General features: G+C 46.1%; 4 protein-coding genes across 5 annotated transcripts in view; 1 reads left to right on the top strand and 3 right to left on the bottom strand.

Moving 5' to 3' along the window:
* Positions 1-2,131, bottom strand: part of APRT (adenine phosphoribosyltransferase) — a 3,998-nt gene extending 1,867 nt beyond the window's left edge. For both annotated transcript variants that reach the window (XM_074158061.1, XM_074158062.1), the window contains exons 1-3: positions 2,040-2,131; positions 1,735-1,838; positions 692-825 (exon numbers count right to left, since the gene is read on the bottom strand). In XM_074158061.1, the coding sequence (XP_074014162.1) occupies positions 692-825; positions 1,735-1,838; positions 2,040-2,119 (318 nt within the window). In that variant the 5' untranslated portion in view covers positions 2,120-2,131. The remainder of the gene's footprint in view (positions 1-691; positions 826-1,734; positions 1,839-2,039) is intronic.
* Positions 2,132-10,674: 8,543 nt separating this feature from the next.
* GALNS (galactosamine (N-acetyl)-6-sulfatase) lies at positions 10,675-56,796 on the bottom strand. The gene is made up of 14 exons (XM_074158015.1): positions 56,698-56,796; positions 53,046-53,169; positions 51,726-51,800; positions 50,578-50,680; positions 47,564-47,707; positions 45,599-45,665; positions 45,355-45,482; positions 44,405-44,544; positions 43,075-43,178; positions 36,760-36,896; positions 33,922-34,024; positions 25,239-25,360; positions 14,250-14,367; positions 10,675-10,761 (listed from the first exon to the last, which is right to left on the bottom strand). The coding sequence occupies exons 1-14, from the start codon at positions 56,794-56,796 to the stop codon at positions 10,675-10,677; spliced, it is 1,551 nt and encodes a 516-aa protein (XP_074014116.1).
* Positions 56,797-56,885: 89 nt separating this feature from the next.
* On the top strand, positions 56,886-60,251 carry TRAPPC2L (trafficking protein particle complex subunit 2L). Its single transcript, XM_074158032.1, has 5 exons — positions 56,886-56,933; positions 57,864-58,036; positions 59,040-59,127; positions 59,246-59,325; positions 60,070-60,251. Exons 1-5 carry the CDS (start codon positions 56,901-56,903, stop codon positions 60,113-60,115), a joined length of 420 nt encoding a protein of 139 aa, XP_074014133.1. The 5' UTR covers positions 56,886-56,900; the 3' UTR covers positions 60,116-60,251.
* Positions 60,252-63,395: 3,144 nt separating this feature from the next.
* On the bottom strand, positions 63,396-67,260 carry PABPN1L (PABPN1 like, cytoplasmic). Its single transcript, XM_074158049.1, has 8 exons — positions 67,241-67,260; positions 66,456-66,630; positions 65,828-65,936; positions 65,280-65,344; positions 64,688-64,794; positions 64,485-64,572; positions 64,232-64,377; positions 63,396-63,435 (listed from the first exon to the last, which is right to left on the bottom strand). Exons 1-8 carry the CDS (start codon positions 67,258-67,260, stop codon positions 63,396-63,398), a joined length of 750 nt encoding a protein of 249 aa, XP_074014150.1.
* Between the last annotated feature and the right edge of the window lie 2,947 nt (positions 67,261-70,207).

The raw sequence follows: 70,207 nt of genomic DNA, 5'->3' as shown, positions 1-70,207 counted from the left end.
TCCCATCGTGAAGCCTTATCCTGAAGCAGCTCCCCGGTAGGGAAAATCTCCTGTAACGCACTGGGCTGGAGCACTCTGCTTTGACAGTGCCACCAAGCCAGATCCAAACTGCCACAGGCACGTCCTGTGTCAGATGAACTTGTCCCATGCAGGGGTTGGCCCAAACAATCCTCATACATAATGCCTAGGCTTGGTGTTTCTGCTGCCGGTCCCTGGGTGCCGTTAGTTACCAGCAGTAGCGTGTTATTAGGCTTACACCTCTGCTCTTTAATTAGAGAGGCTGCGGTGTTATGAGGCAAGCGCTCCGTTCTGAAGCCATGCAATGAAGGCGTTTACTTATAGCACTTACTGGAAGAGTGGGAAACACACTCCGTGTTCATGTCCCTGAATTCAAGCCAAAGAAAGCAATTTAGCATCAAGTTGTTATCATCCCCCCCCCCCCCCAAAAAAAAAAATCACAGCGCGGCTCACCGACACAAACCCCGTGTCCGTGGCTTGGAGAGGGAGCCACCATGCCCAGGCATGGTGAAGCTCAGCGCTGCTCCTGAAGCTTGTGCTGCCCATGGCATCAGCGCTGGCTGCAAAACCCAGCTTGGGGACCACCTCACTGGTTTTATCACCCCATCCCCTCGCTCACACCCCCCAGCCCTCCATCAACCAGCCTGGAAACCCTCTTCTCCCCGGGCATTACCTTGCCATACTCAAGGGCGTAGGAGACCGATTCGGTTGCACCAGGAAGCTTCCCCTTTTTCCGTATCGGCACGAAGCCGATCCCCAGTCTCTGAGCCAAGGGGGGGCCTATGAGGAAGCCACGGGAGTCCAGGCCTGGAGGGAGGGTAGAGCATCACAGAAATGAGTCATCTGACTGGGGGTGTCTTTGCACGACACCCCAGGTTTACCCTCCCATATTCAGGGGCGAGTGTCTAGAAGCAATTTGCTCTTAGGGTCATTTCTATGGGTTGAAAACACACACTCCACACTCCCGCACTGCTTGTGTTCGCCAAGATGTGCTGCTGACGTGCATCCGGTCACCGCATCAGCCCATTTTCCTCTCCTCTAGCTCCTCTTCTCAGAGATAAGCCCAGCTGAGCTCCAGTATCAGTTCGGCCACACAGCCAGGGACTTTGCACCACCGGGGGACAGACTTCAGTTATCATGAGGCACTTGGACCAGGTTTGGTCTAGACTCCTTGAACTTTGGGCAATCGCCCAGCCCAAGCAATGCTCTTCTAAGCACTTCCATTCTCAGCCCCTTTCATAGGTGTGTTGCAACACGTTATCACCATAAAGGCTATTTCTGTTGGCTTGAAAAGGCCTCCTGAGAAGGAAAACGCACTGGAAGAGGGTCTACCTGCCGTGGGGACTGTGCAAGACCTTAGAGGCATGCCTGCAAGGCTTTACGTCAGACTTTCAGTCTGATTGTCTTTCGGTACTTTTCAGCACTTCCTGAGTTTTATACGATGAAAGTAACGAATTAGGAAATTGGCACTGAAGCATCAGATGGAGTGTGCCACATCCAAACCCAGTATTTCAGGAAACTACAGCAGTAAGTTAAGGGTATAACCTGTCCCGATCTTACCAGACAATTGAGGCCAACATTCGGGTGATTACAACATCCAAGGGCTACAGTACGTCCTGCCTCATTAGCAGAGGAGCCTCCCCACGCCTCCCACCCGGGCAGCCTGAGGACAGAGCGCTCTGCACCGGCCTCAGAGATGTTTCAACCAACACTCACCTGCAATAAAGTCGATTTGGGGGAAAGATGCCCTCAAATGATCTTCCAGAAGATCAATCAAAGTCCTGAAAGCTGCAGGATCCTTCAGCAAGGGGCTGATATCGCTGTAAAGAGAGGGAGTGCGGTTAGTTTCCTCCGGGGGCCGGTCTGGCTCCCGACCGAGCTCCTAAGCCCAGGGGGAGCGGGTCCTGCCAGGAGCAGGCAAGGGGAGGGAAGGATGGATGGGCAGCGAGGAGAGGAGCGGCAGCAAGCCCCTGTCCCCGCTCCATCCCCGGTCCCGGTCCCGTCCCCATCCCCGCCCGTACCGGAAAAGCACGCCGGGCACCGGGAAGTCGGGGAAGGGCCGCACCCGGTCCCGCACCCGCCGCAGCCGTTCCTCGCTCATGGCGGCCCCTCTCTGCGCAGCCGCCGCGCAGCGCCGGGCGGGCGGGGCGCTCCGCGGGGAACGGCCCTGGACCGCCCCCGCGGCACCGGTGCCGGCAGCCCGCCGTACGGTGCACCGGTACCCTGGAGCGTGGAGCTCCGGCACCGCGGGACGTGGGGCTCTGGAGCCCCGGAGCCTCGGCCCACCGGTGTATGGAGGTCTGGTACCCCGGGGCACGGGGCGCCGGTCCCTCGGTGAATGGGGCTCTGGAACCCCAGAACCCTGACCTCCCGATGCATTGAGCTCCGGAACCCCGGAGACCCGCCCCCCCTACCGCATGGAGGTCTGGTACCCCAGGGCACGGAGCATCAGGCCCCCCAGTGCACAGAGCCCTGACTCCTCAGTGCATGGAGCTGTAGCACCCCCATGCACGGAGCACCGCCCCCCCCCCCAGCGCATGGAACCCCAATCCCCCTACGCGTGGAGCTTTGTCACCCCAGGGCACAGAGACCCAATCCCCTCGGTGCATGGAGCTCTGATACCCCGGTTGGACAGAGCCCCAGCCCCCAGGTTCACAGAGCTCTGGCACCTTGGGGCATGGAGCCCCAACACCCCCCCCTCCCTGGTGCATGGAGCTCTGGTACCCCAACCCACAGAACCCCGATCTCCCCAGTGCATGGAAGCATGCTACCCTGGAGCATTGAGCTCTAGCACTCTGGTGCATGGAGCCCTGATCTCCCCCATGCATGAAGCCCCACTCCCACCTCTGAACAGTGCCCTGGTACCTGCAGCATGTGGAGCAGTATTTCATCAGTGCATGGAGCCCTGAGACCCTGCCTTGTCCCAGGCCAGCTTCAGAAAGGGGTCCCATCCCCAGAAGTTACACTTCCACCCCCCTTCACCCCTGCGCTGTGCCTCACGTAGACAGCAAGCTTGTTAGGACTAAACTATTTCCTGCTTTTCTATCCCTCGTCACCTCTTGTGAACCCCTGGAATCGCATTCTGCGTTTGTAAAAACCGTTGGTTTGGATTACACTCGCGGGGGATGATAAACACAGCCAGTCTGAGCCCCCTCGCTCCTGGGGCCAACAGCTTGGCAGCTACTGGTGTCACACATTCATCCGGCCGGTCAGGGCACCCTCACACAGCTCCTATCTCCCATCGCCTGATGGGTGAATAGCCGTTCGCCCACGGCAAAACCCTTTGCGGGCAGGAGACGCGCTGCTGAATGAGTGCAGATCTCCTCTTACATTAGCAAACACGGCTTGGACCTGGTCCAAATGCATCTGGGCACAACCCGCTGCAGAAAGCAAAGGCAGCCCTAGCGTGCAATGCCCCTGGCCCAGCTCAGTGCCCGCTGCTGATAGCTGCGATGGGGACAGCTCGGCCCCACACCCTCCGGCCTGTCCTTGAGGCGTGTGACAGCGTGCCAGCAGCCGTCCAGGTGTTTTGCAGTGATTTGATGTGGACCCCGAGGGATGGGTGCTCAGGGCTGCAGAAGCCTGGCTTTCTCCTACTCTTGCTAGACCGGTCCCATGGGTCCAGTCGCTCCCAACAGCCCCATGGGGTCCTTCCAGCTACGAGAAGCGTCTCTCCCCCAGGAGGAGCAGCCGACAGGAGGGGAGGCTGGTCTCTTCTCCAACTTAGCTGTGACAGGCTCTTCTACACATCACGTCTCCTGAGACACCCCGTTTTGCCCGCATCCCAGCATCTGAAACGTCCTGTGTCATTGCGCAGTTGCTTGATGCAAACCGTCGGGAATCATTTGCCCCACACCGAACCCTCCACTGCTCTGTTTTCTTCCTAATTCATCTGTAGACAGCAAAAGACACCCATTTAATGGACGTCTGCCTGAGGTGCAAACAGAGACACGCTGAAGGCCAGTGCGAAGGTTGCTCCCTTTCTTGTTAAGCTCTCTATTGCCAGAGACAGCCCACACGGGAGGTCAGTGTGTCTCCTTTCACAACCATTCCCTTAAAGACTAAGATTTTCCCTGAAGTCAGATTATCTCTTTGGCACCAGAAAAATCCTCTCTAGCAGCTGTTCCAGTGAAGCAAACACAGAGGAAGCACGTACTCTTCCACTGGAACAGGGGCTTCGCAACACCCTCACTCCCTCAGATGAGCTGGAAGGGTTTATCGTGTAAACCTTACCAACCACGATAGCGGACAATGAGCCATTCCAGCAACTCCTCTTCTTCCTGGCAGATGGAAGTCATGGAATTTATCTGCCTACCCATGGAAATAAGCAGGAGCTGGGAAAGGGCTTTTTTTGCAGGCACCCCTGCTTTTTGCCTCTCACTAGTGGAGAATCCACGAGCTGGGGTCTTCATCGCATTTTCTTGTTTGTGACCCTCCTACACAATCACCACCGTTACTAGCAGAAGACATTACCACATATTTCTTGAGGCTAAGCAAGCCCAGGCCCCTCGTGCCAACTCACCCCAGGCAAACCAGCAGCTCTCACCAGGACGAGCCGCCAAGGGCTCCCACTGGTCCCTTTACACCCAGCAGCTGGGTGAAGAAGCAGCTGGGTGGGGGGGATCTCTCCTCCTCTGATGCGGGATCAGGCCTCTCAGACATCATCAGTTCTGCCAAGAAGAGCCCAAATGTTACACCAAATCAGACTTCCAATGATTCAGCTGCCAGAAGTGATGCCACATGCCAGCTCAGGTTTAAAAAACATTTCTCACATCTCTGTCAGAACTTCACCTCGTTAATCCTCTGTTTCAAAGGATATGAATTGCACCTACCAGTACAGACTGGTTTTTAATATCCAAAGTAAATTACTTTCCCCGTAATTGTTCCACCTTTCAAACAACAGTGGTGACTCCTACTGCAATTTCCATCTGAAACGAACTTTCCTAGAACCAATTTCCAAAAGTGATGTCAAAGGACTCTGGAATATCACTGGGGAGGTGTCTCAACATCCGCTTGTGGCTTCCAGAGGTTTAGGGCTGTTCTGTGCCTCAGATCTGGACCCCCCAGAGGGTACCATAGCAGGGGGACACTGGCTTTGCCTCTCTTTTGGACACAGAGTTAATGAGTGATTTAAAAGTGCTTTGAGATCCTGATTCGAGAGATGTCATTAACCTGTGAACATACAAACTAGGGGTATAAAAGCTTGTGAGCTAACTCTAATCAGCTTAACCAGGCAATTAGAAGAGCTGTGCTGAGTATGGAAGTTTCTGTTCCGTTAAGGATTTTAAAACTTCAGTGTGAAGTGGAACAAAATGCTCAAAATTTCAACATACCTCACAAGGGGAAATGGGAACTAAAATTTCCTTTCAAATCCGCTGGAACGTTTCGTTTCAATTTCAGCTTTAGAAACGCATGCACTTTAAACCCATTTTTTTTTTTTTAAATATCTTATTTCAACAGCAGAAAAATGCAGTTCCCCAGCCAGCTCCCTGGGCTTGGGACCGAAGCGTCCGCACTGCATAACGAGCTAGCTTTGCCCCCCCTGCTAAAAGAGGCGAAGGCATCATTAACCAGCTCTGCCCTTCCACAGCATCCCTTGTTTGCACGGAGCCAAACCCAGCACCTCCTGCCCGTTGCAGCAGGTTGGATCAGGCCCTTGGAGAAGACACCAAACTCCTCTCTCTCCTTTGGCCAGCCTGGCTGAGCCGGGAGGGGATTTTGAGTCCGATCCAGAACTAATGGATTTGGCACACATTCCTCGCTGCTGGCGAACGGGCTGACGGGCTTTTCAGCCCCTATCCCTTTCAGATGGGAATCGTGCTACCAACCTATATATCGCTCAGAAGGGTATTAAGTGACTCCAGGAGGGACAAAGGCATAGAGAGCTGCCAGACTGGCTCTCTTGAGAAGTTGGATGGCAGAGGGTGTTTTTTTTCCACTCCTAAGAGACCACAGGCTTTTGGCTGAGGATCCACCTTTATTTAGGATTTATATAATCCGAACTAGACTTCGAGCAACAACAAAACTATAAACGGTGGAAAGGGATATAAAGAAAACAGGCAAATGGAATCTTTTCTCGGTGTTTAAAATAGCCAGTTTCCAAAAGAAAAAAAGAACCAAAAATGGGATTTCAGTTCTTCCCTTACAACTGTTCTTAAGAACTAACAGTTTAATTCAAGAGGCACTGCCGTGTCTCTTTCTGATAACATAAGAAAAACCCACATCAAATACCATCAGAAAACAAAAGCAAAGTCTATTTCCAAGTATTATAACTGTTAAGAGAAATAGAAAACAAGCCACTCTATGTGCAAAACAGTGAATTGGATACTGAACACGCACTCAAGAGTAACTCTTGGAGAGTAGAAGTGCATGTAGTTTATAAAGTTTCCCAGTGCTGAGGACAACAGCAGGATCCCTGGGGAGAGATTTCTCGTCTTGCTGTGCTAAGAGGCTGCTGGCAACTCTGCAGACAACAAACTGCCTCCCAGCACCGCCTTCCCCTCCCAAGCCCCCATTCAAACCATTCTCACCTTCAAAAGGTCTTTCTTCAGCTGCTGAAATTATTTCATGTGATGACCGCAAAGGTGTTCTCACTGGAAAAAACAGTGTTCTCCAGTCTTTGGGAGATCCTCTTCTTGTCTGTTTCACTCTGTGTGGAACCAGGAGGCTTTTGGAAGCTGTCCTTCACGTTTGGGAAAGGCTGGATTCAGCAGGTACCGAGAACTGCCAGCTTCCACGCGGCAGCGAGTGTCCCAGGTGCAACAGCCGCCTCCTCAGTGATATTAGTTCTGGTTCCTTTACTAAAAGCCCACTGTCATCCTCAGCACTTCCCTGAAAAATCAGTCCCCAGACGCCGTGTAACATTTTATTAGCAAATATGTGGGTATCACTTGCTCTGAACTTGCCCATTTTCACTTTTAATACTGTGTTTCTCGGCTTCCCATTTAAAATGCAGAGGCATGTTATCTTTCATCACTGCACTCAATACAGTTTGCAGGGCATTAACCTTGGCTCTAAGTGTTTGGAATTGATCTTCTGCTTTCCAATTCCAGCGTTCAGATCCCCAAATTGTTGGTCCACAGAGACTAATTTGCCACCGAAATAATCCATTTGTCGCTGCAGGATTTTAAATCAAGACTCCATTTTTGCAGCCATAGACTGTAAATGCAGTAGGACTTTTCCACGATTATTAGTTACATCAATTTCAGAAGCTTCTCTGCATGGAGGGTTGGATGATAACACAGCCTCAGGGGCAGAGCAGGGAGACTCGAGAGGCTCAGCTAATTGGAAATTAAAGGCAAGAAAGGAATTCCTTGGACTCTTGGCCCAAGCAGATATTAAGCTTTTAGCATTTAGCAATCATATTTAAATATAAAGGCAGGAACATCACATAGAAGCAGTTTTAGACAGATATCATCTTTCCTTTAGCTCTTACATCTTGCAGCTTGAGAACGGAAACCACCAACAAACCAGCTTCACTGCTGCAAGTTGCCAACTGGCCAGTAAACCCCACCAGACCCATTCCTCCGTCAACTGCTATCGCACACACAACTGCAGGCAGCTCCTGCAAAGCCCCAGTACGGGCAGTTCGTGCAAATGGGCAACCATCACATGGACCAGCTTCAGATCGGAGGCTTATGATAATTATTAAGGGCAGATGTGGTGATATATGCTGGCTGCTTTGTGATCCGAAGCGTGTATCAGTATTTTTGAGCTGCCCCACACTAACGCTGCAGCCTGGCAGCGCTCGTCCCTGCGACTGTGCTGGTGGACGCAGCCGCAGGCCACGTGTGCTCCTGGTCCCCACACCAGCCTCTGAATTGTTCCTCAGCAGCTGTGTGGGCTGGGAAATTGATCCATGTTAAAAATAATACAGGGAAAACAAAACAAGCTATTTTTAACCCAAGTCAGTCCCATGATCTGGAAGGCGCATCTGTGAGATTGTCCCAAAGCAAGGTATTATTCAATTGTTTTACAGGTGATCACAGACAAGTCATATAATGCATTTCTGATAAATTACTTTATTTTTCTTCGTTAGTTTTTCACCTCACAACTTTAAAATCTGCACATCTTTGGGAAAAGCATTGACTTAAATTTCTTCCTAGCCAGCCAGCTGTAAAACTACTATTCTTATTTAGATTTAAAGCAGTAGCTTCTTCACATTAAGCTCTGATCTTTTATAATAAATGAAGTAGATAATAAACAGGCATCAAGTCAATTCACTTACAGCAGCCAGCTTTCCAGTGCAAAGTTTACATCCAGCATCTATGCACTGATAGATTATTTCAATGAGGAGGAGGACTTTGTGTGCTGGGTAACCAGACAAACACCGTGTGTGCTGAGAACAGGATGGCTTGTCCAAGCAAGTCACACAGGCAGGGGAAAAGCAGTGTCTTCAAAACAGCAAGCTGTGAAAGAGTAAAGAACGAAGTGGCAGCCAGGCAGGTAGGGGACGCGGGGTAACAGGCATCCAGCACGCTCACAATGTGCATACTGCAAACGCTAAGAACTGAGAAACATGTCTGGGCTAGTGCTCAGACGATGAGCTGCAATCCTGCGATGCCATCTCTGAATAAGCAGGACGCAGAAAGACAAAGTGCTGTCACAGTTCGCAGCAGACACGTTCATAACTATTTGAGGGCTGACAGCGATTTTCAGGGAGTTGCAGTGACAGACTCCCTCCTCTGGCGGTATCTTTATCTGCTGATAATCGTGGACTGCAGAGCTCTGAACAATTCTGAGCGACAGAAGCACTAAAGCAGAGGTGGGCCAGACCCAGAAAATGGGAAGTTACTGGTTTTGTTCAGTCTCCTGTGCTGGCAGATGCACACGACTGCTGCCAGTCCTCCTGCCGGTTCTTCTCGTCTAGCATCACTGAAGAACAGGCTGATCAGAATCTCTCAAGACTTGAGCTATCCCCACTTGTCAAAACAAAGAGAAATGTTATGGATGAACTGGAAATGCCTTTATATACTGGAAGGTCAATTAACAACATCAAAAGGCATCTAAGACATTTGGACTATAAACAAACGCCATTTACAGATGCGCAAACAGAGTCTCAGAGGCTCTGCCAGCCGATGAAATAAATGTTGGCTGTGATTTCTGATAGGTGGAAGAGTAAGAGCCGACTCAAGTGCTGTTCTTATTACAATCTTATAGGATTATCCAGCTTCATGAGATATACAGTGGGAATTACTGTGGAGGGGATTACAGGTAGCATAAACCATGGGAACGGAGAGAACGAGAACATTTGGGATTACAGGGAGGGTGAGAATGTGCAGTTGAGAAGCCCATTGCAGGCAGTAGCACAGCAGTTACAACAGGAGAGCTCTCGACCCATCTCAAGCCAGCCCCAAGCTTTCCTTGGGAATGGAGCAGGGCTGTTTACAGGTACAGAGCACCTCCATTTTTCCCAGGTCAGCACAATGCCATGCAGAGAGGGCATGTGTACTGTATAAAACACTGCAGGGATGGAAGTGGAGCTGTGAGTGGTGCAAACAGCATGTTTGGGGATGCTTCTAGCTACTCCCCTGATGCCCCAGAGTAACCTTGCCTGGTTTTTGTTTGAGACACGTTTATTAGCAATAGCAAAGGGTGTGAAACAGGCTCAAAAGCAGATGAGAAATTGGCAACGTGAAATTGTGCGAAGGATCGGCATTTACCATGAACTCTGTTTAGAGAAGTGCTACACCCAGGCTGCGGAAAGTTTGCACAAGGAGAATTCCTCAGAGAGCGTACACTGGAAACAGGGTCAAGAGTTAACATCTGATGTAAACGGGCATTTCTGAGCCTGCAGTTGGCTGAGCCCAGATCATGAGACTAAACGCATAACTTAAACCATATTCGGACCAAGATTTTTGGAAATCAAGAAAACCCCTTAAACGAACAACTGACTCCCAGTGCCCTAAGAATATCCTGCACACCATCTATAAGGAAATACTTACATGAACACGATCTTCAAATTTCTTTACACCGTTACCTAAGGAATGTTTGCAGCTACAGTTGGAAGGAAGACAAGGTGTTCTCCTCCCTGGAGTCAGCCCCTTAGTCGGGAACAGGAAGGAGCACTTGTTTGCACCCAGTGATGCCCAGCAGCAGTCCGAGCTGTGCAGTTGCACCCAGTACTCGCAGGTTCAGGAAGAAAGGAAAAACAAGTTGGTGTCCAAAGAGTTCACAATGGAAACCAAATGTTAAAACAACAAGTTATAGACAAACAAACCAAGGGCAGTTCGGGCAGGGTTTTCTGGCAGCTTTAAGTTTCCTGAACAGTCCCCCACGGCTGCTGTTGGGGCATCCGAATGAGCAACGATTTGAGAGAGCAGGTTGGGTGGAAGGAGCAAGAGGAATGGTGCATCCTTGGCATTTCTGAGGTGATGGCAGAGTTGTGGCTGTCCAGAGAGCTTTTACAGTTGAAACAGTGTTCACTGAAAAGTTACCATTTACGGAAACAACTAAAAAAACAGAAGAGTACAGGCTAAACCCTGAGCACTAGCAATATAAACACTGGCCCTTTTGGAAGAGCAAATGATGACATCATACGTACATCACACCCTTCCTGTGTAAACAGGAGTGCCAACATGAGAAGACATGCACTGTAAACTGTATGTCCGGCCGGTTACAGCTTTTCTGTGGAGTTCTCGAGGGCTGCAGAGAAGATCAATGAGGCCAAAAGCACTTCTTAGGATCAGACTCGGGCTGTTTCAGGCACTTCCCTAGCTTCTCACAGCCTGGAGGAGACCAATTCTGTTAAAAACAAACAAAAAATGTACAGAAAGATGATTCGTATCAAGTATCTGCTAAGCCCGAGCCCTAACCTCTTGATCCTCACAAAGACACTCTTATGTCCTGCTTGAAAAATGAAACTCCTCTTGCAGCTGATGCTCCTGGGCTCATCTACTTCCCAACTCCAAACACCGTTCAAAAAAAGCTTTACGAAAGACTACAAATCCTTCTGCAGCAGATGATTCCCTCTTCTGGGATACAGTGGTCTGCCAGGACTCAGGTGACCCTCCTCTCTTTCCCGTAGAAGCATGGAGCAATCAGACCACAAGGTTTTGGCGAAACCCCCAATTTTCCTGGGATCCAGAAAACAGTTATCATTCTTAGCACTAAGATATCCAGGCACTTTCTTGGGGAAACAAGCAAAAAAGCAACAGAAGGCCAAGGCTATGAGAGAGATAAGAATGTTGGTATTTTAATGAGCATTTTGATGGATGAATTCGCGAACAGATGGAGTAGGAAGCATTTATGAGACAACTACTCCAGTGCATACAGACCAAAATTATTTCCCTCCCTTGTTTCCATGTTTCTTGAGCTACCTTTCTCCAGCATGTGTACGACAGAGAAATGACGTCAGCAAGGAAACCCGCTGCAAACCTCAGCTTCCAGAGGGATTAACAGAGGAAGGAATTTGGACAAAAACTTTTCCAATTTCATGGGGTTTTGTGATTTAAAATTTGGGACTGCAGTAACGTGAATAGCAGGTTACAATTCCCATTCTGCCTTCAGAAATCTTTTGCGTTCATTCTCTGTCCTTCTCTCTCTCAAGGTCTATCCACCCATGGAAGATTCCTGCTGTCACTTATTAAAGGCCAGTTCAGCTCTGACCTATTGCCTTTCATTTTACTTATTTTTATCCTTCAGGTCACTTATGTTTTCTTAGAATTAAATCCCTATAGAGTAAAAGAAAAGCTTAACCCCAGAAAAAATGCCAGAGCAGGTTTCTATTCCATACAGCTGACAACAGATGGCAGTGAGACACCAGCTATCTCTGCAGAAGGAGCAGACCACAGAGGGGAGCTTTGGCGGAAGGCACCTCACCGCACGAAGGGCTCCAGACAGTTTAAGAACTATTAATGCTGTTTTCGAAATCCATTTCTCAATTTGAAAATGCACAACCACTGCTGGAAATTTCAGATGCTTGACCGCTCTGTAGAGGTAACAGAGATCCAAAGGAAAAAATGAAACGTTTTTTCTTTTGAAAAAACCAAATTGTATCTGCTTCAGCCTCACAGTCCAAGTCGGCTTTCCGGGATCTGTGCTTTAAGTGGTGAGAGCCCCGAGGACACCATGTGTGCTGCAAGTCAAACATGCAGTCAAGCCAACACGGCTCCACTGCATGGAGCAACTTCTCCTACACTTCCACAGGAGGAAAACACAGCAGCAGAACTGGATCCACAGGAGCTTCATCTACATGGCTGGTGGGGTACACCACAGATGGGCCAGCAAACACCCTGCTCAGGAGGGCTGATGCTGCTGCGCTTACGTCATCATAGAACAGTTTAGGTTGGAAAAAATCTTTAAGATATCAAGTCCAACATCAATCCCAAGACTGCAGTAGCTACAAAACTATCCATCTGCTTTGCTCACGGATAAGTAAAGACAATTTTTCTCCTCTGTCCCAGAAAGGTTATTATATGTCCATATCAAATGAATGGGCGACAGAATTTAGAAGACAGCACTGGACATAGTATTAGTACGTGATATTTATCTCCCAGTACCCTCCAAAGACAGATTTGGGCCCCAGTCAATCCCAGCAATACTATCACTAGAGAAAGATTTCGTTATCTTCACCTCTGGTCTCAAAAAGTAATAATTTATGGCCTGTTTATTTCAGTTTTGTGACCATGTAACTAGCCTGTTAGAAGTTTACATAGACTAGAAAACTCTTTAACGTAAAAAAGTTTCCTGCTGGGATTTGAATATTTCTCCCAGAATCAGAATACCACTCAGCCCACCAAGGAGGACTTTCTCCCTCACATGGCCTGAATGATCAGGTTTGAGCTTGGCCAAGCACTGGAACAGTCACGGGCAGGAGTGACTGGACTTGGCCAAGCCCTGGACGTTGCCATAGCCAAAGCAGAAGTGGCAGCCCATGGTCTGCAAAGCTTCTACCCGGCTGAGCTAGGACAAGGCATGCTCAGGGAGAAGACTGACTCTCAGTATCCCCAAGGAGAGGGCAGGGGTACAGGATGAAGTACAGGACATCCAGTCCAGCACTTTTTCCATTATGCAACACAGACACTGTGTGTTGACAAACAAGGCTACCAGATGTTTTCACAGCACCTAAACACACTGCAGCAGGGTAGCTGCAGAACAGCGGAGTATGCCTACTCTTTACAAACCAGTTTTGGAGTTGGAATTAGCACAGAAGAAATGCCTTTCCAGCGAAGGTCTCTGGCAGCAGCCAGGCGGTGGGGAGAATGCCTGAACCCAAAAGGTCCCAGAGGAGCACAGAAGAAGAGTGTTTATTAAGAGAAAAGTTGAATAATGAAAGAAAACAACACAGAAACAATGGTCCTTCAAATCTTTTTCCTACTTAACATCCAAAAATAAAAAGATGTGACAAAGCTAAAAAAGATCTTTGCCTTCTCACTAAGGAGACACAACTCCACATTTTGTACTTTTCTGTCTGGCTGGAGATAGACCCTAAGCAGCAGGTACTGACTGTTTGTTTTAGAACCACAAAATGGTTTATGTTGGAAGGGACCTTAAAGATCGTCTTGTTCCAACCCCCCTGCCATGGACAGGGACACCTCCCACTAGACCAGAAGATTATTTCAGCATCAGAAAGATTTTGCCTGTTACTATTTTGTGTCAGTCTACAGGCACATCCCCTTAGACTACACAAACTCTCGCCATCTGACAACTTCACCTCCTACAAACTATCCAGTTTCTTTCCCAGGTTCTCAACAAACCAAGTAGCATTTGACAGAGAAGCCAAACTTTAACTTTCTAATATGCAATTTGAAACAGTAAACAGAATTGAAAATGTTTGTCATGTTTCAATCCATAAAGACTTTGGAAAAGGCAGGCATGGGTGGAATTAGATGAGACCGAGCAAGACCAAAGATCACTGAAAAAGAGCCAGTGTTCCAGTCCCACTACTCAAAAACACAGAGGACTTTTGAGATCTGCAGAAGGGGATTAGAAAGGAGAAGCAGCATGTGCAGCTGTAGATACCACAATTATCTCCAAGGAAGGAAGCCACGGAGTTTATCACAGCACGTTGGCAGACCTAACCTCACTCACTTTGTATGAGCCTTCCTATGCTGCTGCATTCCACAGGTAACAAACAGCCCTCTCCTCCGTGAACAACCAGACAGCCCTTCAAATGGGGGAGCGTGGATCTCTTCTCCATCACTTCCCAGCATTAGGTGACATTTTTAAACCTTTGCAAAATATATTTTAAGTTAAAAATTCTCAAATGTATTTATGCTTTAGCCACTCACCATGACGGCCTTGTCGCACACGTTAAGCTGTGGCTCCCCTGGCACCATGGTCACTTTGTGCTGCTGGACAACGGCAGATATTTGCTCCATAGCCCTTTGGTATTCATCACTGACAAAACTAGAAGGTGAAAAAAAATACAAACATTATTAATGGAGCTTCATACACAGCACTATTGCAGCGTCCACATCACTAAGCTAGGTCAGAAGATTTTTCCTGGGACATAGCAAAGGAGAAGAGTATGTAAACATGCAGTTGACACTAATTGCCCACAGGTCCGTAGGGGAATGAAACATCTGGGCTGACAGAGTCCAGCCTGGCTGGGCCTGGAGGCTGCAGGTCTGAGATGCTCTGCTTAGGGCAGCAAGGACAGCAGATGGCCTGCCCTCCCCAGCAAAGAAGCACACCGCTCCTGGCAGATCACCTCTCAGCATGGGGCTTCAGCTTTGAAAACGGCTAGTCCCAGTGGTCCCAAATGTGTCACTTCGAAGCCAGGCAGACACACTGCAAGGTTTTGTTGATTCCCAAGGTGCATCTTGTTGGCAAAGGTGGCACGTACAAAAATGGGTGCTTTTGCGGTTGTCCTCAAGCTGTGCCTTAAACTAATAGCAAGGGAGATTTCGTAGACAGAGGACAAACACCTTGCCAGACACATTAGTACATAAGTAAGTTTGCTGAGGTGATCCTTCCTGTGAGTCACCCAAGAGGTCACCAGCTCCCTTTGTGCTAACCCTCCACTCTTTCAAGTATTTTTCTGTAACACATGCATCATGCAGAGGTGTTTATTGTAGGGACACAAAGGTAATATCAATACTGCGTTTTTCAAGAGCGTTCTCAAGCTAAGAGTTTCAAACACAATCATTGGCTAGTAAAACCTCACAATCACCAAGTAAGATGAACTAATATTATGCAAACAGGAAGATGGAGGAGAAGAAGAATAGAAGTGACTTGTCCAAGACAAGAATACCTCCTACGTTTTGCAACATCCACCCTGGGGTTCTGCCCCATCTACATTCTTCCATTACAGCTTTATTATTCCAAGCTGGGACCCATCTGTAATGCTCCAAGCCCTCATACAGGGTTATAAATTACCAGATTTTACTCCAGTAGGTACTTGGTTAAGTGGCTCAGGGTGTACTTCACTGATACTTCAAGTATTTCTAAAATGGAGGATTACTACCCAATGATCTCATTTCGTCCATCATGTTAAGAGTCACTTAAAAAAACAGAGAGCGGCAAATTGCTTCTGAAGATAAAAGAAACAATGCAGCTTGGTCCTGACCTCAGGCTCCCTTTGCTTACAGTCCAAGCTGGCCACCAGCCCCACACTCCAGCTAATTTCCTTCTTTGAAAAACAATCACATTTCGAAGCCCAGTAATGTGCCAACAGTTTCCAGTAAGCCCTATAAATATCACATCTCGGCAACCATCCAGAGAGAAGCCGATTGTGGGGATGGGCCTGAGCTTTGCTGATAGAGAACCGGAAGGGAATTTGAAATGACAAGCTCCAGCAAACTAATCTGTTGCTCTCACACCCAGCTAGCTGTATCCTGGTGGGGAGGCTATCACCGGGACCGGCTGGCTGTGTGATCTGTATGGACCACCCTGAAATTCAGACTATTCTCACAAAGGTCCCAAATCTGCTTGCTCCTCTCCCCGCGCATCCTACCTTAGCACTCACAGCAGCCAGCTGCTTATTCCTCCACTGCCCCAAAGACTCTGCTGAAAACAGTGGGACAGGCAGAAGTTTGGGAGCTGCCAAGGACCACCTCTGACTCACACCCTGATGAGGACACCCAAGGCAGCAACGGCCTGGCTCAGCCAGTGCTGTATCCCAGTGGCACAATGGCCTTTCAGTTTGGCGAGATTTTATCTGGAAGCCCTCTGGTCGCATTGCAAGCGCACAGGATTGCCAGCCCGGCAGCAGGCTTGAAAAAAATCAAAACAGATTTTTAAAAGAGGCAGAGAGGTTTTAAAGCTAACCTGTGTTGACACGCAGAGGACAGCGAACACGGGAAAGCCCGCGCACGGAGAGAAAAGGCTTCATAGACAAACACACCGAGGGAGGCTGCCTAAAACCACAGGCGAGTACCAGGGACGCGGACAGCATGTTCTCAGCTGGAGACTGGATGCAACAGGGGAGCCAGAAACATTTTAAAGCCTACGTACTCCAGTGATGGAAATGGAGATGAAATGCAGTTTAGCCAGACACGTGTATTTCAGTGTTTTAGATTTCTAATGCAGCTATTGTGCCAGGATTTGAAAGCTCTTCCAAACTCGAGCTAATCACACTTTATTAAGAACCTCGTTTTAAGGATTAATATGAATTAATACATATTTTAATCAATTATTAGAGTCTAACAGATACTCTAGATATCAAATCATTTAATGTCTCCTACTGCTGCTCTTGTAAGGATCTAATGTGTTTATTTCTGTCACATACTTGTGTCATCTCTCCAGCATTTAAGATCCTCTTTTGGAAGTGGACCCATACGATAAAATGTTGCTACTAACTAATTAAGCTCCACAGCATCTTTGCAAATATTTAAGTGCTAAAGAGATAGCCCAATTTCATCCATCAGAACGGCTTTTCATACATAGGATTCCAAATTAGCTATAATCTGGACAGACCAGTGGAAAACACAGCTGTGGTCTGGATGAAAGATAAACAATATGTTGTCACAACTGCTGCTTTTTGCTCCAAATATGCCAGTCCGGTTGCAGGAAAAAAAAAAAAATAATCTTTTTGCTATAATCTTAACTACTGCATTTATCCACGGCATTGTTGCTCGTTAGCAACCTAAAAACACGTGAATGCCGCAGTATAACAAAGTAGGCTTGAGCCATTCAAGTCATCGCCTTGCTTTAATTCCCATGTTTAGGACACTCCTGGCTTTTTCAGTCAGCTCAGCAGTGACAGGAGATCTTGGCCTAACCTCGGTTCCTGGTGTTTCTGAACCGCTCTCCCCTGCAGGTTCTACACTTTTAGATTATTTCAGCATTTAGCATAGGCTGAATGACTCCCCCAAAGCATGATAGAAACGGCTTGGCACGTATAAAAGACTCGTACTTCTCACATAAGTACAAAGCTGGCTAAAGCTAAAGAACACGTATAGATTATGCTCCAAGTCATACCGCTAACCTATAAACCTTGTCTCAGTAGGACTTAACATGCTTTTAAGCTGGCTAAACCTGTTGACACTAGCTTAAAACATATCCGATTGCAGCTGTCTTCCTTGTGTCGAAGTACACGACAGCGACAGACCCTGAGTGCTATAAGGTGTCATTCAATACTGAAGATCACCACAGATCATCTTCAGACGCCTCAATTAAACACACGAACTATCTTCCTCACCCAGACGTGTATCAAGTCTTCACGCATAGCAGGGGACTGCAGAGCCTGCAGGGTGGCACCAGCCCCAGAGCTGGCATTGACATGAAACTGGAGTCACGCAGAGGCAAAGCTGTGCTGGTGGTGGGGGTCGGCTTTCCCATCTTGGGCCCATGGAGACCCCCATTCCTCGCTCTGATGAGCTCAGGTTTTGCTCAGACCGACCTGTTTCGCTCCACAATATGAACCGAGACCCAATATCCATGCGGCAATTTGTAAAGTATTTACCGACTGCACACAGAGGGTTAAAACCCTACGCAAGAAGGGCATTTTGAGACAAAATCCGCAAGAGAAGAGTGCCTTTAATCTGTATGTAAGATGGGGATAATTACTTCATGGTAATCAGTCTGAGTTGTTAATGGAGCTGGGAACCTCTCTTACACGGAGTCCCATCGTTTTCCTGAATGCATGTGCTGGCTGCAAGGGCAGGGTTTGCTACATTCTCTGTTCCAAAAAAAAAAAGATGATATTATCTATACAGGTGTTTGGGCATTGTTGTCTGCATGAAGATCCAGACCTGGCTGCCTCCAGGGCATGCTGCATTTTGTATTCCAGTTCAACAATCCTGCAGAAGGAGAGGTGGGAATAGCACTGGAAGAATGAGAGGGTGAGCAGGTGGTGTTGTGAGGAGTTTGCTAAAAGAGATCCCCCAGCGTACATGAAATTATTCCACGCTCAGAATGAGGGAACGGAGTGGACAAAGTCCAGGGTCATTACACTAATTGACACTTTACCTCCGGGAAGTCTCTGGAGATCCAATCAGGGCTGGATTGTGAGCACAGGGTCCCAGGCACAGGTGTGGCCTGTGCTTCCTTCATTTAGTGTAATTGTGCCTTGGCAATCTGTTCCCATCTCCTCCCTCGCCAAACACAACTCCAGTGTAACCTGCTCTGCTGTTAACCCCACCGTGCCCTCCACCAAAATTCACGTTTGGAAGAAGGGGGGTTTGTCTCACACGCCGCTTTTGGCATTAGATTTAATCTGGTTTAATCTTGTAGCCCTCAGTCTCTCACCTTCAGCTCTGCCAGCATCCTGAGCTGTACGGAGCAGGAGAGGGCGAGACTCTACCGTCATAAATACACCCTCAAATAGATCAGAACCAGAGCAAATTAAAGAGCGCTTTCAGCATTTTTAAAAATCTAGATCCTGATGTTTTATACTTCGTCCTGATGATTCATGAATGGGTGCAGCGCAGTATGTCTATCCTGGGAGCGACAGGACCATGTTATTATTGAGAGGAATGTAACAAAATGGGTATTATATATAGTGTGCTTCATAGAAACCTGACAGTGGGCTCTTAATAGACGCTTTTAGATTTATAGCTTGTTTTACCAGACGCACATGAAGTTATGGGAAGAGCATAAAACTTGGCTAATGAAGGAAGCATATTTTACTTCCTTCTCCACTGGAATTATTTTAATTAAAAACATTATTTTTAATTGTGAAATACACCCATATTCAGGTAATTTGATTTTATATGTTATCAGTGCTGTGAGGCTGCTCAGCACTGTAGTATCTAAGTCTTGATCTTGTCCTATTATTCAGTCTTCCTCAGTTCCTCTTCTATTATCAAGTTTATTTGCAATTTAAAGTCTGCACAATACATGAGACAGACAACAGGTTTGGGGCTCTGCTGCTGAAACATGGCAACTTGCAATTACTGGAAAGATCCACAAGGCCAAAGGAAAACAAGAAAAGGAATCAAACAGAAGAACGCTGGGCTGCTCATACCCCAATTCACCTCTGTGGTCCAGCAGCATCTGCAAGACCCCAGTGGCAAATACCCCATGCGGGGCATGTGGCCAATTAGCCACATGAGTACTTGGAGTACTAATTGTGCCTCTCACCTGTGTGGATTCTCTAATGCTGCCCACAGCCCTCCTTCCAGCAAGGAGATGCAATCGTGCTGATCCTCTACCTGATCACCTGTTTTCATGAAATTTGTAGCTCCCCGGCTTTGAGGACCCTGTTTTTCTGCTGCATTTCACTGCAAGTGACCAGAGTATTGAAATGGCACAGGGGATAAAGGCAGAGTGAGTATACAAAGCCTTAGTTTCTGCATGAACAGGCGACAGAAAATAACGACTGTCCATCTGATCCTCCCGCTCGTTGCTTCAGTGGTATTTCTGAATCATCATTTAAGCAATGTGTCCTTCAGGCTGCTCTCTGAGGCCGTAGCACTGCCCGGACCTGCTTCTGAAGATGTCCATTTCAAATTGCATTTTGCATTTTTGAAACCAGTTCATGTGGCTTCCAATATTCCTTTTTATACAGCATCACTCTAGTCTAGACAGTTACTCAACAAAATACCTGCAGGCTGCTGGTCTGCCACGATTAAGCACAAGTTACAGGTTGATCTAACGGCGTGCCACAATGCAGAGCGCTGATCCCGGACTGGGCAAAGGGCAGCTATCGATTGAGAGGAGTTTGCCTCCGTTCTTAGTCCCCAGGCTAGCGACTGTCCTCCACAGATGTATTTTTCCTTCAGCCCTCTTCCCTCCAGAGCTGGCTGCATACTGGCTGTCACGCCTGGCTTTCATACTTCTGACAACATTTCTGCGTCCAGCCCCTGCGTGGCTGATGCTCGATGTCTTTACTGGCATCGCTGAGGCTCTTTATCCATAGCTCTCCACGGTTTCCACAGATTTAGTGCTCCTCAATGCCACCTCTCCTGTGGCAGCAGCTAAATTCGCTCCTGCAGTGCAGCTGGTACCATTTCCTTCTTTTTCAAGAAGATGAGGAGTCAGCATTTCCCCTGGGCAAGATTCTGGCTCTTCGTTACACACGGTTTTTTCCCCATTTTGCACCTTCTGTCTTTTCCCCACAGAGAGGTTTCTGCCCTGATCAGTAAGGTGAGACTGGCAACTTTTCAATCAGATCCTTTTCCCTTTAGCTTCCCTTCAGGAGCTTCTTTCATTCTTTTCTGGCTCCGTAACCAGTGCAATTACCTCTCTGATGATTTCCTGGATTTTCCATCTGCTCGAAATAGGCACTTGTGAGCTCTCTTGTTAATTAATGTGTTCTAAAATCATTATGTTCATCAACCAAGCCTTATCACTTCCATTTTACCATAACAGTAAAATCTATTGCCCTAAGTGAAACACAGGTATTTTGACGTTGAAAATTTAGTAAACTCAGTTTTGAACAGAGGCTAATCGCTCAAAGCAGAAGTTGCTACTAACCTGGAGTATCAACAAGGCGTGAGCACGCTGTACTTAACTTATTAAGGCTTTGCACCCCTGGCTCAAACTGACAGAATTTCAGAGGTTCCTGTTATAAATTCTTTTTGCAGCTTTGGAGTCTGACTCAAAACGCTCTTTCTACTTCAGTCTGTGTTAGGTATTTTCTTAATTGTATTTTAAGCTCTGCCAGCTTTTGCTATATATTATTACCTGTGTTCTTCCCGACTGGCAATGAAGTATTTTAGTGAAGGCGTGTATAAACAGTAATCTGTGACTTGGGTAATAAAACTGACAACTGTTTGTGAAGATGCTACCAACAGATAATTTTACTGAATTTGTCACATACGGTCTGAATGGAGAAACAAGTTCCCTATGTGGTACTTGGCGGACACACAATATCCCAAACATAACAGAATTGAGTAAAGAAAAAGACATATCAGTAGTTTTTGTTCTGCATTCTGATAAATTTGACAACAACAGCAACCCACAGTTTGAGTGTCTTTATACAAAGCAAAAACCCCTAGCAATTGCATCCTGGGAGGAAAAAAAATACTGCTTAGACATAGAGAAATGCTTCTGCTTTGTGTGCTGCCTAACACACAATATTATTTATATTTTAATGTTGAGAACTATAAAAAAAAAAAAAGATATCTTTTCTATCCCACAGCCTACACAGACCTAGTCAATCTCTTGGATGACAAAAGACACAAACGGTTCATTTCTCACTACACAAGGACCAGGTAACAAGGTAACTCTTACTTTTTTAACTGCAGTTACATTACCATTTTTGGCAACCAAAAGAAAGATTATTTACCAGTAACGGCACTTCTTTGAAATATATTGCCCATATATACTCTGGTATTGTAGGTGTTCTTATTACAAGCACCTCTCCAGACACCAGTTATGTCTCATCAGTACCTGCAGGCATGTTCATGCCCTACCTCATCCTGCAGCCATATAAATATCGAGCTTGTCCGATGGTGCCAAGCTTCTCTCAACGCTAGGATCCCAGGGTCCTGTACTTCTCAGGAGAGTCCTCCTCCTTCCAGGAGGGAGGGGGATAAAATCTTGGTAGTGAATGATGCTAGCACTGGGCATGTCAGACCTGAAGGTCAACTACAGGACAAGAATCTTGCTCCATCCAGTCTGTTGATGTGATGATGTAAATATGCCATCACCTGGGCAAGCTCAGGCAGCATGAGAACTCAGAATGTGTATTTGGCACTGCTATGAATCCCATCTAACAAAATGCAAAGTCTGTGAGGCTGTTGGATTGCCGGGCTGAAGCTTCATCCCAGACTGAGAAACATCAGTAATTATCTTTCAAGGCAAAGGGGTAAACGCAACAGTGTCCCTTGGCAGAAGCTGGAGTGCAGGAGGCAGGGTCCTGCCAAAACCAGAGGGGCAACAGTGGGAAGAAACAGTCACAACCCTGTTGGGAGGGTCTGTTCCTAAAGTCAGACACGCAGAGGGATGCATGCACAGCCTTACATGAAGGGGAACGTAAGTGCAGGGTGCCATATGGCTCAGAACTGCCAGACGTGTCCTCAACATGATGACAGGACCTGCCTGTAATTGCCCGACCAGTTTTTCCACCGCATGAAAGTGCTCCTGTGGGAGATAAGCTTTTGCTGATATTGTTTCCAGGCAGGCTCCAGGAAATCCAGTGAGCTGTGTCAGGAAGAGGAAGGACTTGTCCTGCTTCACCACAAAACCCAGAGAACTGAAAATTTTACGTGCTGTCTCTAGATCTTGAAGGGCTTGCATCTTCAGTGATCCCTTTAGCAGCCAGTTCTCCAACAAAGACTGAAAAGGCTAATCCCCATGTTATGAGATGAACTGAAATCGCAGCCCTGAAAAAGTCTCTTCATGTCACACAGTACCTTGTGTGCAGTGTCACAACCCAAAGACATTTCAGATGAGATGCCTGAGCATAAGTGTCCTGCAAGTCAAGAGTGTTGCTGCAGTTGACTGAGCTGACTGATTTCTAGGATGCCCTGGCTCCGAGATCCCCTAGGATCCTAGAAGGAGCCCAAATATATAAGCAGTAAATCTCTCTGGAGGTGCGTGTGATGCCTGGGCACTTCTTACTGGTGGTTTTGCATGTGACCCCACTTCACACTAATGCAAATCAAGAGATATGGCAGACTATTAAAATCATTTCAGGGAGAAGAAAAGGCTGCACTAAAATAAGGAATAAATGAAATAAAAAATTAGTAAAAGCAGGCAGAGAGAAGAGGGCATCAGTGTGCCGTGCTGCTCCTTCACAGCAGCAGAAAAATTAATAAAATGCAGTACAGACTTAACCAAGCAAACTGGTAAATTATATAGAAGAGGGAAAGAGATCAATAAATCAGGGGTGCAATGCAAATTTTTCTAAATGCTTTGGCAACATAATAATGCACCAGAGGAGCCAAGCTGGAGAAAGAGCTGTATGATACACCCTATTCCTCCAGGGCTGCAGGAGGATGAACAGGGGAGCGTGGCCAACATGGACCATGAACACACAGAAACCTTGGGCTGGAGCACAAGCGATATGAGCACACCCAGCATGTACGGACAGACAGATGCACGCTTGGAGGAGAATGCTGGATTCCCTTCTGAGAAACATTAGTGTCGGGACTCCCAACAGGCTGTCTGCCAAGGGGGATAATTAAGCTAAATAAAAATACACAACAGTAACAGCTCCACAAATGAGTATAATTTAATTACCACATTCGATATAGGAGACCCACTTCCCATGAGTTTTCCACTGTGACCAGAGAGGAGACAATAGCAACAGAACGTGCTGCAGAAAGGAAGATTCATTTACTAAAAAGAGGCTTTCTATTAGGGTCTGCATATTAAACAACATCACAGCTTTCCATAATCATGTCATAATCTTGCCATAAAATTCAATCAAAGCAACAGCTTGTGAGTGTCCAAAAATCAATGGAACCATATGAGAAATGATTGCAGATGTAACACTGGGATTTATTTCAATGCTCAATCCAGGGTGGCGGTAAGGAACATCTAAATAACAGGGAAGCAGGTGTCCTGCAAACACCTCTTAGGAAAGAGCTCCTCTCCCTCAAATTCAGAGGAAACGCAAACAGTAGGCACACTACAGTTCACTTAATGTTACCCATTTGCTTGATTTTTGGAAAAAGAGGTCATTTCTATCCAATCCTGTTGTTAAACCAAACAGGGCAAAGTCTCATCTGGAATCCCAAGTCAGTAGCATGGTTTCAGTGAGCTGAATTTAAAATACAGAAGCTGCAGATTTGCCTTATTCATTAGCGCCGAAATGCAATAGAAAGTGAGAGCTAACATGCTGGGCTTCTGACAAGCTTTATACACTGTGTAGTGCACCTCTAGGGTGCTCGTCTGTTAAGTGAGAGAGAAGTGAAAATATTTTTCCTCCCCTTCTTTCTCTAGTGAAAACACTTAGTGGACAGCTCAGGCTCAGTTCTTTTGAAAGTAATGGAGCGAGTGTATCCACTCAATTATTTAAAACAGTTGAGTAATTGCAGTCCTGTCAGCTCAGAAAACATCTCTCTGTTAAAGCTGCTGCGCAAAACCATTTCTGTGCAGAGGGTCACAGTAGCACCAGTTTTCTCTTCATTTATTCCCACATTCTGTGAGCCAGAGCCACTGGTGAGGGATGAGGCTGCATGCCCCCGTTTGCAGCTAGTTTTGCCGCAGGGTAAGACTCAATCAGTAGACGGAAGGAAGGAGGGAGGGAGGTGGGGACACCTTGGGAGCTTTTTTGGAGGTGGCAGGTTTATATGTGGGCTGTGCTGGCTGATGACTACATAAATCCTTACAGAAATCTCTCAGGGCATGGTGTGTGCTGTAGATAAATACTACAATAGTAGGCTTATAGGAAAATGGATTCAGACAGCCAAGAGAGTCCAAGGATAGAACAGAATTGGGCACAAAGTCCTCTTGCTAAAGACCCGCTGGAGAAGCTCCTTTAGCATGGGCTAGGAGATTGGAAGGTTACCGCATTTGCCTTCCACAGATTCCAATGCACAGAGGAAAAACACTACAGAGTACGCAAAGATTATTCGATGTTTCTTCCCTAGCCCCAAAACATGCAGAAAACCACAGCTCACCAGCACCGCTGCTTTATTCCACAGCTGCCCTGCACTCAGTCCTGTCCTGTCCAAAAGTGTGCATTTTCCCTCCCCCGTCAGGGGTGGCAGGACACAGAACAAGAACAACCAGACTGACAAGTCGAGCCATGGACGTGTGCACATCTAACCTGATCCTTTGAAAATGAAGGTTTGTTCCTTTCTTTTTACTACTCTCACCAGTAATGGCTTTCTGGGACAGTTTTCAAGCAGATTGCAAGAAGCAACTACCAAGGCAAATGAATTATATAAAGCATACACTGACAGCGCTACGAGTTTTCACATCTTCCTTAACTGGCTCACCTTAATGGGTACTTCTCTCCAGGGTCCCTCCCCAGGTGGAAAAGTAATGGCAGGTTAGTGTGCTCCTCCTGTGTATGTGTTGTCACTCCAGAGACATTCTGTCCAGGACAGAAATCAATGCCCTGCAGTGAAGAGGAGAGAGTTTATCAAGGGTGAAGCAGGGGAGGGAGAAAAGTTTTAGCTGATGCCACTTTCAGCAGCACCTTGCTCCAATATACCCACAAAACCCAGAATTATTTTAAACCAAGAGTCAACTTCAGTCTGCAAAGTGGATTCTGATCCGATAGGGTAAAGTAAGGTGACAATGTTGGCATTGCACTGACATAAAAACCAAAGCAGGCCTTACATTCTTGCCTTATAAAAAAGTAATCTCTCTAAAATATTCATTAAAATGAAAAGGCAAAACAGAAGACAAAGAGGTGAAACCATTTAATCATAAAAATTCTGCACCTGCAAAGTATCTTCTCTCTTTGGTTTCTATGGCTCTGAAATACAGAGAGGATCAGATCACTTGGCAGTTCTGATGAAAAAGCAACAGTCCCAGAGGAAACATCCAGCCAAACCAAGGGGCATCACCCTGAGAGGCAATGGGCACCTGCTAGCCTCCCTGAAAACTCAGCTTGACACCTGACACCAGACCTGAAGGATCAGTTTCACTCAAGAACAAAGCCAATCTGGTTAAAGAAATGGATGCATTTGTTGATCTGATTCATAGTGTCTCACCTGAGGTACTCACACGGGAAGGAGAGTTGGGCTGAAAGAACTGTATTAAGTCTGAAGATGTTCCTGTCACTAACATTCAAGTCTATGGGGTGAGAAGTTGGGATTTTCCCAGTAGCGGCAGTGGATGTGGAGGGTACAAGTTCTGGCACTCTCCCTTTGCTTGCAGCAATGGGCTAAAGTGCTCACTGGCCACCGATGGACTGAGCTAGCCACTGGCTCACAAGCCCAGAGCAGCGAGCTCTCTGCATCTGCCCTTGCACGCCTTGCCAGGCTGCATCTCCCAAAGCCCAGCCGGTTATTAGCCAGGTGTCGAGCTCCCTAATCACCTAGAGCCTGGCCTGCAGTCTTGAGGACTAACAGAACCCATTTAAGCCCTGGGAATAGCAAAAAATGCAAAGCACTAATTTCACTGAACAGCAAATAAAGCAGGGGGCCCCACAGACCAGCAAGGACTAGCACCAAATGGACTTGTTAAAGCCCGGTTTTACAATTCCAGCTAACATGCTGCGCTCCTTACAATACCTCAAAATGCCCCAAGACACAGACAGAGACATGGAGAGAAGGTAAATGGGAATATTTCAATGGAGGTGGGAAAGCAGCTGTAGCATTTGCTTATAAAACAAACAAACTGAAAAGGCTCTCTACAGATGTGGGTAGGATTTGATTGGCAAACAATTTTCTAAAAATATCCAGTGTTTTTAATGGACAGCTGGTCAGTGGAGCAGTTAATATTCTGCTTTTCAATAAAGCAAGAAGTTTAGAAGCCCATGAAATCCCATTTATCTGCACAGAGCTATAGATTCCTGAATCACTGACTGGAAAAATAAGAGAGTTGCTTGATAGGTTGTAGTGGCCGACCAATAATGGACTTTAAATGGATACAAAAATGATTGACCTTTCCACCTTGTGACACCACAGGCCTCTGAAACACAGTGAAAAACAGACTTTTATTTTTATTTTTTCAAAAGGAACAGTTAATGAAAAGGTATCAAAGCCTACATAATATCCAAATTATAATTTGGATGCAAATCAAACAAGCAATTTAATTAAGAGCCTGCTAATTGGTACAATGCTCTTCGGCTGCAAAAGCTTTAGTTTGAAAGAAGATTTTTAGTCCCTTGAGTATTTGTTTATACATTGCTCTGTTTATATTTTATCTTTTGTTTCTTATAAAATCCTTGTAGCTGAGACTTCAGAACACAGCCCAGGCTACATCCCAAAGACTCCCAGGAAAGATAGCGCTGTGACAACTTGCCTGATGCCACTAGCCAGAAGCTATCTGTCTTTCTAATCTAAGCACTCAATGCCCTCTTCAAAAGTAGACTACTGGGGAAAAAATAAAATAAGTAAAAAATAAAAAAAAAATCAAGCATACCTTTTTATGACATTGATGAATAACTCTCTTTAAATGTGGCTGAAACCACCCTTGAAATTTCTAAGGCCTTTCAAGTTTAGCTCCACAAATAAAATTGACTATTATTATTTTTATGTACCATATGACCGCCAATATTCAACCTACAGGCAGCAAAAAATATTTTCTACCGGCTCATGAACAAATGAACAAAAAATAAGAGGTAAAATTATATCCTCATACCCCTGATGAAGGCATTGTCGTGCAGCAGAGTAGGTAATTCACTACAGATACAGCTAGAGGAGCCCAGTCTTCTGTCCCTTAATTTATCATCCACAACTCTATGTAATTATTTTTTTTTTGTGTAAGTCAAAGCATTTTCAGTTCTCAGGATGGAAAGAGAAACATCAGCTATACCAGCAAGCTGAAAGTCTGGGATCCCCAACTCTGGATTGCTTTTCTTTTCTGGAGCAAACCCAGTATAAATTAAATCTGCTTGAAATTTGAGAAGTATTTAAAGACAAGACAATACACATTCTGGAGCATCTGGACAATGCCTCCGGTTGCTTGGAGAGTGTGCAAATTTGGTCACGTGTGGTGCTGGGGTGGAGGGAGATGTCAAAACTCCTTGTCTATGTCTTGGATGGGAGAGAAAGAGCTGCCCTCCAGCTCTGCTACACCAGGCAGGCTGCAGGACAGCAGACCTGGTGAGGAAGAGTACTCTTCTCCCAGGCGCTTCAATTGGTGAAGGCTGCTAGAGGACAACTTTAAACATCACCATTTTGATTTTGGATCATTTCTTGGTCTTCATTAAACAATTTCTTTTTTTTCTCTTGTAAAAGCCTGATCCGACAACATGCCCCACAGACCCCAAGAACACTGCAGGCTTCAACAATAAACGCAAATATGCCAAATTCTCAGCTGGAGCGAAAGCCACATCGTTCCACGGGCAGCAGAGGAGCCCTCCCCATTTATGCTGACGAAGGGACTGGTTTCAGCTTTCTGGCACTGCCAAGAGGACGGCAACTTCATCCAAAAATAAAGCTGTGTTTTGTCGGAGAAGAGCAAAGAGGTAGCTATACCTGCCCTACCCACCAGGATAACAAACCCCAAATCAACTACCACTTCATCTGCTGTTATTTCTTTAAGCTATTTATTTGGCAGACTGTTAATAACAATATGCAGGGGATCAATAGCCAGTGAAAGCACATGCATAATATTTTAGGCTGCTGCTATCCAAGGTAATTTGCATGTTTACAGGTAACACTGATCAAACAAAGTAGAAAGGTCACTCCCTGTGTTTAACCAAATTCTTGCATCTTTTCTCCTCAGTTATAAAAGCATGAAAGCCAAACCAGAAGATCCTATTTAGAGCATGTTAGCTCTGTGCCTTCTAAAGGAGCCCATAAAAGAGCATCAGATGGCAACCAGAAATAGCTCAGCTCCTGCACCCGGTCTCTTCCACAGGCACAGTGTTTTGCACCACTGCAAGAAATGTTTGCTGTAGGAGAAATTCCAGCAATCCTTTTCAAAAAAATAAAAAAAACCCACAAAAACATTTCCCACATCAGGTAAACCTTTCAGTGAGCACGTCTTTCTGCCCTGCTCCCCAGCAATGGTGTAACCTGGATTGTTTTTCTGTTCTTAAGATCTAGCAGCTATTGGTTGCACAGCTTATGCTTTAATTTCCAGAGCAAATGGACCACAGATGCTATGTCAATATAGACATGAGACAAATACAGCCGGTTGCCAGTTTGGGCTCTCCGCCAAGTGATGGAATCACCACTTGTGTTAACGTAAGCCCTCTGGCAATTCGTCACCCTGGCGCTATCCCAGATCCCTCCGACTTGACAAGCGGCTGCAGATTTTGATAGCGGCGCAGCAAATCTGGGCTCTGTCTCCTGGTCATGTCTCCTCATTCCGCCACACAAAACCCAGAGCAGCAAAACCGTATTAATATTGGAAGGAGAAAAGAACAGCAGTTAATTAAAGCCAGGAACGTTGTTTCTTGCTGTTTGCCACAGCACGGGTAAGCAGCCGTTCTCACTCTCTTGGCAATTCCTGGAAAAAGCTTCCCAAAGCGGAGCTCTGAGTGACCAGACACCTGAAAGTGTGACTGCCAAGCTTCAACCCTGTTGAACAAAAATTGCTTCTAATGTGTTAACTGTCTGGAAGAGACCCCAGAAGATGGGCAGGATCAGCAAGCCTCCAGCGGCTCTCAAGCAGAAGCGATCAATGGCTAGCTCATATGCTCAGAGGACCACAATCAAATGTCATTATTTGTGAGGTTCTACTTGACTTCACATCCCCCTTGCAGAAAAGGCTTTATCGATCCCTTCACGTTGAGGAGAAGGGCAATCAGACAGACTGCGGCAGGAATAACCCCTTTGGCATTTTACATTAAAACAATAGGGTCTTCTGGCAGGCACCTACACCAATCATTTAAAGACACAGGAGCTCTCATGAAAAACCACTGAAGACTACTAACAAGATACTAAGCTGACAGCAGAAAGGTTGATGTTATCAGCCACTCTCCAATGAACTAAAGGGTGTTTTCCACATTTTTTCTTAATTATTTTTTCCCCTTCTTGCATCGCTGCTCTCGGAGGGCACAAGAGCTCTTCTCTGCTGGACAGTCTCTGTGGCAGGCAGAGGGAAGGAAATTTCCTTTCTCCTGCTAGCTCACACTCCTGCCTTCTCTACATAGCATTAAATTAGGGAATTCCTGAAGGACTTGCTGGTTGCTTACACAGATCCATAGAGAATACCCATCTTTTCCCCTTTCAAACCTCTCCTTCCAAACAAGGAAGATGAAATGTACTTCTCTCTTCAATCCAGCGGACAAAATAATTCATAACACTGCAGACTATGAGCGTTCATATTTCAGGAACAGAAAGCTACGCACCCAGTGTCGTGGCTGTGGGCACTGGTAGCAATAAAACAGAGATGCCAAGTTTGCCTGCATTATTTGTCATTCACTCTGCAATCCAGTTCAAATTTGGTAATGAACAAGAACGATTTACAGGCTGAAAGGATGGATGATGAGAGCAACAAATACAGCATTTTACAGGAGACTTCCAGTAAAAGTCCTGTGTGGATTGTGCCATACAGGAGTGGGAGCTCCCCAGGTTTATCCTTAGAGTTCTTACTTCTGCTCCAACACACAACTCATGTGGCTGTTTTTATCCCTGCCGATTTTTGCTACAAGAAGAAAGATGGTCAATAATGGTGGAAGAGCTTATGCGCTGATATCCACCAGTCCTAGAGCTATAGGGACTCTGGGCTTGTGCAGAGTGAAGATTTCTCTCCCTCTACCAAACTATTTTAAAATCTTTAACTATGTAAAAATATAAACATGTTTTTCAAGTAAAGTTTCCTTTCACCCACCTCTGTCCCATTTATCACCTATTAAATGTCAGATATGTCAAACTTCGTAAACATGAGCCACCTGTACGAAGGGAGACGGAAGCCAGGTAAACAGACCCAAATAAGTGTCCTATGCGATCTACAGGAAAGATGTCCCACAGAGCGCTGACCCTCACTTGCTTCAGCTGAGTGAGCCTTCCCTTTATGCTTTCAAGAGACTAACCATTCAAGAATGCAAGTTACCCAAGTAATCAAGTTAAGGCAGCAGAAAAGACTCCAAGAGTTCATGAGAGGAGTCAGACTGGAAAAAAAATTGCTTGGGGGTTAAAAAGCAAATATACAAGCAAAAAAATAGGAACAACAGAACACCACACTTAAGCTTTGTGAAAGAAGACAAATTTTAATCCCAGGCCATGAGGCAGAGGATGCAGACCAGTAAGGACACGTTAATGTCATGGGAGCCTAAGACGACTGTAAACCTGTGTACTGCTTGCATGGGATCTTTCCAGTGTAAATATTCCAACTCCCATATGGAGAGAAGCATTCATATCCTTGTTATGCTTTCCTAGGCTTTGCTTTCTGTAAGCTGCTTCTCTCTGGTACATTTTTATTTGTATATACATACTTTATTACTTAACTAACTTATACCGCATACAAAGGCATAGCTTTCCAGGTTAGAGGCCAAAATTGCACACATTCTTTTTAGTTAATCCTGAAAGACCTGGTAGTTCTAAACAGACCCAGGACATGCACTAATTTCACATTTTCCAACATCAACATGAAAATGTGGTTCTGGCTGCTTTAATGGTATAATCTCATCTACAAGTCAAACAAAAATGCACAAAGTGTGGATTAAAAACAGTGCAAGTTTTCTGTATCAATGATTTCCCACACTGCCAATTAACAAGGGGATTTTGAAAATGAAAGGAGGTTTGGCTAAAACGTGCCACGTATCTGTCACAATAATGAGATACTCAGCTACCCATAAAACAAACCTCTTAAAAATTTGCAGACAGCTGTTTTGACACATTTGGCCAACTACAGACCTCTTTCAAATGGATGGCACGTCAACCAGATATGTCTGTTTATTCCAGGTCTGCGTTTGGACCTTCACGCAGGAAGAGTTTCACATTTGAGAGTCTAATAAATCATCACATTGGATTCACAATAAGGTAAGAACCCATGCAAAAGATCATACAATTAACAAAGCCTCATTAGCTGAAGTTCTACCAGGATGGCAAATCAAACTTATTGAACAGCAAACCTGCCGACAGTCAGATTCCTAATGCCACATACGTGCATGTATTTAAATGTTTTTCAAATGAAATTAGCAAACCAATTGGCCTTTTTGATTCTGGCAGCAAAACCATAGTCCAATATGAACACAGCTGAGAACACCAGTCACTGAAAGAGGCAACTGTGTCCTAAGGTGAGTTCGCAAAACTCCTAAAACAGGACTCAGAACTGTGGAACTGTTCTGCATTCTGATTTATTTCTATTTTTAAACTTGCAGGGCTTCTAATTAACGGCTTGAGGACATGAGAAGAACTGGAACAAATTTCAGCCTCAGCTTCCTCTGCATGTTGTTAATGGCTGGTCTGTCCACTAATGTGCTCCAATTTTACCCACATCAACCACATGTGATACAAGCTGCAGGAAAGCAAGTGAATTTTTAATCATCTCTCTGATGTACAGTATAATTGCTGACTTTTATCAGACAGTAGTTAAACAAAGACTCAGAAAGAAAGAAACATTCCTTAATTGCACAACTGCCATTGCTCACAGTAGGAGAGCCTTTGAAATGAGTAACTGGTCCCCATTATCATGACTACACACATACTCAGACATGTACAAATCACTTTAGATCAACGTTGACGTTTATTTATTTCCCAACTAGGTATGTAAGTGTGTGTATGTGCTTATATTGCAACGGAGAGCAATTATCCATGTGTGACATTATCTTCCACGCACATGGGAAAAGCATGCCTCTGAGCCTGTGCGTGTACCCACAGGCACGCACATACAAGCTCTCAGAGTCTCTCACACAGGGAAAAATCATCCATGCTGTGGCACATGTAATATATGGGTTTTACTTGCATACTAACCTAGACAAATACATTATCTCATTTTAGCTGTGTAGAATTAGCATTGAGACGGAGCGCGCAATGCATTTCTGGAGCCAACTTTCCTTCTTACCCTGTGTAAAACAGAAACTTTGACTCCTGGAGCATTACAGTCTTTAAAATAGAAAAAAAACGTATTTACAGCCCTGAATGTAAATTACTCCCTTGGAGCTGACGCTTCCTTCTACCCCCAGGACATCCCCATGAAAAGAAACCCTGCACTTTTACATCCGCAAATGTCACCACACTTATTTCTGCACCTGTGATGCCTTGAGGACCCACCATAAGTTTAAAAAAAAAAAACAAACATAAAAAAAATAAATCATACAAACAGTCCCTCCCCAATACCAGCCTGCTGTCAAAATTGCTGAGAGGTGTGCCATAATGCATTTAGTTCATGTCTAAAGGTATAATCAGCAAGGCACATGTGTGAACCTGCCATTCAAGAAATGCCCCAGAGTTTAATACCCAAGTCTGAGGCAAGAAAGATACAAAAGAAGCAAAATAATAGCATTTAACATCCCATTGTGAGAAGATCAGCCAGGAAATTACAAAAGCTGTGCTTATTTGGCAAATAAAATGTTTTACATCTTATAGAGTGATATGGGCTTGCAAAAGTGCTGATAATAGATTAAACACATGTACTCTACTGTTTTCAACAACTGCTGTTCTTTCCACTGTGTGGTTCCTACGGCTTTCCTTTTCCCTTTCAAGAAAAAAAACCAACACACTAACAAACCCACCCCTTTTCCATTTAAACAGTTCAGGGCACAGGTCTTTTGTACTAGGTATTGTGAGATACATGATCAATTTGGCATCGGACTCCAAACTTTGTAGAGGTACACATGAAAACTCAGAATTCAGCAGGGAAAGAAGGGGCATTAAGTGCTGATTAAAGGAAGCACCCTCAGAACAACTCGAATTTTGCTCATTTTCCTCTGCTTGTCTCTGGCTTCAGTAGAGGGGTGCTGTGACACAGTACCCTTAGATTTTGCAGTTGAGAATAAAAGGCTGGCTTGCAAGTGCACAGTGACATTCCCCAATTTAAAACTCTGTTTTAAAGGATTATTTTTCCCCAGGAAAACGAACGATACCAGGGCGCAGGTGGGTGTCCTGTTACCTTGCTGTATTCCTCCCAGGAGTTGCTCCAGGTCCAGTAGTGAGCCTTGTAAAGCCCGACCCTCACCGCCATCATCTCGTTGCCACGATAATAGAATATGGGCCTGAGAAGGAGAGCAAAACTGCATGAGAAACACCAACGCATCGGGCCTGGGCAGCCACCGCCGCAGGCCTGGGCAGCCACTGCCGCAGGCAGCCACGCTGATAAGGGAGACAAACACTTCAATGGCGTCTGACTTCCGATTCGGCTATCAGTCAGAAACAGGCTGCCTCCTAATAGTCTCCACTGCAAGGTTTTCAATTAACATTTTTTAAAGTGTTCATCAAGTTGAGAGCTCACATGGTGCAAAAAATGAAACATTATACAGCTTGGCTGCCAGTGATTGTTAATCCTTGAACTATCAGACCCTGTTATTTCCTATAGAGCGTGCCGATTTAAACACCAAATGTCTCAGAAGTGGCGTGTGTGTGCATCAGAGAGAAACGGGGATTCACAGACTATGTGATGCTCAGCCTCCTCGTTACGGCAGCACTAAGCTATGTGCCGTTAGTGTCACACGGACAGGGTGGCCGGGGAGGATACCAGATGCTGGCCTGTGCTGGATGACATCTCAGAAAAACTCCGAATTGAAAAACCCGGCAGCCAGACATGCTTTATTTTTAACTTCTGTTCATTTTTTTCCCCAAAACCTCCCTTTGCATCATCTAAACATACCACTGAAAACTGCATTTTTTTTTTCCCCCCAGGTTCTCCTAATTAAAAATACATTTTAGAAATGCACTTTACTCAGAGCATTTGATCTGCACCCATGTACATGCTGGGCATCCCAGCAATGTTTCTGTTGGTTTCCCCAATAACACGCTCTTGTTTCTTGAGGGAACAGTACAAATTTTTTACAGAAACGTACTCTCTGCAGGAGAGAGGTTTGATTTGTTGGTGCAGCTCGTCACACAAGGACATCAGACTTAGTCAGCTCTTCTCTCCAGTTGTTTCAGGCTGCTGACAGGGTGGGATCGTGAAGCCGTTTATCACTATAGGTAGAGTACATACATCTTTGTCTTTCACTCAGAGATACCACTTGGCAAAACCTACTCACTCCGGTTATGCCACCTTGAAAAACAGTCCCTAAATACAAGATAAGATTAAAATCTCCACATCTGAATGTCAGGAGTGGCCTTAGATCTCTTCTATTTTAAAATTGTAGCCTCCCCTGCAGGTTCCTTGCATAAACAATGAGCCTTTCTCCTTTGTCACCAGGAACTGCCTGTGAACAAAGGGGACACTTGCTGCCAGCAGTGCATATTCCTGCATCCTTAACGCACCTGGTGAAATAAAGGCAGCTTGAGATATCTGCCAAAATGCAGATTCTGATCTAAACCAGTCCCATTAACAAAATAAAAAGCCCAAACAAACATACCAAAAAATACGACAGTCTCCTTTTCACTGTCAATAACACTATTTGACAAGCTTGTATGTGCCCCTTTGAGTGAAGGTGTGGGGGTTAGGTTTTTGCTTTTTTTTTTTTTTTTAAATATATATTTTCCATCTTTGAAAGAAAAAAAAAAGAAGATTACGGCTTATACTCAAAATTCTGCTACTACGGATTTCTTTTTTCCCTATTCACCTTTTCCTTTTTTAGTTTGAAAGAACACGAGAACTGCATCACCTACAAAGTTTTTGGGGACTGTAGGAACTGTGACCTGATCAGGTCTGGGGGAAAAAAATAAAAATAAGGGAAAAAAAAAATTAAAAAACAAGAAGGAAAAAAAGAAAAAAGAAAAAAAGAAGAAAAAAAAAGAAAAAAGGAGGGGGAAAAAAGAAGGAAAAAAAGAAGGAAAAAAAAAGAAGGAAAAGCCACCGTGTGCCCTTAGTGACTGTTATTGTAACACAAACAGTAGCGGTTCCAAGGTGTTGGTGACCACAATGAAATTCGCTTTTAAAACAACAAAGCAACTTCACAAACTTTCAGAAGTAAAGATGGGATAAGCTGTGTTTGAGGAACCTGCAACGCCCCATGTAAGCCACTGGCTGAGCTCTCAGGTAATACTATAAGCAATGATTTTGCTTAACAGGCACAAAAGCAATTTTATGGAACAAAGGCTTACATCCAACACAGAAAAGAACTCAAATATGTTTTCCACGCGTATATTTCCTTGCTACCTCACAGACAAAGAATACGTTTGTATTCAGATTTCCTGGTCTGCCAAATTCCTCATCAAAATCATAACCACAAGACCCCTCCTGACCTCCAACCCTTCCATTGAGAGATCCGAGGATATCTACTGTCAAATCTTAGTGCCTGTACCCAACAGCTGGCAGCACCCCTCCATGCCCAAAAAGACTCCTGGTCTTTAACCCAAATCTATTCTTGCAAAAGCATCCACAGAAACAACACGTTGGGAGGAGGTGATCACCCGCAGCAGCCCAGCCTTCATCCCCCAACCTCTCTCAAGCAGGGGCTATAAAGACCCAGCATATACTCTTGGATGTTTTTCCAGTAATAAATAATGTATTCTCCCCTACCCAGGCTACAGTTCTCAGGCTTTTATCTCCCCTATTGCCATATGTTGTTCCAGGGATCCCTGCTAACCCCCTGACATTTTCATCTGTCCCCAGACTCCACTGTATGGCAACATGCCACATGTCAGGAAATCCCACCTCTGCTTTCTCCACCAGAGAATTAGCACATAGTGTAAAGCTCCACCTCACTGAGCAGGAGCAAAGATGCATCAATTCAGTTTATAAAACATTGCTGTAAACTTGATTTAAAAAATAACCCAAGATTTGGCATGACTCCACTTTGGAGGCAAGAGTCGGAGCTCCGGGCTCATAACTAACCTGTCAATTAGCTTGCCCTGCAAGATGGCAGGTAAAAGGTCGATGCCATCAATCTGTCTGTCACTGGGAGGCTGCAGTCCTGCCAGGGAGAGGCTGGTGGTGAAGAGATCCATCACGTTGCCCAGCTGATGACTGACCTGAAAAATCAACAGAAACACATTTGCAAGAAGACCTTCAGTAAAAGCTAAAACGAAACAGGCTGGTTTCCAAAGCAGAAGTATTGCTTCCTGAACCTCCTTCTCTGCTAAGCATCTTATGAGACTATCTCCCTTTACGGTGCTGCAGTCACTAACAAACCTCCCATCAAAATAATAAAGGAGATGAACCAAATGCAAATGCTCCCTGTAAATGAAGAACTATGGATCATTTTTTCATTTTCCTTTCTTTCTTACCACTTCTCTATGCATGCACTTACAGGAGCATGTTTTTGCAGAGTTCAACTTCATTTAGCAAATTCCAAGTCATTTGTAGATTGAAAAATCAGCACTAAACCAAGAAAAACACCAGTCCTTGATTTGTTCCCTCTCCAGGTCTTCTCTGGAGTCCAGAATACCCTAAGAGAGCTCCCAGAAAGCACAGGGATAGATGGATAATAACAAAAAGAGCCCGATTACTTCATCTGCAAACCATTTCCAACAATTCAAGAACTGTAAAGTTGTGGTATTTTTAGTATATATTTTAATAAGGGAGAAAAACATCTGGTTTTGGCTCCAATGGAGATGTGCAAGCTTCTTTCCTACCCCCATCCCCCTTGCTTTTTTTTTTTCCCCTTCCTTAATTGGAAGCCATACTTATCTCTCTGGTCTTAATAATTTATATTTTAAAAATCTCAAAAGTCTGTTCTGACTGATTCTTTCTGAGTCTTTGCTCCCATCCTCCTTGTGGTATGCTACAGTTATCTGCTGTAGGATGTTTAATTAGCGAGCGGCACACTAAATTGAAGCAGATACATTCAAATCAAAAGCAAGACTGTTTTGCACCAGGATGCACAAGCACAAGATGCAACATGAAAAGAGCCTTTTCAGCCGCACCACTTGCCCGGAGACAAGAAGCCATTGGATACAAGCCCACATCTGTAAGTACAGAAGCACTTTCTGACTGAAATCCAAGTCCTAGCAGCAGCCTTGCAATTGTCAGTGTGAACATTACGATGCTGGGACTATCAACGACTTTTTATCTCCGAATCCTCTTTTTACTCACAAACAGACCCCCAGCCTGTAAGCTGACACTAATTATTTAAATATGACAACAAATGATTACATGATAAATGAATTTTTGCAAAATGCTGGCTCTAGAAAAATAAAACAGAAGGGAAAAATGCCATTTTTGCTGGGACACTAAGCCTTTTATTAAGAGGCTGGGCTGAAAAAAGTCAACACAAAGGAAGAATTAACAACTTTAAAAAAAAGAAACTGGAGAAAGCAACATGCAGGGGACTGATTACAAGTTTAACATTACAATATCACATTACTTGATTACAGTAATTTTCATTTTTAATGGCTTTCATTCATCAAAAGGTGTTGGCAGGAACACAATAACACAATAATATTAAAGCTGCATACAAGAACACTTCCACAGCTCTTAAGAAGAGATCAAAGTGCAAAGCTCTAAGCACAAGGGGAAGCCTGACCATGGAAACCCTTGCTCAGGAAAGCAGTTGGATCAGTCAACCAAGATCAATAGATCTTGCAGAAGGTCTCGGGCATTTGAGGTTAAGCCTTATTCACGGACATTGCTGTAGCAGGCAGCCTGAAAGAGGACGTGCTCAGCCTGTCCTTGTAGGCAGTGACAAATAAGAGATGAGCCCACAAATCCCTCACAAAAAAGCAGATATATACATGAAGCTCCCTCTCTGCATAGAGAAAAGGATGGGAATCTTCATATACACACACAACTGTGGAGAAGGACACAGAACTGAGTCCTCTGATGGGGTAACCCTGCTTCTTGCTCTCCCCAGGGCCATTTGGCAAACACAGAACCAAAGGTGACTGTGTCCTCCACGGGATTAGCTGTTGCAGACAGTGCTGCGTGCTCCTTGGACTGTCACCTCACACAGGCTCTTCTCTGGTCTCCGATGTGCACTCGAAAAGGACCGACATTAAAAAAAAACGCCATGCATTCAAAAAACAAACCCCAAACTAAACCATCAGCTCCCAGCTTAGAGAGCCACCCTCATGAGCCACTGGTGTTGGGAACGCTGCACTCCCTCTGAAGTCAGAGGGGATTACAAGTGCTCAGCATCTCAGCAAAGATGCTCAGTCCCTCGTAGGCTCATCTGCCAGCTAATTTACCCCGAGCATGCCTTCAGAGAGCTGCGGGGTCAGCAGAACACCATATGCAGAGCTCGGAGTCTAATAAACAGGAGGTCTGGCACACGCCTGCTCCCTGACAACTGCTATGTCAGAAGCAGGCGGGCAAACTGGTGTCCAAGACTTTTTGTAATTAGGTCTCTCTGAATTTATAAGGCAAATCCAAAAGTCACAAAATGTGGCTCCATTCCCTCGCCTCAATCTTTTGATAACAGGCAGCAAGAGGCAATCGCTGACCTGAGACTCATGCCTCTAATATCACCTAATTTATACATCGCATTGTGACAATCCTGTGGGGCCACCATGGTCTTCTTGTACTGGCCCTTATTAACCATAACCAGATGTAGATGACTCTCTTTAATCATCAAATTACGTTTCTGGTCTCAGACAACATTTTTCCGTGAAGCAGAGAAAACTTCTTAAGGAAATTAAATGCCCATGCCACAGCCACTTGGATTTATCTGTGCTCTGCAGCACCACATTGAAGAAGTGGGGAAAAAAAAGGTTAATATTTATATAAAACTTTGAAGTATTTTCAGAGGAAAATAAAAAAATTACCATTTTCTCCTGTCAACAGTGCTCTTTCATTCTAGTTGCCTTTCCCATTTTTTTTTTTTTTTTTAAGAAAAGAAAAAGAAAAATCCAGAGAGGGCAACAGCCCAGAGAAAATAAATAATATATAAAAAAGAGTGAGATCAGATATTGCTCGTATCAGTGAGAAACAGCCGGTATTACGCACGTAAGAAAGGATTTTTCCCCCCTCCTTCCCCCCCTTCTTTTTAATAAACTCTCAGTATACACATAACGTCTTTAAGAAAATGAAATCCTTTTGCTGTGGGCCACGTCGCTGGAAGAAATAGTCACCACTGCTGTTATCAGTGCTTTCAAGCTTTAACTCTGAATCAAAGGCGACAATTAATAAAGTCGCCCCCGCCAGGAATGGAAAGGAGGAAAGCTAAATATTTGAAACTGGGTGAACAAATGTCAGGGTGTTTTTAAATAAAATCCTTTTACAGTTATCACAGCGAGCAGACCTGATATCCCTGTCTAATTCAATTTCAATTTGCGCCCCATGGGCGATAGCGAAGAAAAGGTTGCAATGCTGTCTTTGGGTTGATATGTTCTTTTCTCCTTCAGGAAGCAGGCATGAGAGAGGAAGGGGAGGAGGGTGAGGGAAGAGAGGAGGGAGAGGAGGAGGAGGATTCAAATACCAACAGAATATGATTTTTTTTTTTCCAGCTGGATCCTTCCAGAAGGCAGATGTGATGTGGGGAATGTTGAAATGCTGATTTGTTGTGAATTCACCTGGAAAACGTAGCTGAGGAGGAAACTGCAGAAAGGCTGTTTGTATGTGAATAAATATTCCTGATGGGGGACCAGAATTAACTGAATGTTGATGCCAAGAGCAACACGCACTCCCGAGGCATCCCTTTCCCCCAAAAATCTGCAAATCAGCCAACTGCACCAATTATCCTGACCTCTATCAATACCCTGTTAAATGGTCACAATCTTGTCACCTAACTTCTTTTGTTTAAATAAAAAGGTACTCCTTTATTTCAGCAAACAAATGCACCCTTTAACAGAAACAAAAAAAACCCTACTCTATATATCAATAAGTTTATTAATAAACTGCCAGATCCCATCAGCAGAATGACCCTTCCACCCAATAACTGGATTTCACTGGCCAGAGACACAAGTCCTCTTTTTCCAGCTGCAGTTGTGCCAACTGAAACGGCTGCTGGCCTTCTGCCTGCTCCTCAAAATGTCCACAGCTGGGAAAGAGCAACCATTGCACTGGGAGGAACCCCAGCGCAGGAAGGAGGAGTTGACCCTTCAGCTTTATGCTTGGTACTCCTGAGAAGCTCTTTGCTTCCAGCCTGGTCCAGGGTTCCCCAAGCCTTTATTTCCTTCAACTCGTTTGAAAAGAAAGAGCAATGAGAGACTTTGAAGCAGTTTTCCCACATTTTACAGATTCTTGGACTAGAGAGGGCTGAGGCTGACTAGTTTAAACTCGCAGTCAAGAAGGTGTTGAAGCTACAGACTCTGCAAATTACAGAAAAGAAGCCAAAAATGTACTAGCAAATACGTGTCTCTTCACTTACTATGTCAGCAAAAGAGGCAATTATGAAGCAACAACTACAGGTGCCCTCCTGGCCAACGTAGCATGAGCTGTATTACACAGAAGCAATGCCAAACCTCTCACCTGTGGTCAGTGCTGCTGTGGGTACCAGTGCTGGAGCCTCGATGGCAAGAATACAAGCAGAAAAGACATATAAGTAGCTATCACATGTTTACTTATCAATAGCATCGTGTGTGTGGGTCTAACTCGGAGCACATCCTGGGGACAGAGTTCAGAACAGGCTTCTCAAGGTACCCGAGTAGAATCCCAGAGGACATCTGGGAGCGTAACACCTGCACGTGCAGACACTTGGCAGACAGCATCGTCAACCGGAGCCCAGGGTAGGAAGGATTTAAAGTTAAGCACGTGCTTAAGTGCCAAGGATGATATCAGCAGCGGTGGAGGAGGGGATTTTCGGGCACATACCTGCCCAATAAGCCTTCAGCACACTCTCAGCTCACTGAGCACGCATGGGCTCATGATAGTACAGCATCAGTCAGTCCACCCTTCTGTGCAAACACATTAATTCTGCACAGAAATGACTGTTCGCAGGAATTCAAACAGCAGCTTCACTTGTGGCCTCAAGCAGGAAGCCATACATCACACCAGGCTACCGAGAATGCTTTGCACCACATAAAGCTTCACTGCTGCACTACATGCAAAAGACTACCTGAGAGAGGGGCACCAGCCACTTGCAGTTAAAAAAAGAAGCCGGCACAATGATTTCTCTACTCGTGTTCTTAATTATCCTCAGAGTTACTACAATGGAAAGAATTTTTAAATTTGGTATTTACTTGTCCCCATTTATAATGCATGTTTACTTTTAGCACATTATTCAGTTTGGACATGGAAAACAAAACAGTCAGCTTCAGTTTCATGTTCTCGTATGCTAGCCCAAGGCTGTTTAACTTGGCTTGTAAAGGCTTCATGGAAATGTTTAAATTTAAACAAAAAGACTGTTTTCATTGCAAATTAAAAAAATAATAAAACATCCCTAGTAGATTTTGTGAACTCTTTAAAAATGATGAAACCAAACTCCCCTCCTGCCCTCAGCTGCAGATCTAAGCTATCTGACGGCTTCCTCCTAAATGTAAATGATAAATTATCATTATCCCAACTCAATTAAACCACTGAAAAGGAATGTAACTTAGAAAAAATGTTTTATTTATGAATAGTTTACAGTCTTAAGAACAGTGCCCAGTTAATGAAGTATCACTTTCTTCAGGGATGAGAGATGCTCACAAAGGGGAGGGAATCCGTATTATTTACTGTGAACCCTGCCTGCAGAAGAATTGATTGCATCTTTCTTTAATGAGAACTGGGACAAGAGAGGCTGGTAGTGCCACTGGAGGATTATTTTGAAGTGATCATATCTGAATTTGTGTACAGGCAGGAAAGAGCAATAGTCTGGTATCTAGACCTCCCCTAGTGGAACTTTTATCAAACATGAAAGTGAGAGCCGTGAGGGTCAAATCACTTGATACTTCAGGGTACAGAGAGCGCGTGTGGGCAACACACTCCTGCTCTAGACTGGGACACACATTAGCAACGGGTCTTTATACTGCAATTTGTTCAAACATGTAACCCACTGAAAATACTGTGGTCCAAAAGACTTAAGGGTTTAAATAGAGCAGGAAGACAAAAAGACCAGACCACTCGGTGCTCACGGAAGTGTTAATCATAGACACTCTAGATGCAAATTTGCAATAATGAACAGGAATGGCATTGTTCTCTACGGGCAGCATTCAGCTCCTTATTTAGACGGGCGTGTAGACTGACATGGACATGTTAAAAGTCTGATCCAAAGCCCACTGAGCCCAGCGAGTACCATGCCATTCACTTCAGTCCACTTAAGACCGATCAGAATTTTTAAAAGCGGATACTCACCCCTCCTGCAGGTATGTGTCCAGGCCACCAAGCAATAGCTGGCTCTCTCATGCCACCTTCAAAGGTGGTTTGTTTGCCACACAGAAAACGACCATTACTTCCTCCTAGAGAGAAAAGAAGCCATAAAACCCACGATATATGAATACCATCTTTCAAAGAGACACTGTCAACTAGGAACTTTTTAGGCTAGTTTCAAATTAATTTTCATTTCTGCAGGAATGCTTCTTCAAATAACATGTCCAGAGTTGTTTTGGTGGGTGTTTTTGTTATTGTTTTGTTTGGGTTTGTGTTAGGTTTTTTTTAAATATCTCTTTATGATTAAATTTTAGGAGTGTCGTTTCAGGTCAGGGAGAAAGTGACAGTTAAACACAACTTGCTACAACCAAACGAAGAAAAAAACCAAAACCCAAACAAACAGAAAATACTTCGCTGGCATTTTCCTTCCCTTTAAGGATGTTAACTGCTGTTTATAACTAAAGGATATCTGACACTTTCAGGCAGAAATAATATTTTTTTTTCATAATCCTTTTAAAGTACCAGAGCACTATTATATGCAGATACGGGAAAAATAATAATGCATTCCCTAAGTGTTCACTCTTAGAGATAGCAAGTGTGTTGCAGGAACGTCTGGGTTTTTAACACAGCCTCATAGCTAAGCTTGCTGAGGAACAAACAGGGAGGTCCTGTGACTGATTCCAGGTCACACAAAGTCAAACACAGCAGCTCAGCTGAAATCAGAGCTCAGGATACTCCCTGCTCTGTGGTCCAATAACCACGAGACAGCCTGCCTCCAAACAGAAGAGAGTGGGTTATAAAAATCAATTTGCAATGACTCTGTTTGAGAGAAACAATCATATAAACAAAAGAAAACTTGTGAAGTAACAAAAATATTTTTTCTTCTTGCTATTTTTCACGAGAGCTAAAGAAGGATGATCTCTTGAGGTCTCTGTAATTACTCAGAAAGCTGAAATATGCATTTGGCAGATGGAGAGTAAACACCCTGCTAAGTTATTGTGCCTGGTCCTAAATAAATTAAAAAATATTCGCCCTCTGACAGTGGAGCACAAAGTGGAAATGCACACAGGTGAACAACCAGACTGGGTTTGGCCAAAAGTCCAGTTAGCCAAGAGTATCTCCTCCAACAGTGACCAGAAGCAATGAACATAAGCTAACTCTAAACATAAATGCTCTGAATTTTGAGGCTTCTCGTTATTACAGAAGGGAAAACTCCAGGTACAGGTCTCTTTATGCACACCCCCCCACCCACCAACATGGAGACTTAAGCCTTGATTTCACAACCCCAGCCCAGGTTTGTTCATCTGAGACTCACCTTGTTTAGGAGCTGAAATGAGAGCAGCCCCATTATCAGAGGTGAAAAACACAAAAGTGTCCTTGCTGATACCCAGCTTCTGAAGATGTTTTAGGATTTTTCCAACGCTATCATCAATTTCTCGCACAGCGTCCCCATATCTGAGGTAAAAGTAGATGCAAAACATTAAAGGGAGCAAAAGAGGAAAAGTGTCACGCAGCATAATGCATTGCCATCAGCTGCAACGCTTTTAGTGGACGTTAATTTATACCTGTGCTGCAGAAACACTTCTTTTGCATCAGGTACTGTAATAAAGTTTTTTACTGTCACTGCTAAACCCTTGTCCCCTACCTGGAGAGAGCAACTTCCCTTGGGTATTAAGAGTCAGAATTCATTCTGATGGGATCCACTCTTGGACAGAGACCAGTAAGTGATATAAATTTAGCTATAAAGTTCTCAAATATAGGCAAAGCCACTTCGCCATAGACTGAAGCTAATAACGTAGTTTTGCTTATAGATGCTGGTTTGAAAGTGCAATCTCAGAAGCAGGGTTCACAATTATCTACAGAGCTCTTTGCCTCCTGTAAATTGAGTTTTTCATGCATGGTTTTCTACTTGCTAGTCTGATTTATAGGCTTTTAAAACAGGCACTAATCGTACGAAAGCCTTCCAAAAAATCATCTGTGCCACATGCAGCACTTCATTACTCACACAACTGGCAAAGGAGCTTAGACTCCCCCTTCTCCCTCATTTTAGTCACACGATCTTTATTTCAGATTTTAGCAAAATTATTAAAGAACAATCCAAGCAAAGTCCTCACTAACCAATGTATTTCAGCACACATACACTTTTGAGAAATTATCTAGATACTTGGATCTAATAAATGTTGCTTAGATTTTCTGTTTCTGCAGCATGAGGTATTAATTAAAAAAAAAACCAACAAACCCAGCACCCACAAAAACAAGACTTACAGTCCTCTCTGACTAGTGCCCAGGAAATGTTTGGAGGCATAAACAGGAGCGTGGGTAGCATCAATTGCCCAGTATAAAAAGAACGGCTGCTGGCTGGCCTGCTGCTTGCTAATAAAATCGAGAGCTTCCTGTAAACAACAATAAAAATGAATTTAACAGAATCATCCTCTGCCATCTAAATCTCTCCAAAAAAAGAAACATAAAGTCACTGTGGCTTAGAAACCAGTATTAAAATAGACAGTACCTGCAGGTAGATCTGAGTCAAGTTGGCTTCACCTGTCTTCAAATCAATTTTGAAATCTTCATAATATCTTAAGATAAAATGAATCAGAGAGAAAAAATAATCATTCCTAAGGAATATACAACATAAAAAGGCTTTCCCCTCCCCCCTTTCCTTACACAAGCAGGTCACTGTTGCTACTCAGCAAATTCTCTTCAGATATTAAAAAGAATGTCACCATATTTTTTCTCATGGGAGAAAGCAGCGAAATGGCTAGATCTAAATGACTGCAAGATTTGGACAAGCCTGAGCCACTGACTTTTCACTGGTAAGCTGTTAGAATAGGCGTAGCGTGCTCAAAGATCTTCAATAGAACTGTTGTGTGAGTAAAATTTGCAGAAGTACACAACAACTTTCAGTGAAAGAGAGCAATCCTGGAATCAGAACTTGGGCTGCTTTGAAAACGTTATGTTAGATGTATCTTTAGACACCAATTAAGCAAAGAAGGGGGAGGGCGGGCAGTCCCCAGGAGAATAACAGCAAGTGCAATAAGATGATAACCAGGCGCAAAAATGAATGGACAAGAATGGCACAGACTGCAGACCTGGGAGCATAGAGTGGCGTTATGAAAACAGACAAAAGGTTATTACAAACAGGAAGAGAAGGAATAAAGAGGTCTTTCAGTACAGAATGGAACCAGCTTCCAAGAGAAGTAGTGGAGTGAAATCACCACAGGAAGCCTTTAGGGCATGACAGGATAAGCAAACATCTCTGGGAGGGAGGCGCTGTACAGCAGTCACATCCCTAGACGGTCAACAAGCAGCTTGCAGGTTCACCTTGGTACTCAGACCTTAATTAATCCTAAGAGTCAAACATCTAGTTTCATATTTAACAAGCTTCAACTTTAAATTTAGATGGTAAGGTAGAGATGAGGAAGATAGGATTCCTACAAAAAGCCATTTAGGAGTTTAGAATAAAGTTTATTAGGCAGCTAGCATGCCTGGTCTCTGAGGGACGTTAATGCCCTAGAAGTAGGTCTGTATTGTCTCATCAACTGGGAAAGTCAGAGTGCCACTGTCACAACCGAGAAGTGTCAGGCACTGCCCAGGCAACAGCGCTCGAGTACCCTTCGCTGCCAGCATTGCTTTCAAAACCTCTTCTTCCCCCACGAAGGACTATTCTTGCTCCCTCTCCTAGATGTGAAATTCACATACCTCTCGACAGTTAATCTATACCTTCCTGTTTCTGCCTGCCTCGTGCGTTTTCCCACAAGGCTTTCCCTTCACTCTGTCTTAGCTCCTATGGAAACTACCACCCAGGCCTTGTAAGGCTGGTTATTGACCATCCCCAGACTAGAGGGAAAGTCCTGCTCAAAAGTATGAGGGCAAAGCAAGAGGTGAGATCCTAGTACAGCATGCTGTAGACACCAGAAATATGAATGGGTTTAGAAAAGAGACAAGACTAATTTGTGGAAGTTAGTGGTTATTGAAGATTTGGACACAACCTTCAGTTTAGGAAGGTGGACAACCATACAAGAGAAGGACCATTCCACATATCTGTTTCCTTATACCCTTTCTATAAGCATTCACTAGAAAAGGTCATCACAGAGTATAACGGATTAAATAGGCCTTGGGCCTGACCCAGAAGGGCTGTTCACGTGTTCCATGACCTTTTACAAGCATCTTTACTGCACTGGCTCACTGCTGAACTGCAGGACATTCAGGGCCCTCTGTAGCAAACATCTCAGATCATATACGAGGCAGGATATTCCCAATGCTTGACATGCCATGAGAGTCCCCTGCACAGGGTGAAGTATCTGTAGATCACTGCTCATCCAACTGAGTCTGTAACTCTGATTCTGAAGTAGCTGCTTTTTTAGCCAACACCTTTTCACTGAAATAGGTTTGCTACGCTAGCACTTATCTTCCAGCACTGTAATGTCAGCAGGGAAAGCAAAGAAAATAACATTACCAGGCAAGCAGCAATTACCTGCCAATCATTTCCCAGTCCCTATACACAGGGATATTGGGGAGCGCTCTGTTATCAAAAGGTCCAAAATGGCAGTTTGGGGATCCAAACCATTCATCAAACCCATGTTTCAAGGGATGGAACTGGGGCCTGTGACCCAGATGCCTAGGAGCAAAAGAAACAGATGAGTTAAAATTCTGCTGCAAAGAAGCAAATAATAGTCTCATAAGAATGGCATGCAAGAAAACAATTTTTGCCTAAGAAGAAAAACTTCAAGCATTTTAATCAAATAAATAACTGCAGAGCTTGATCTTTCTCATACTTGTTGCAAGCGCATCCATGTGGACTCACGCCAGCGCTTACATATATCCCATTTTAGTCTACTGTCCAATCTTTGTTTGCCATTATTTCTTTCTATTGGTGTCTTCTCTCACACTGTCCTGATGACCTGTACTGACAGACTACACTGCCCAAAGCCATTGCAAAGGTCCACATAATGTTTTACTTAAGGATTCTGATCTATGACAAGTCACTTTTATATCACTAAGCTGTAAAAACACAAGGTAAAGCTCATGAAACATACCATTATATCTGCATTCCCTTTATGGAATACTCATGCTGCCAAAATGGTACAAAGAGACCTGAATGTAAATGAGAATGAGTTCTTTACGTTCACATGTGAACATAAAACATGTTTAGCTATTCCTGATGACAGCTCTGTTCTACTATGCAGCTTGAAAATTCTCCATCCTTAACTTCAAGATGAAGCTCCTCTCTAATCTCCAACTTCCGTACAGCAAATTCTCCATTTCCTTCATTTATACTATCTTGAACATACAGAATGTCCATCCTCTCCCGGTCTCTAAAGGACATCTCTGTAGCTTAATGTTTATTCAATCATTCCAGCTTCCACTCACAAGCCTGCATTTGCAACCTGTCCATTTTGTGCCATCACTCTCTGCACGCTTTCTGAACACAAGGGGCATAAAAATGCATTACCTGAAGTAAAATGATCCATGGTGTTATTTGGAGCTATTCCAAAATGAGTTATAACAGAAAATAATCATCATTCCAGGTATGATCATATCTTGGTGATGTAACTAAAACTGCAAGTCTGACCTGCAGGAATCTACCCCTTCCTCATTCATATACCTAGTAATACAAAGCTATTCTGGTTGTTCCTACAACAGGGGACATGAATAAATATTTTGTTCTAAGAAAGTCCTAAGAGAACTTACAGAGGAAGAGACTTGAAAAACATATCGAATAACTACTGAGATGCACATTATTCTGTCCCTCTCACAACACAAAAAAAATAGAAAAATATTTAATGAAATGCAACAAATTCTAAAACAGTCATGGAAAATACTTGACTTGCAAACATATAATTAAACTGTGGAACTTACTGTCACAGGACACCCTGAAAAGTTTTTAAAAAGGATGTTGAAAGTATATAAAAAAGAAGATTTTTATCTTTCAAAGCCCTAAAATTCTATGCATGGCTAGGATGAGACTCTGATTTAACTACTTTGCATTTCTTTACACCTTTCGAGGAAGCAGGTGGTGTGCACAAATGACAGAGACTGCTACTGCACATCATCATTCCTTAGTCCTGTCCAGGGTAACAGTCCTTAGGTGCACTGCACACTCATATTTAGCCTGCTTCTTGCTAACAGCTGCAGGTCCTTCCAGATTTGCTGTTTTCCAAATAACTGCCTGGAACCAATCTGTATTTGCGTTGTTTATTTCTTTTCCCTGGGTGTATGAATTTACATTTATTAGCACTGAACTGCATCTTATTGCATTCAGCCCACTGATCCGATTCTTCACGGCCACTCTGCTGTGTGGATTTGTGATAATAAATATTTCACTGTCTTAGGTTAGTTTGCTTTCCTTCCAATTTCAGCAGCGCCAGTGAACTCAACCACAATTCAAACTCACTCTTCTCTAACTTGTTAACGAAACTGTTAAATAAATTGTACCCCATTACTTTTCTAAACAGTATCCCCCCAATACTGCTCCTGTCCGAAGTCTCTTCATTAACAATTACTCTGTTAATCAAGCGGTACTCCTCCAGTGTCTATGTAGTTTCAAAGATGCTATTTATGCATTTATTTATTACAGCACTGTTCCAAACTGTGAATCAACTGTCCAGACATCTCCAGGTCCCATGGGATTCCATTACAGCCCACAAGTGCATTTGAAATTCAAATGTTACAAATGCACCAGTTTCAACTATTACACTGGTAATTCCACCGCGCTTGTTTGATCTGAGTATCTTTCAGGCTTTTCCCTTCCTACTCTTCGCAGACATCACAAAATACTGGGTTTTAGAAGCTCTTTTATACCCTCTACAAAGACTATACTGTATTTCCACGAAAGTCCATGAAGTCAAAGGACAACATGCACAAAGTACTGGATCAGCCCTCTAGGTATCAACTATCCCAACCAAGCCTATTCCTATCCACCTTGACCTTCTACACTTGACAATCAATTTTCAGTGTAGCCTTGGGGATGTCTGCATCTCTATTTCTGTATCACACATTTCTACATTCCTCACCCCACTCCCCAAAAGAAGCTTTCACAATTTAGTCTACTTTATTAACAAAAAATCCAACATATAGCAGGGGCCAAAGACAAAAAGCACGTGGGTGCTCAGTGCAAATTCCAATGGAACACCTTGGTGTTTTTTTATTAAGTAGTGTGATACATGGATGAAAGCACAAAGAGTTGAAGTGTTTATAAATAGATATATATACATAAAACCCCCTTCAACTCTTTGTATGAAGACATATGTAAGTACTTGTAACAGTAACACTGAATTCAGAAATTGATCACAGCAGGGGAGAAGATCCCCCACAGATTTCAAAAGTTTAACAGCTGAGTTTCAAAACAGTTTTTTTCCTGGAGTTCTGGTAGTTCTGCTGCTCCTTCGCAATACATACACTGTATTGTGTGTGTACATACACACACTGCATACATACATACACACACATACTGAAATCTCAAAGCAAGAGATTTTAAAATAAGTTTACCATTTGCCAATGATCTTATTGGTGTATCCAGCTTTCTTCAGCAACTCTGGAAGCAGCAATTCAGAATCTGGGATTCCTCCTACTATATCCTGTGGCGTGTATGCTGTGTAAAAAAAACAAAAAATCTTTCCAACTCTTACAAATATTAGAGCAAGCAGCTCATGGCTACCCATCATTAGAAGCACTGTTACTAGATCAGAAATAGCAATTAATTTGAAGTCCCAGCAACATCACTCCTTGGAAGTCCACCCTGGCCACAAGATGAAGAGAACAAATTGATTCGGAGGGATCAAAGGGAGATCTCCATCCATTTGCACTCCACGGCCAATAGTAAAGGGGGCTGCCAAGACAGAATGAAGGTGAGACCCTTGAATAGCGGGGGTCATAAAGAAAGCAAGTGCTTTAGGTGTGCATTGGAGTTGCCTTTACACTTGCAAATCTGCTTTATATTTTCTAAAATGAAGGCATTTTTTTCCTAAATCAAATTATAATAAACTTGCTCAGACTTTAAGAGCTGAAAGAAATTCTGTGTCTCCCACAGTCCACAGTTCTTTGGTCCCTAAGAATCTAAGGTGTGACTTTGGATAGGACAGCGATAGCCAAGCACGCTTGCTGATACACAGCGTGAATCAGCACGTAGCTGCTGATTCTTGCACAAGCACACATGGTTTCATGTGGCGTCTGTCTCGCTGGAACCAATGACAAGATCCAAAATGAACCCAGGGACATTATGAACTGGTAACCTTCCCTAGAAGCACCACAGGCACAACGGTGCCATAAAACCACCAAGGCTGAAATGGTTAGAAAACTGGTTGCTGAATAAAACTGTAACCAGCTTTTTCCTTACTCTGTGTGTTAACATACACCCCACATGACTTTCTTTCACCAGGCTGCTCAGAGGAATCACTAAGCAAATGGATCAACCGCTCTTGTTTATGTCTCTTAATGTGAAGAGTTTTTCTGCTTGATGAGGAGGAAGCAATAAATTTCACGCTTATTACCAGCAGTTAACATGGTAATCTTTTTGTGCCACTCTGGAAGATCCACAGGGGAAGATCACCAAGCCAAGCCTTTGTTCAAAGCAAAAGTTCCTACAAAGCACAGAGGGAAACGAAGAGAGGAAGGCAAATCAGCAGTGAAGCCCGTACCGTTTCTGGCATGTGCATTTGTGGTGTAAAAACCATTCCTGACTGGGAGACGGCCCGTCAACAGTGCTGCCCTTGCTGCAAATAACAACAAAAAAACCCGTTTTATTTCACGTGCATTCTCTGCTTAACATTACCACATTAAGGCTGAGGACAGCGCACTGACTAAAGCACGTCAGTGTCCTTTTGCCACAGCCAGCTACTAAGATCACTCACATTAGAACAGGCAGCAGCTCTCCTCTCCAGTGAGCCACGGAGATAACCAGGTTCTGATACGACAACATTTGAGTTACTCCAGGACAAACCTGACTGAAATTTGGCCCCTCTATTAAATTACCCACTGCTGTGGAGTAATTACTTTCAATAGTCAATGTAGCAGCCCTTCTATCTCAGTAATTATAAAAGGAATACCTGACATATGTATGTAAGAGGAAATTGTAACAGAAACTGATTACATGCTTAAGGCTAGGTTTTCAAGCTTGCCTGAACAAAAGTCATGTAATAGTGAAGAACAAGCTCTCCAGCTTTGACAATGAAAGTGAGGTCCTGACTGCAGGAAACATTTAGATAGATGCTTAACTCTAAGCATGTGCGGTACCACCACTGGTCTTAACAGGACTTCAGCATATTTTAAATGACTTTTCTGAGCAAGGACGTCATCAGCACATGGACAAATTATGCCCGAAATAAAAGCCCAAATAAAAACCCCCTGTTCCTAATTTTTGTTTCAGTTCTTAGGTGCCAATCAGGTTTGAGGAAAAAAGAAAGAAAAAACCAACATACCCCACAGAAAAAAAAATAAGGATAAAAATATCTGTGTCTCCCAGTCCCAAACGTTTGGTTTTTTTATCTCTTGTGCCTTCCTCAAGAACCTTGCAAACCACCAGGGTCAAAAGCAGGACACAATTTGCTGCCATTCCTTGCATGAAAGTCTCGCCAAAGACAGCGGAATCTGACAAACTATGTACAAAGTATGTTCAGCAACAATTTAGATACTGCTTTGTCTGTTTATCCCAAAATAAGAAAGATAAAAAAATGCAATGACTGAGGCTAGAATACTAAACCAGAATGTTTTAAAAAATCCTTTAGCTGGAAGGATTTCATCACTAAAACACTGCTTTGTAGGAGCCGAAGATTGTAGGTTTTCCAATCAAAACGTAAATAAAAAGGGCGCAAAATGCAAGATCAAAGCACCAAATCCAAACTCTGCCCTGAGGGTAATCACTAGTTTGGTTGCTCGTTCATGTCAGATGCTGGCAAACATCCCAATCTTCTCAGAAGGTGGCATGCTTATGTGCTAGTTTAAAACTCAAGTTTACTCACACGGAGAACAGAGGGGGTTGGCAGTATAAAAATCCAGGAAAATCATCCCTTCTGAAGCCATCTGGTCCAAGTTAGGAGTTTCCTTAGAAGGCTCTCCGAAAGCTCCCAAATCACCCCAACCCATCTGTAAAAAGAACACACCAAAAGATGTAAAAGTACTTTTACTCTTCCACAATGATGCTTGTGGCCCACATAACACTTTTATTGTATCCCTTCATTTCTAAATCTTTATAGTGCTCATTCTCCTTATTTAGGGATTACTTCACAAATATGATAAAAATTATATTCCCCAACCCTGTGAAGCGGAGAACTATTAGAGTTTTCACTGGCAAATGGGAAACTAAGGCACACATGAGATTAAGTGACTTGCTAACAGGCATTAAAACACTTGTAGCAGAACTGGGTAAGAATCCTAATGCCTTTACTCTTACTCCAGTGCCTGAAGACTGGCAAGTGCACACATACCAGGGAGGAAAAGGAAGTTACACATGATATGCTCAGTGTTGTACAACTAAAAGTCTGACCCTTCAGCCCCTGGCGACATGTCTTTGTCTTGGAACATTGACCCTGGGACTCCATCTCAGCCTGCTGAATCTATCTACCTATCTATCCATCTGTGTATACCTAACTAGAAATGCAAGGAAAAGGTCTAAACTCAAAAGCAATGCTGCAGGAAAAGAGAGGAAGTGTTTATTTTAAGTGAAGATCTGGAGAGAAACCTGCCAGAGGCATCGTATGTCACTGTGCTTATTTGCAAGACAGTGGTTTCACCCTGCATCTTCCTCTTAATTCAGAGAGGTCACATGCCAGGAGAACCGTAAAATTACCATCACGTTGTCTACGTTTATTGCTGAACACTATCACTGGTAATAATACAAATAAAAGTAAGTGACTTAAAACAGAAGGTTCTAGAAGGGAACAGCTTAATGAGCAATTAGGCACCGTGGCTGGTGGAGATTACATTATGCTTTAAAAAGGCAATAGCTTTCTTTAATACAGATGCGTATCAGGTGAGCACCTGATATGGAAGGCGTAATGTATCGAGATCTTTAGAAAGCCATCTGTCTGGCCCCATTTGAGAGTCTAACATTTACACTGCAGTGGTGCACTTTGGAAAAGAAAATTGTTGGAGAGCTGCAGAGCCGGCTGTTGAGGTTTGCGCGAGGAGCAATTAAATGGTACCATCTAACACTAGGATATGGAATTAAAATGGACTCAATGGGATCACCCTTGACTTCTCTGTTCTTCAGTTTCTTTATCATCGAGGAATAAAGGAAAAAAAAAAAGTCATGTTGCTCTAATTTAAAAACAGTGTCAGAGTCACAAAAGTTACTGAAGGATCAAAGGAAAAAGACCATGGAGATGTATTTTTAATGAACAGCATTTTAAATAAATAGATCACAAAAACTCTAGTCAGGATCTGTGCCTCATCATGTCTCGTGCCATACCAACATTTCTAGAGTGGGATAATCACTGTCCCAAGCAGCTTTCATCTTGAAAATTACAAAAGCCAGCTTGGGGGGAAATATTCCTGAATGGAAAATTGAGATGGACTGCCAGAGGCTCCACTGGCCAGAAAAACTAGGCTTACAAGGTAATTATCTTGTACAGGAGTATAGAAACACTATGAAAACAAGTCATCTTGAATTGGCAGAACAGAGCCAAACAGGCGGTAAGAGCTTGCCCACCCTTTGAGTCACATACCCACCCTCATCAGCTTTTCAGGTAGCTTAAAACGGCACACAATGCATTTCTACTACAAACACACCTGAAAGATGATATGAAAATACCAGAAGAGAAGCAAAACAGGAAGATGGCAGCTTGAACATGCTGGAAATGAATATATTTCCTTATCCATGTGGCTAAGACCACTACAGGGTGCAAAAGTGAAAAGACTTTTAGTTGGAAACAAATCTATGATTATTTCTGCTTTTTAATGATTTATTGCCTTTTTTTTTTTTTCAGTTCAGAGAACAAAAATTAACTGAATTAGTTTTCTTCTTATTTAGTTCTTCAGGAAGGAAGTTTGAGTTTCTAAAACATTTCCTGAAATGTACTGCAGTTTCTTTGTCTATACTTGTAGTTGTGTCTTATTCAACGCTACTAACAATACATCCATTGCTAGTATTAGAAGATATTGCCACAATTATTTTTCTAGGCCATAAAACCAAACCTTAACTTCAGAATGATTCTATCAAGGTTTGAAAACCACCAAGACACCCTGTTTTTCAACATTTATCAGCCAGTGGAATCCTTTGCCAAGGACTGTGGAGTTAATTGTTCAGTCATTATGAACAGACTGGTAAATGAGATGATTAGACTTCTAGATAAGGTATGAAGGTGTGTAAGCACCAATTCTGAAAGACTTGCATATGGACTTGACTTTACAGATCTGAGAAGTCTGATTTGTTTTCAGCAGGATGCCCACACACAAGGAATAACAAGAGGTTTGTGTTAATACTGCAGTGTTTCTAGCAGAGGTCACGGGGGGCAGCTCTGCCCTGAAGGAGGGCAGGGATGGGCTGGGCCTGGACCTTCCTTTCAATTCTTCACCACTTTTTACACAAAATCTGGAAAGGGCTCAAGAAAGAATGCAACCGAGCATGATGGCTTTGAGAGTAAGTACTTACAAACTTATTCAAATATTCCTGCTTATTTCAATCAGACATTTTCCAGATCATCACATCAACCCGTGAGCTGCGCCTGAATCACTGTACTGAAGACCTCTGACCATGAATCACGGTATAGACCCTGTTCACGTGCTATCGCACAGGCGCTGGCCTACTGACAGCGAGAGGGGATGTAGTACAGGGCTGAACACAGAGACCAGGCCACCTGGAAGGGATGATGTGTGAAGGTGGAAACCCTGTGACCTAGGGGGATTGTACGCACCAGGGAGAGCCCTGCTTCACAGGAGACAAGGAGACAGAGCTCTAGGCAACACAAAGCAGCAAATAAATGTGCAAGACGTGCTCTCAAAACACAAGTTTTGCCAGGCCCCAAAACATCCCTTGATGTGCACTTCGGAGGATGTCCAGAAAGAGTAATTTTCAGGATAAGGTTCATGAGGAGACAAATTGATGAAACCTCTATTTAAAGACCTCTGCCTCAGCACCAGTACAGCTTTGGACCCAGCCAACGCACCACAAACCGCAAGCTCAAAGACCACCACCACAGCATCTCTGACATGCTGTGCACGCACCACAAACAAATTTCCCAGACATCAGCAGAGCATTTCTGACAGCAGCCCAGCAAGGCACTGGTGCTCAAACCGAGCCCCCATCACCAGGGCCTGGGCGAGGATGAGCCACCATAGGAGCCCCTCCACTAGCCCCAGGACCCTGCCTCACCACGAGGGCCCCACTCTCACCCCAACGACAAGCCACCCCAGCCCACACCCTGTAACAAGAACTCTATGGAATCGAGGCCCCCATTTCCCTCAGCCACACCAACCCCTTCCCAGGAACTCAAGCCCCGCTCTGGGGACAGGCACCCGGCCCTCTTCTTGGTCACAAACAGGGTCCCCTTCCCGGTCCCCGGTGACCAACAACCCCCCCATCCACCCTAACCCCCCCCTCAGCGCCACTCGCCAAGGGAGTTCCTCCCAGTGACACGGGCCCCCGTCCCCCGGGGGTCCCCCGGTCCCACTCACGTCGTCCATGAGGAGGATGAGGATGTTGGGCAGCGCGGAGGCCACGGTGGGGCCCAGGGCCCACCACAGCCAGAGGGGCACCAGCAGCGCCCTCGCCATGGCAACCGCCGCCCCGCGCGCCCACCGCGAGTCACGTGAGCGCCGCCCGCCTCACGTGACGCGCGAGGGAGGCGGGGCGAGGGGACGGCGGAGGCGGAGACAAGATGGCGGTGTGCATCGCCGTGATCGCCAAGGAGGTGGGGCGGGGGTGAGGGAAGCGGGGCTGGGCCTCGGGTGGTGGAGCCTGAGTGAGTCCAGGTGGAGCTGTGGGGCCAGGTGGGGTCATGTGCCTTGAGTGGGGCAGTAAGGCCTGAGCAGGAGCGAGGGGAGAGTGGGGCTGAAGTTGCAGGGCCTGAGCAACAGTGAGGAGGGGAGCAGGACTAGGGCTGTGGGGCCGGGTGAGGTTGTGGGGTAGGGGTGAGGGGAGCGGGGCAGGTTCTCAGGTTGTGGGGCCTGAGCGGGACAGGGAGGTCAAGTGGAGCTGTGGGGCCCGAGCAGGGCTGAGGGGAGTGGTGCTTGATCTCAGGCTATGGGGCCTAGGCAGCGGAGTGGGGCCAGGGGAGGCTGCAGGGCCTGAGCAGGAGCGAAGAGGGGAGCGGGACTGGGGCTGTGGGGCCAGGTGAGGTTGTGGAGTAGGAATGAGGGGAGTGGGGCAGGGCCTTGGCGAACATGGAGGGAGTGGGGCAGACACTGGGAGGGTGAAGTGGGCTGGGCAGGGGCAGGCTGGGTCCAGGGCAGGGGGAGCTGGTGTAGAGAGTGCAGGAACAGTGCAAGGGTGCCCTATGGTGTCCTGCTGACAGGACAGGAGAGAAGAGGGGTTCTCCTCAGAAAGATCTGGGGACAACCTCTGCTGGGGCAAGGGGGCAGGTCAAGCATTGGAGAGACCTGAGCCTTGTGCAGTGCTTGTGCAAGTGATTCTCCTGCCACCGGTGTATAGAGAGAGATCTGCTCCACGAGTGCTGCAAGGTGTAAAGGGGGGATGTGCTGTGACAGCTGTGAATGTAAAATGGTTAAAATAGCTTACTTCTGACAGCAGCAATTCTTTGGGTGAAAGTGCTGTGGTGGCATCAGCTGTCACTTGCACGGTGGAGTGGCCAGTCCTAGTTAGCGTACTTTGTTCTCCTCAGAACTATCCCCTGTACATCCGGAGCGTTCCAACTGAGAATGAGCTGAAGTTTCACTACACCGTGCACACCTCCCTCGATGTTGTGGATGAAAAGATCTCTGCGATGGGCAAGGCTCTGGTAGATCAGAGGGAACTGTACCTAGGGCTTCTCTACCCCACTGAAGACTACAAGGTGTATCTTTCTAATGAAAAATTGTCATGCCATTATGTATTTATAGGCTCTTTTTTTGCAAGGGAATCCACATGGGAAACCTCTCTTCCTACTTAGTGCCACGTTAAAGACATCAGCAGAAAATATACAGACTTGTTCACTGACCAGTTTGCCACGTAGAGGGTCAAGTTTGGTGCCTTGGTCAGTTCAGCAGCTCCTTTGTTGTCCAACCAGGTGGTGGAAAAATTTATCTTTAGCCTACATGAGGGAGTGCAACGTGTGAATAGTGCCTGGTGCAGCTAGACTGCTCCTTCCGTAAACTGAGTGCTTTATTCCATGCTTAGCTAAAACAGTTGACTGTGACTAGAACAAATCTTGGACTCCTTAATAACACCAGTGAAAGTAGCAGGAGTATGAAGGTGTCTCTGGTCAAGTACCTAAATGCCAGGTGTGTGGTCTGATTTCTCTAAAATACATACTCCACAGCCACAGCTGCCTCAGTGTTTTTAAGTCACAAAGTTGATGTTTTGAACTTTGGCTTTTTCTCTGAATCCCATAGATGGAAGTTATCTGCTGTAACAGACCTGACTTCTGGGTTTTCTTCTGGTTAATTTTTTAAGGCCCCAATCACACTGGCTGATACTAGAAAATCTCCGGGTCTCTGTGGTCTCCCAAACAAGTATAGATAAGGTGGCTGTCTCATTGAAACGCTTCTTAAGAAGAGAGAAAACTTCACCCAAATAGCTAGTGGGAGGCTGCTTCTGAAATTGCAAGGCATGCCTTACTGGGCAGTGTAGGAGCAAGCTTGACCTGGAGTTACCAAAGATGGCATCAGTCAGGTAGAAAGGGGATACGGTTCCTGCAATCTGGTGTCTTGCTTAGCTCATCTAGTCCTAATTATGTGCTGGGTGCAACAAGAATGTCATGTTTCCTCTCAGCTTGTTTCTTTGAGTGTATTCCAGCCTTGTTTTAGTTGCTTTGACAGGCTCTGGTGTGTCAGAAGCACATGCCTTAACAGCTGCACAGATACGGCTACGTGACAAATTCGAAGGTGAAGTTTGTTATGGTGGTGGATTCTTCAAACACAGCACTTCGAGACAATGAGATCCGCAGTGTAAGTGCAGGAAATCAGAGCACAACTTGCCACATCAGTGTTTTTGCTACTTCCGCTTATTCATAAAGTGCTGAGAAGCAAAAAAAAATAGTAATAATTAACTACAATCCCTTTTCAGATGTTCCGAAAGCTGCATAATTCATATACGGACATAATGTGTAACCCTTTTTATAACCCTGGGGACCGTATCCATTCCAGGTAGGTCAGCTGATCGTACTGATCTTTCTGATCTTTGTCATCTTTCTGGAACTTGCAGTGTACTTACAATGTAATAGGACCAAGAGCATAACCCCTGTGGTTGACCAGTTCAGATGTGTGTGCTCTGACTGCCTAAATGGAGAACAGCTGTGTTGTCTTTGGGCCATTTCTGCAGAACAGAAAACCCTGATAATCAGTCTCACGAGATGTTACATTGAACTCTCACTCCCACCTCAGAGCCAGTGTTAGAAACTTTGGCTCAAGAAGATTAATTTATTGGGGAGAAAAAATTTCCCTGTTTCATAGGTAAATACAAGCATAAACATAAGTAAACAGAGTGAAAAACTGCACTTTTCCAGGGCTTATCCTTGGGTAAGGACAGATGGGCATTCAGCACGTGTAATTCCTCACATGTGAGGGCCAGTGCCTCCCATTTCTCATTTGTAATCTTACAGGGAATTTTAATAACATTGGGAGTTTCTACTGCCTAGGCAAGAACAACTTTTGCACTTTACTGAGACAGGTCTACAGCCAGGATAAGACCTGTCCTTACTTCAGCTTAATTAAGTCATTATTTATGCAACAGAGCATGCCATAGTTAAAGAGTAAAACCATGTACTCGGCCTGGGGAAAGCAGCTTGTTAACCAGTAAGAGGCATTGTTAGCCATTGGTTTTGTTACAAGAGATCTGCTGTGCAGAACTAGCTGCTTCCTGTAATATTCTGCGTTTGTTTCCTTCTCTAGGGCTTTTGATAATACGGTGAACTCCATGATGATGCAGGTGTGCTGAGGCTCTGCCCCCTCTCATCTGAGCATCAAGAACATTCCCCATGTACAGGAGTGTGCCTACAAAGTGATGTATATATTGTCTCCATTCTGTGTAATATTTTAATTGTATTCTATGTAAAATAAACTTGACGCCTGCAAGATTTGCATGCATTTCTACTCTAGCAAACCTGAGTATAGCACAGAAGTCACTGTTCAGCTTTATGGCTTCAGGTAACATGTGAGAGGCAGCTCTCCCTTCAGGAAGGTCAGCTGAGTCAGGAGGCTGGTTCCCTGCAGAAATGTGTGCAGCTGTGCCTCTGTGCAACTCAGATGTTTCTGTAGGAATTGGGCTTTGTGCAAAAACAGCAGTTCCTGCTGTGCTTGTGATTAGAGCAAGCACAGCTGCACCAGAGACAGCTATGAGATTATTACTAGGGTCAGCCTAGATTTCAGTCAGCCTAGATGTACAGGGAGCAACGCTGTTCCTCAGACACGGGTGCATCAGAGCAGTTCCTCCGAAGCAGGAGCAGCACATCAGCAACAGCAGTCCTGCTCTTCGCCAGCCCCCTTTGCTGCTGTTCAGGTCTGTTTATTCTGACAGGAACATCACAAGCAATGCTTAATTCAAACATACTTGGGCTCCTTGTCCTGTCCTTCCGTAGCTGGGAGCAGCCAGATTTGCGTATACTTACTCCATTCATTCTTGGAAAGAGGAAACTCTGCAAGTCAGGTTTCTCCACAACCCCAGCCGCTATTTACACACTGGAGAAAGCTCTGGCAGACAGCAAACAGCTGGTCTCAGAGCATTAGCTTGGACCTGATGGAGCTTCCCCTTCCTGGGAAAGGGCTTTGTGTGACTCACATGTGACAGTATTTGCTGTTATCACTTTGCACCTCGTTGAGACAGGCCAGGCACGGTTAACAGCAGCTCTGACCTGGGTCATGAAGCACAGGTAGCACAGCTGGGATAAACCCACACCAAGAGATTAAGACATCAGGATTGCACAGCTGCCTGGCTCATCCCAAACTAACCTCTATTAGCATCTGCTCCCTCTGCAGCTCCCCACTCTTCTAATTAAAGACTACCAAATCAATAGCAGGTATTTATATACAAAAAAACCCCAACAAACTAGACTAGAAATGCATCCCAGGTTCTTGATCACTTGTGGAGTTGACTCACACTGTGCCAGACTGCGCAGCTACAGCAAGTTCAGTGTAGGCACCGAGCAGCTACTCTGTGCTTTTCACGCACCTCTGCTCCGACTCTTTCCTGCTCCACAGGCAGCAGTCTGTGCTTCAAGCATCTAATCAGTTAAAACTATATAAAACAGCTAAAATTAAATAAATAAATACAAAGATAAGCTGCACAGCTCCAAAGGATACAAGCAGCCTGGAGAAAGCCAGGTCAGCGCAGAGTGTCAGCTCACAGCCAGCTGAGGTTCACACAGCAGGATCATTTATTTTAAAAATAAGTGACATTTACAATACTTTCTCAAACAGAACTTAAATACATTTAATTGACGACAACCTGTCAAATAGCGGGAGATGAAAGTGTTTGAGCCTCTCCCACCATCTAAACAAGGCACAGCGGTACACTGCTATTCCAAAACATTTTCGTATAAAAATCTTCACTCTTTTTCACTCAAGAGACAGGAGCTCAGCATTTCCTCTTCCACAAGAGAGTCCGAACACCCCAAAGTAGTTTTTGTTAAAAATTCACAAGAATTTACAAAGCTACTAAACCTAAAGTTTAAAGCCCTAGAAAAAGCCAGTTTTAGAGTCTAAGCCTAAAGGTAGCTTGGATCAAGGCTGGCCTCGGCAGCACAGTCCATGCTGGGAAAAGTGAAAAATCAACACAACATGAAGAGTTAAGGCCCCAAGCTTTAAAAAGCAATCCTGAGATCTTAAGAAGGAAAAAAAAAAAAAAAAAAATCAGTGGGATTTTTAGCCTGGCAATGCCCCCTGAGCTGTGAAAAGCTGCTTTAGGAGTCAGTCGCATCTGTTGCATCTGGGTTAGACGAATCCTAACCAAGGATCCTGAAAGATTAGCGCGAGAATTACATAATAAAACCGATTCCAATGCAGAACTTCACACAGTAGCGCTGTCTGCTGGTGTCTGCATCCTGCCTCTCTTAACACAAAGTTTTCCTTTTAAAAACGAGCGGTTTCAGAGCTCATAAACACCAGATCAGCAGGAACGGGAAAGTGCCAGGCAGTGCTGGTTCCCTGGTGCCCAGCTCCTGTGGTGTGCTTCAGTCCCAACCCTCTCGTTCGGCTGGGCTCACACCATCCCCAAACGGGGATGGGCAGCAGGAATAGAGACAGGAGTAAAGAGGAAGGTCAGACCAAACTTGCAACAGTGGAGGTGATTTTGTAATACTGCTGCTGCTGCTAGAAATGAAGTGAAACAATGCTTTAGCAGCACACTTTGATCCCTTTAGCTTCAGAATAAAAGCAGGAGCGGGGTGGGGGGAAAGAGGGAATTGTTGATTTCGGAAATAAAAGCAGAGAAGGGTTTTGTGACACCCAGGTCTTGTTTTAACCACCACGGAGATACAGAGGCTTCCAGAGAAACAGCAAAGGATGCCTTTTCCCTTCCCTAGTTACTAGATGTAGAACAGCAGCAGCGAGCTAAAAATCAGACCCAAGACACATCGTTAGGCTCCATCATCTTCCCAAGAGCAAGGTCAGAAATCCACAAGGCTGGTGGAATAAAGGAAGAGCTCCCCAGCACTCAGGTCTAGAGCTATAACCCAAGACTTTGTCCACTGATTTAGAGAAGAAAAGAGTCTTTGGAAAGGTATTTAGGATCTTATGGGCAGGAGAAAGCAGCATCCAGCCCCTGTAGAAACAGCCAGCAAAGCTGAGAGTGCTTCACAGGCTGAGCAGGACAGGTCCGCCCTCGCAGTGGGGTGGAGGGCATTTAGACAGCTAAAAGCCAAACCAGAATTACTGCAAACCCTCCAGTACAGCCCTTTTCTATGGGATGAGGATGAGACTGATGGTCTGGGAGAGCTCTTCCCAGGATGGGGTGTTCTCTGGAATGAGACTTCTCAATGAAAGCGCCATCTCCCAAGCAAAGTTAAGATGAGCCTCTCCTGGGATGCTGGTAGGGATCCAGCTGATGTGCAGGTGCAGCAGATCCAGTGTTCCCTCCTCCTGCCTCAGCAGTAATCCTCATGGTCAGGCAGATAGCATTTCAAAATTAATCTTTTTTGGCTTGGCATATTCTTAAATCTCTCCAATCTCTCCCATCTCCTCATTTCAGTCCTATCAGCATCACCAGGTCAGTTCAGTCCTTTCTAGTAGGGAAAATACCAAGGCAGCAGCCTTGCCCGACCCCTAAACAAGAAGAAAAACAGTATTCTAAAGCACTGGGGCATTGCTCAGCCAAGATGTCAGCTGTGCCTAAAAGCACAGCTACCTGCTCCTCCACCCCACCAGGAGCTGGGATTCACCCCTCTGCCCCAGCTAAGCCAGACTGAACCCCCAAAAGACAGGGGAGCCCCAGAGCCAAGCACAGCTCTGAGACCGGTCAGGCTGGGAGTGCGATGCCCACCCAACACCCTCCAAACCCCTAGAGGGACAAGGGGACAGCAGCGAGTTTCCAGCTGTTTCTTCCACCCCCAAAGCTCCTCTTCTGCTTCCTCCCACAACGCTGAAGGGTCTGGGGCATCATTGAAGCTAATCCGCAGTGAGCTCACAGACGCACGAGCAGCGGGAGGTGTGCTAGAAAATAGCTCCAGGCCTGTGCTGGAGATGCAAAGGATGCTGGAACAAGCAGCAGGGATGGGTCCGCCATGCCATCACCGGCTGCTCACTTCATCCTACTCCCTCCCGGCTGCCCACAGTCCCCCTGAGGCGCCCGTATCCCAGCCAGACCGACCGCCAGGCTCTTGCCAACCCCACAGGCTTGCGGGGTGATGCTAACAGCACACGATGGGCAGGAGACATTTCTAGCACACATCTCCAGAAGGATACTCCTGCTGCAGCCCTCCTCCATCCTCTCCTGGGTGGGAGGTGCAAAGCCAAGCAGATGAGCATGGCCAGGGCACAGAGCAGCTATCCTCATCCTGGGGACACTCCGCTCCACAGGGATCTTGACCCAAATAGGCAAGGAACTCCCCTACCCGCTCACCTGTATGTCCTCCCTCGCACCCTTAGATGCTGCCCTCCATAGTAGCCTCCCCGCTGGGCCAGCCCTCCCCGGGCTTGGAAGCGGCCCCGGTAGCCCCCACGGTCAGTGGTGCTGATGCCCGGCATGTTGGTCCTCTTGGGCAGCACCTGGAAGGCAGGGGGTGGCTCAGCCGGTGCTGGGGTTTGGCACAGACCCATGCACGTAGGGCTGGGAGGGATGGATACACCATCCTGGGGCCTCATCCAGCTCTTACCTTAATGGCACGGCCTCTGAACATGCTCTCATCCAGCTCCACCGCAGCCTTCACGGAGCTTTTCTCTTCAAACTCAATGTAGGCATACCTGCAAGGGGACAGGGTAAGCAGAGCTCCAGGGACATCCCACCGCTCCCAAAGGCTGGGGAGCACAGGACAGCACCCTCAACACCCCAACCCCAGCTCCCACACACAGCACTGACCCTTTGGGATGCCCTGAGAACTTGTCACAAAGGATGGTCACTCGGTTGATCTGCCCACAGCTGTTGAAGTGAGACTCCAGCTCTTCTGCTGTGCCCCCGTAATCCACCTGCAAAGACAGTCCCAGCCCCTCCAGCACCACCAGCCAGTTTCCTCCAGCTCACAGGTCTGCATTCACACATCATCATGGGGGACAAGGGCCTGGTTGGCCCTACTCACACCTTGCCACCACAGCCTCACCATCTCCTGAGGTTCAGGACACCCTTCCAGCTGAATGCTCCAGCCTGGAAACCCAAATCCAAGAGACAGCCCCCCACTGCTTTGAGGGAACAAGCAGCATTGCACAACCTGCAGCTTCCAGAGGGGTATTTTGGAGAGCTGACACATGCAACAGATTATCTGCAAGTAGCTGAGAATCACAGGCAGATGCTGAGCCACATTCCCAGTCTGGGCTGGGCAGAGGAGAAGCATTTGGGATGGGACCAGCCAGCCTTCGGTGGGGGGCAGACAGGCCCCCATGCTAGGGATCTCGAACATATGTCCAGCTAGGGAAGGAGCAGCGAGGTGGGCTCTGCTCCAGGGTCTCCTGCTTACATTGCCCACATAGATGGATCGCTGGTCAACCTCCTTCTTCTCCTCGGTTGTCTTTGGGAAAAGACCTGCAGAGACAAGGGGTTGTGCTGGACAGAGGAGCCCTCTGGCAGAGAGACATCTGACTGTGCAGGTCTGCTCCCAGCCACCAATGAGTTGACACACTGCAAAACTCCTTGGGTCCCTGGTCACGTCCAGGCATGCCCAAAACCCCACACTGCTGCCACCACCTCCTCCATCCCCTTTGTCCCCTCTCTCTCTCTCCACACAAAAAAAGAAACCCACAGGGTGACTGCTTTACGGGGCCTGTTGGTGCCAAACTCAATTACTTAACTGAATTTAATTTAATTTACTGCATCTTGTCCTGCAAAGGTAGGGGTTGGACATAACCTTAGCACCATGCCACGCCTGGGTCTCCACCTTAGGTGTCCAGTCCCAGGCTACCAGGAGAGACAGAGCAGTGTGTTCTGACTCTGATCACCATGCTGTGCCTCAGAGGCGTCCCTGGGTAGGAGGGGTGACGGACTCCAGCACCCAGGGACAGCCCATACCTCCCTCTGAGCTCATGATGAGGCGGCTTTCAGCTTCCAACTGCAGCTCCTTCAGCCTCTCATCTTCCTTCTCCATCTCCCGCACTCTGGCTTTGATGGCCTCCAGCTCCTGCAACCCAAACCGAGACTCAGATGAGAAGCACGTGGAGCAGGGACACCCCCACACTGCTCCCCACCCTGGGCTGGGACATTGCAGTGCTACACAGCTCCACTAGCAGTGCCCTCCCAGGCTGGGGACAAGGGTGAGCTAGGTGCTGGGGACAACAGCCTGTCCCACAAAAAAGGGAATTCAGCTCCCAGCTTCACTGGGGAGAAAAAAAAAAAACACATGGAAAAACTTCCTTTCCCGTGCTTTCTTGTGAAGCAGCACATGCTGCAGCAGGGAGGTCCCAGGGCTGCCAGAGGGAACCGGAGACAAACAGGAGCCATTGACTCGTGCTCAGCCAGGCAGACACCTCAGCAGCAAGAGAGTGACAATTCAATTTCCAGCTTCTCAGCTCAGGGATTTTAACAGCAGAAGCCCAAAATTATTCTTAGTTTTTGGAAGTGCTTGAAGAGAGATGTAGAAAGTTTCCCATTTCCTTAAAGAAAGAGGGAAAACTGATCCCACATTCAGCCAGGCACTCACTGGGTCTGGCACAGCCAGCTCCTCTGCACTGTCCCCCTCCAGGTGACTCAGGTCCGAGTCGTCATCTGCAGCCTTCCGCAGAGCTGCCATCTCTGCCACGTCCCAGGATGCCTCCACTGCTGCCAGGGACGGCGTGTCCTGCCACCAGATCCCTGAAGTGCCCAGGAAGAGAGGACTGGGCAGGAACAGGGGCAAAATGCCATTTAGCAAACAAAAAAGCCATTTAGCAAACAAAAAAGCCATTTCACGTAAAACCTAAAGCAGAACGTCAGCCAGGCAAAGGCTTTAATGGTGCTTCCAGCAAAAGGACGAGTAGGTGCAGCAAAAGCAGCTTGTTCTCGATGCTGCAGGCAGCCTTGCAGCAGGACCGAGGGCTACTTTCAGTAGCCTTTCAGGTCTCTGCTTTGCATTGAGCCACTTCCCAGCTCAGAGGGCTGCAGAGAGGAGCTAGAAGCAGCTTTCCTTGGGTGAAAAAAAAAGGCACAGGCATCACAGCCTGCTGGCAAGGAAGGGCAAGAAGAGGCAAGGACCTGTCCCACCGGCAGAGCTCCCAGGCTGCCCAGAGGGAGCGGCAGGGAGCCCTTCCTCAACCAAGCAAAAGCAAACCCGCACCTTTCCAGCCCCAGGCTCTTGGTTTGAACCCGCAGAGGGACAAGCTCTCCCACCTCTGAGCGGGAAGCTGCCCCCCCCCCCCCTCCAGCCGCGGGAGCCTCGGTGCCTGCCACCGAGCTGGGCCCCGTCTCGTCCCGGTCTCGCCCCCCCCCCCCCCCCCCCCGCAGACCCACCTCGCCCGGCCCCCGAACATGCTGCGCTGCCTCCGCGGAGCTGGCGGGAACCAGGGACGCGGCGCCTCGTGCCGATCCCCCGCCACCACGTGCCGCTCTTTCCCCGCCGGCGCGCCGCTTTCATACATCAGTGGCCAATCAGGATAGGGCGCGCCGCCAGGCCCCGCCCCTTGTAGGCAGGGCGGGGGAGGTGGCCCTGCCCAGCCGTGCCCGTGGGACCGCGGGTTCGAGCCCCGGGAGCGGCAGTGGACACGCGTGGCCAGGTAGGGGGACAGTTCCCTCGGCTTTGGGGACTCCCCCCGACCCTCCTTGCCCACCGACCCCGCTGGTGGTGCTGGGAAACTCAGCCAGCTCTCGGCAACTGTCAGGGGGTGCAGCATCTGCACCAGGGACGGGATATCCCTTCCCTTTGGGTTCCCTGCGGGCAACCCTGACTGCCCCCACCGTGGACACCCATCCTCAGAGCCAGATGCAGGGCAGCAAATGATCCCAAGGCTATAATGAACCCCCCAGGGTTGGGGGCATGGGGTGCAGCTGGGAGAGAGGGGTGAGGACACCCAGCACAAGCCCAGGCTACGGAGCCTCCAGTTGATATTAAATTGTCTTTATTACACAGATACAGAGTTAAGAACAGACATAACCTGAATCATAAAGTTTACATCTTTCACAGGTCAAACATACAGTACACTTAGAGAAAGCGGGAAACAGCAAGGGGAGGGGACAGCATGCCGAAGGAAAGTCCTACCACATCATCTCTCTGGACTGGCCCCCAAAACCCACACAGAGGAGCAGGACAGGCTGCCACCATGCCCACCCAGCCCTAGCGAAGGGGTCTGGCTTCCAGCCCCCCGGGGACCCCTGTACCCCAGCGTCCCCATCCCCAGGGCTGGCAGGGTAACACGGGCAGGGCTCAGCCCCACGCAGGACCAGGGAACCGGTGCTGCCCGCGCAGCCATGAGCAAGGGGGGATGGCGGCACAACACCTCCTTCCTGGGGCTGTGTTGTTTGGTGGCATCAGAGGAGTCCCTGGGGCTGCCACCATGGCAGGAACACCCCAGCACAGTGCCTGGGACCTAGGAACAAGTTGACATCCTGTCCTTGACCTCAAACCCAACAGGATCCAGGAGGGCATCCCGAGGAGAAGGGGAGACCCCAGCATGCCCCAGAAAAGGAAGGTGAGGAGAGGCTGTGAGGGGGCTGAGGGGAGGGGGGGTCTGGCAGTGATGGAGCAAAGCCTGGGCAGGTGTGGGACCCCCACTCTGGGGTGCCCAGCCTTGCTGGGATGCGGCACTTTGGTTTCAGCTGGGATTTCGAGTTGGGAATATGAGGAAGGAGCTGGAGAGACCTTCACCTGCTGGGGACAGGGCCCCGGTGCCACGCATGGTGCCAGAGGAGAGCCACGTCTCTCCTGACCCTCCAGCCCGGTGCTGCACCCAGCACCCTGGGCTCTGCCTCCTCATGGGGACCAGGACCTCAGGCTCCCTGTCCCCATGCTGCCAACACCGTCCCCGAGCCCCAGCCATGATGGCATGGAGGAAGCCCAAGAAGGGGAGCTGTGGGCAGCCACAGGGACCTGATGTGGCAGAGGACTACGCCCGGCCACCCCAGCACCCCATGTCTCCAAGCTGTCCCACAGCCACCGGGGTGTCCCTACCCCTTGCCCGGGCCGTGTCGGCACCACGCGGATCATCCATCTGCCATCTCCCAGCTGCCACAAAGCCACCAAAGGACACGGCTTGGGCATGGCACAGGGCATGTGTCCCCTGGCCCCTCACATGCCCCAACATCATTTTGGAGCAAAACCCCGCGGAAGCACCCGCCGCTCTGGCCAGCACCTCCCTGGCCACTATAGCCCCCTCCGGCGCCTGCATCACTCTGGCCCCGTGGCCACTCTGCCGCTGCCATCCATCCTGCATCAATAATTTTTTGGGAAATACTACACTTTAAAGCTGTCGTTCTGGTTTGGACATCTGCTAGCGCCACGCCACCCATCCCCTCCCTCCCCTGGCTTTTGGTTTCAATGCAAGGTTCTCTAGGGTATTTTTATTATTACTTTAAAAAAAAAAAAAAAAAGAAAACAATAATTAAAAAAACCCAAAACAAAACAGAAAGCAGTGGAAACGAGAGCAGACTCCATGGAAATGCTCTTGTCCACAGTTTCCCGGCGAGGCGGAGGTAGAGAGGCAGAGCCCCGGTGCGGAGCGGGGCTGGGGGCACATGGGGACACGCAGGGACACGCACGGCGGGAAGGGCAGGGACGGGACGGACACCTGGGAGAGCAGGCGGCCCCGCAGCAGGTGCATCTGCAATACTCTTATATATTACCTCTTCTCAGGAAACGTAAGAAAAATAGACAATATTACATATGTCACACCATAAATAAAGTGAACAGTCACTCGAGGGGCACCCGGCAAAGCTCCCAGCCTCGGGGTGCACAGAAACCACCCAGGGGGATGCACCGAGGTCTCAGGGTGCACAGAACCCCCTTGGGGGAGATTCACTGAAGCCTTGGGGTGCACAGAACCCCCTGGGGGCCATGCACTGAGGTCTCGGGGCACACAGAAACCCCCTGGGGGGGATGCACCAAAGCCCTGGTATGCACAGAACCCCCCCCCTCCAGGGGATGCACTGAGGCCTCGGGGTGCACAGAGCTGCAGGAGGGCTTGGTGCTGGTGGCACAGGGCTGGTAATGTCACCTTGGAAGTGCCCCATGCACCAAGCTCTGCTGCGGCACGGCACGGCACGGCTGTCGCAGGAGGCAGCCATGAAGGCAGTGCCGGCCCCTGGGTGACTGGCAACACAACTGACCCAGCCTCAAGCCTTTCCCTCCTCTTCCTCCCCTACAGAAAACACACAGGATGGTTTTTGCAAATGCGGAAAAACTACAGCTCCTATCGAGCACACGACTTCTGTTCGCCTCCGGCCAGCCTCACTCCCCCACGCCACAGCCTCCAGCGGGTGCTCATC

The sequence above is a fragment of the Numenius arquata genome, chromosome 13 (genome assembly GCF_964106895.1).
Source record: "Numenius arquata chromosome 13, bNumArq3.hap1.1, whole genome shotgun sequence".
Lineage (NCBI taxonomy): Eukaryota > Metazoa > Chordata > Aves > Charadriiformes > Scolopacidae > Numenius > Numenius arquata.
This window is presented reverse-complemented; position numbering and strand designations above follow the sequence as displayed.

Excerpts from the sequence above, each read along its gene's own strand:
- GALNS (XM_074158015.1), bottom strand. The coding sequence starts at position 56,796 with ATGGCGAGGGCGCTGCTGGTGCCCCTCTGGCTGTGGTGGGCCCTGGGC. Across the intron at positions 47,708-50,577 it reads AATAAGATCATTGGCAAATG|GCATCTGGGTCACAGGCCCC; the intron begins GTAAACTTATTT and ends TTTTGCTCCTAG. Across the intron at positions 45,666-47,563 it reads GACTGGGAAATGATTGGCAG|ATATTATGAAGATTTCAAAA; the intron begins GTAATTGCTGCT and ends TTTTATCTTAAG.
- TRAPPC2L (XM_074158032.1), top strand. The coding sequence starts at position 56,901 with ATGGCGGTGTGCATCGCCGTGATCGCCAAGGAG. Across the intron at positions 58,037-59,039 it reads CCCACTGAAGACTACAAGGT|ATACGGCTACGTGACAAATT; the intron begins GTATCTTTCTAA and ends ACAGCTGCACAG. Across the intron at positions 59,326-60,069 it reads GGGGACCGTATCCATTCCAG|GGCTTTTGATAATACGGTGA; the intron begins GTAGGTCAGCTG and ends TTCCTTCTCTAG.
- PABPN1L (XM_074158049.1), bottom strand. The coding sequence starts at position 67,260 with ATGTTCGGGGGCCGGGCGAG. Across the intron at positions 65,937-66,455 it reads AGCTGGCTGTGCCAGACCCA|GAGCTGGAGGCCATCAAAGC; the intron begins GTGAGTGCCTGG and ends TTTGGGTTGCAG. Across the intron at positions 64,795-65,279 it reads GATCCATCTATGTGGGCAAT|GTGGATTACGGGGGCACAGC; the intron begins GTAAGCAGGAGA and ends CTGTCTTTGCAG.